The sequence below is a fragment of the Triticum aestivum genome, chromosome 4A (assembly GCF_018294505.1).
Source record: "Triticum aestivum cultivar Chinese Spring chromosome 4A, IWGSC CS RefSeq v2.1, whole genome shotgun sequence".
Lineage (NCBI taxonomy): Eukaryota > Viridiplantae > Streptophyta > Magnoliopsida > Poales > Poaceae > Triticum > Triticum aestivum.
In genome coordinates, this window is record NC_057803.1 from 452,694,264 (window position 1) to 452,766,352 (window position 72,089).

General features: G+C 45.0%; 2 protein-coding genes and 1 long non-coding RNA gene across 4 annotated transcripts; 1 reads left to right on the forward strand and 2 right to left on the reverse strand.

Moving 5' to 3' along the window:
* Positions 1–27,210: 27,210 nt before the first annotated feature.
* On the reverse strand, positions 27,211–30,369 carry LOC123086310 (uncharacterized). 2 transcript variants are annotated; one of them, XR_006440784.1, is made up of 4 exons: positions 29,895–30,368; positions 28,415–29,807; positions 27,967–28,016; positions 27,211–27,508 (listed from the first exon to the last, which is right to left on the reverse strand). It is a non-coding gene; the product is annotated as an uncharacterized lncRNA (long non-coding RNA). The 2 variants fall into 2 exon arrangements; XR_006440783.1 differs by having other exon boundaries at positions 28,415–30,369.
* A 1,544-nt stretch (positions 30,370–31,913) lies between these two features.
* On the forward strand, positions 31,914–38,763 carry LOC123086313 (very-long-chain aldehyde decarbonylase GL1-11). Its single transcript, XM_044508066.1, has 7 exons — positions 31,914–32,152; positions 32,274–32,411; positions 37,359–37,504; positions 37,636–37,755; positions 37,845–38,057; positions 38,165–38,245; positions 38,343–38,763. The coding sequence occupies exons 1-7, from the start codon at positions 32,120–32,122 to the stop codon at positions 38,410–38,412; spliced, it is 801 nt and encodes a 266-aa protein (XP_044364001.1). The 5' UTR covers positions 31,914–32,119; the 3' UTR covers positions 38,413–38,763.
* A 124-nt stretch (positions 38,764–38,887) lies between these two features.
* LOC123086311 (noroxomaritidine/norcraugsodine reductase) lies at positions 38,888–40,066 on the reverse strand. The gene is made up of 2 exons (XM_044508065.1): positions 39,735–40,066; positions 38,888–39,633 (listed from the first exon to the last, which is right to left on the reverse strand). Exons 1-2 carry the CDS (start codon positions 39,833–39,835, stop codon positions 38,904–38,906), a joined length of 831 nt encoding a protein of 276 aa, XP_044364000.1. The 5' UTR covers positions 39,836–40,066; the 3' UTR covers positions 38,888–38,903.
* Between the last annotated feature and the right edge of the window lie 32,023 nt (positions 40,067–72,089).

Sequence of the window (72,089 nt, forward strand, 5' to 3'; positions counted from 1 at the left end):
TACTCAGACAATCTGAGCACATGCTCACTAGTTGAGCGATTCTCCTCCATCTTTTAGCTATAGAACTTGTTGGAGACTTCATATCTCTCAACTCGGGTATTTGCTTGAAATATTAACTTCAACTCCTGGAACATCTCATATGCTCCATGACGTTCAAAACGTCTTTGAAGTCCCGATTCTAAGCCATTAAGCATGGTGCACTAAACTATCAAGTAGTCATCATATTGAGCTAGCCAAACGTTCATAACGTCTGCATCTGCTCCTGCAATAGGTCTGTCACCTAGCGGTGCATCAAGGACATAATTCTTCTGTGCAGCAATGAGGATAAACCTCAGATCACGGATCCAATCCGCATCATTGCTACTAACATCTTTCAACACAATTTTCTCTAGGAACATATCAAAATAAACACAGGGAAGCAACAACGCGAGCTATTGATCTACAACATAATTTGCAAAATACTACCAGGACTAAGTTCATGATAAATTTAAGTTCAATTAATCATATTACTTAAGAACTCCCACTTAGATAGACATCCCTCTAATCCTCTAAGTGATTACGTGATCCAAATCAACTAAACCATGTCCGATCATCACGTGAGATGGAGTAGTTTCATTGGTGAACATCGCTATGTTGATCATATCTGCTATATGATTCACGCTCGACCTTTCGGTCTCCGTGTTCCGAGGCCATATCTGTATATGCTTGGCTCGTCAAGTATAACCTGAGTATTCTGCGTGTGCAACTGTTTTGCACCCGTTGTATTTGAACGTAGAGCCTATCACACCCGATCATCACGTGGTGTCTCAGCACGAAGAACTTTCGCAATGGTGCATACTCAGGGAGAACACTTCTTGATAATTAGTGAGAGATCATCTTATAATGCTACCGTCAATCAAAGCAAGATAAGATGCATAAAAGATAAACATCACATGCAATCAATATAAGTGATATGATATGGCCATCATCATCTTGTGCTTGTGATCTCCATCTTCGAAGCACCGTCGTGATCACCATCGTCACCGGCGCGACACCTTGATCTCCATCGTAGCATCGTTGTTGTCTCGCCAATCTTATGCTTCCACGACTATCGCTACCGCTTAGTGATAAAGTAAAGCATTACAGCGCGATTGCATTGCATACAATAAAGCGACAACCATATGGCTCCTGCCAGTTGCCGATAACTCGGTTACAAAACATGATCATCTCATACAATAAAATTTAGCATCATGTCTTGACCATATCACATCACAACATGCCCTGCAAAAACAAGTTAGACGTCCTCTACTTTGTTGTTGCAAGTTTTACGTGGCTGCTACGGGCTTAAGCAAGAACCAATCTTACCTACGCATCAAAACCACAACGATAGTTTGTCAAGTTGGTGCTGTTTTAACCTTCGCAAGGACCGGGCGTAGCCACACTCGGTTCAACTAAAGTTGGAGAAACTGTCACCCGCTAGCCACCTTTGTGCAAAGCACGTCGGGAGAACCGGTCTCGCGTAAGCGTACGCGTAATGTCGGTCCGGGCCGCTTCGTCCAACAATACCGCCGAACCAAAGTATGACATGCTGGTAAGCAGTATGACTTATATCGCCCACAACTCACTTGTGTTCTACTCGTGCATATAACATCAACATATAAAACCTAGGCTCGGATGCCACTGTTGGGTTTCGTAGTAATTTCAAAAAAATTCCTACGCACACGCAAGATCATGGTGATGCATAGCAACGAGAGGGGAGAGTGTGATCTACGTACCCTTGTAGATCGACAACGGAAGCGTTAGCACAACGTGGTTGATGTAGTCGTACGTCTTTACGGCCCGACCGATCAAGCACCGAAACTACGGCACCTCCGAGTTCTAGCACACGTTCAGCTCGATGACGATCCCCGGACTCCGATCTAGCAAAGTGTTAGGGAAGAGTTTCGTCAGCATGACGGCGTGGTGACGATCTTGATGTACTACCGTCGCAGGGCTTCGCCTAAGCACCGCTGTAATATTATCGAGGACTATGGTGGAAGGGGGCACCGCACACGGCTAAGAATATGATCACGTGGATCAACTTGTGTGTCTAGGGGTGCCCTCTGCCTCCGTATATAAAGGATCAAGGGGGGGTGCGGCCGGCCAGGATAGGGCGCGCCAGGAGGAGTCCTACTCCCTCCGGGAGTAGGATTCCCCCCCTTTCCTAGTTGGAATAGGATTCGGGAGGGGGGAAAGAGGAGAGAGAGAAGGAAGGGGGCGCCGGCCCCCTCTCCTTGTCCTATTCGGACTAGGGGGGAGGGGCGCGCGGCCCAGCCCTGGCCACCTCTCCTCTCTTCCACTAAGGCCCACTAAGGCCCATATACCTCCCGGGGGGTTCCGGTAACCTCCCGGTAATCCGGTAAAATCCCGATTTCACCCGGAACACTTCCGATATCCAAATATAGGCTTCCAATATATCAATCTTTATGTCTCGACCATTCTGAGACTCCTCGTCATGTCCATGATCACATCCGGGACTCCGAACAAACTTCGGTAATCAAAATGCATAAACTCATAATATAACTGTCATCAAAACCTTAAGCGTGCGGACCCTATGGGTTCGAGAACAATGTAGACATGACCGAGACACGTCTCCGGTCAATAACCAATAGCGGAACCTGGATGCTCATATTGGCTCCTACATATTCTACGAAGATCTTTTATCGGTCAGACCGCATAACAACATACGTTGTTCCCTTTGTCATCGGTATGTTACTTGCCCGAGATTCGCTCGTCGGTATCTCAATACCTAGTTCAATCTCATTACCGGCAAGTTTCTTTACTCATTCAGTAATACATCATCTCACAACTAACTGATTAGTTGCAATGCTTGCAAGGCTTATGTGATGTGCATTACCGAGAGGGCCCAGAGATACCTCTCCGACAATCGGAGTGACAAATCCTAATCTCGAAATACGCCAACCCAACATGTACCTTTGGAGACACCTATAGAGCTCCTTTATAATCACCCAGTTATGTTGTGACGTTTGGTAGCACACAAAGTGTTCCTCCGGCAAACGGGAGTTGCATAATCTCATAGTCATAGGAACATGTATAAGTCATTAAGAAAGCGATAACAACATACTAAACGATCGGGTGCTAAGCTAAATGGAATGGGTCATGTCAATCAGATCATTCACCTAATGATGTGATCCCGTTAATCAAATAACAACTCTTTGTCCATGGTTAGGAAACATAACCATCTTTGATTAACGAGCTAGTCTAGTAGAGGCATACTAGTGACACTCTGTTTGTCTATATATTCACACATGTATTATGTTTCCGGTTAATACAATTCTAGCATGAATAATAAACGTTTATCATGATATAAGGAAATAAATAATAACTTTATTATTGCCTCTAGGGCATATTTCCTTCAGTACCCTCATAGACCATAAGCGGAAGCGTTATGACAATGCGGTTGATGTAGTCGAACATCTTCATGATCCGATCGATCCTAGCACAGAAGGTACGGCACCTCCGCGATCTGCACACATTCATCTCGGTGACGTCCCACGAACTCTAGATCTAGATGAGTGTCAAGGGAGAGTTTCATCAGCACGACAGCGTGATGACGGTGATGATGAAGCTACCGGAATAGGGCTTCGCCTAAGCACTAAAATGATAAGATCGAGGTGGATTATGGTGGAGGGGGGCACCGCACACGGCTAAGACAATTGTCAACTTGTGTGTCTATGGGGTGCCCCCTCCCCCATATATAAAGGAGTGGAGGAGGGGGAGGGGCCGGCCCTCTATGGCGCGCCCAAGGGAGTCCTACTCCCACTGGGAGTATGATTCCCCCCTTTCCCTAGTTGGATTAGGAGAGGAAGCAAGGGGGAGAGAGGGGGAAGGAAAGGGGGGCCGGCCCCCACCCAATTCTGATTGGGCTTGGAGGTGTGCCCCCTCCTAGGATCCCTTCTCCACTCTCCCACTATGGCCCAATAAGGCCCATATACTTCCCGGGGGGTTCCGGTAACCTCCCGGTACTCCAGTATATGCCCAAACTCACCCAGAACCATTCCGATGTCTAAACATAGTCATCCAATATATCGATCTTTATGTCTCGACCATTTCGAGACTCCTCGTCATGTCCGTGATCATATCCAAGACTTGGAACAACCTTCGGTACATCAAAACACATAAACTCATAATATTGATCACCACCGAACGTTAAGCATGCAGACCCTACGGGTTCGAGAATTATGTAGACATGACCGAGACTCATCTCCGGTCAATAACCAATAGCGGAACCTGGATGCTCATATTGGTTCCTACATATTGTACGAAGATCTTTATCGGTCAAACCGCATAACAACATACGTTGTTCCCTTTGTCATCGGCATGTTACTTGCCCGAGATTCGATCGTTGGTATCATCATACCTAGTTCAATCTCGTTACCGGCAAGTCTCTTTACTCGTTACGTAATGCTACATCCCATAACTAACTCATTAGTTACATTGCTTGCAAGGCTTATAGTGATGTGCATTACCGAGAGGGCCTAGAGATACCTCTCCGATACATGGAGTGACAAATCCTAATCTTGATCTATACCAACTCAACAAAACACCATCGAGACACCTGTAGAGCTTATTTATAGTCACCTAGTTACTTGTGACGTTTGATAGCATACTAAGTGTTCCTCCGGTATTCGGGAGTTGCATAATCTCATAGTCATAGGAACATGTATAAGTTATGGAGAAAGCAATAGCAGTAAACTAAACGATCATCGTGCTAAGCTAACGGATGGGTCAAGTCAATCACATCATTCTCTAATGATGTGACCCCTTTTATCAAATGACAACTCTTTGTCCATGGCTAGGAAACTTAACCATCTTTGATTAACGAGCTAGTCAAGTAGAGGCATACTAGTGACACTCTGTTTCTCTATGTATTCACACATGTACTAAGTTTCCGGTTAGTACTATTCTAGCATGAATAATGAACATTTATCATGATATAAGGAAATATAAATAACAACTTTATTATTGCCTCTAGGGCATATTTCCTTTAGTCTCCCACTTGCACTAGAGTCAATAATCTAGATTACATTGTGATGATTCTAACACCCATGGAGTCTTGGTGTTGATCATGTTTTGCTCGTGAGAGAGGCTTAGTCAACGGGTCTACAACATCCAGATTCATATGTATCTTGCAAATCTCCATGTCTCCCTCTTTGACTTGATCGCGGATGGAATTGAAGCGTCTCTTGATGTGCTTGGTTCTCTAGTGAAATCTGGATTCTTTTACCAAGGCAGTTGCACCAGTATTGTCACAAAAGATTTTCATTGGACCCGATGCACTAGGTATGACATCTAGATCAGATATGAACTCCTTCATCCAGACTTCTTAATTTGCTGCTTCTGAAGCAGCTATGTACTCCGCTTCGCATGTAGATCCCGCCACGACGCTCTGCTTGGAACTGCACCAACTGACAGATCCACCATTTAATAAAAATATGTATCCGGTTTGTGACTTAGAGTCATGCGGATCAGTGTCAAAGCTTGCATCGACGTAACCATTTACGACGAGCTCTTTTTCACCTCCATAAACGAGAAACATATCCTTAGTCCTTTTCAGGTATTTTAGGATGTTGTTGACCGCTGTCAAGTGATCCACTCCTGGATTACCTTGATACCTCCCTACTAAACTAATAGCAAGGCACACATCAGGTCTGGTACACAACATTGCATACATTATAGAACCTATGGCTGAAGCATAGGGAATGACTTTCATTTTCTCTCTATCTTCTGCAGTGGTCGGGCATTGAGTCTAACTCAACTTCACACCTTGTAACACAGGCAAGAACCCTTTCTTTGCTTGATCTATTTTGAACTTCTTCAAAACTTTATCATGGTATGTGCTTTGTGAAAGCCCAATTAAGCGTCTTGATCTATCTCTATAGATCTTGATGCCCAATATATAAGCAGCTTCACCGAGGTCTTCCATTGAAAAAAATTCTTATTCAAGTATCCTTTTATGCTATTCAGAAATTCAGTATCATTTCCGATCAACAATATGTCATCTACATATAATATCAGAAATGCTACAGAGCTCCCACTCACTTTATTGTAAATACAGGCTTCTCCAAAAGTCTGTATAAAACCATATGCTTTGATCACATTATCAAAACGTATATTCCAACTCTGAGAGGCTTGCACCAGTCCATAAATGGATCGCTGGAGCTTGCACACTTTGTTAGCACCTTTTGGATCGACAAAACCTTCTGGTTGCATCATATACAACTCTTCTTTAAGATATCCGTTAAGGAATGCAGTTTTGAAATCCATTTGCCAAATTTCATAATCATAAAAATGCGACAATTGCTAACATGATTCAGACGGACTTAAGCATCGCTACGGGTGAGAAGGTCTCATCGTAGTCAACTCCTTGAACTTGTCGAAATCTTTTGCAATAAGTCGAGCTTTGTAGATAGTAACATTACCGTTAGCATCAGTCTTCTTCTTGAAGATCCATTTATTCTGTATGGCTTGTCGATCAACGGGCAAGTCAACCAAAGTCCACACTTTGTTCTCATACATGGATCCCATCTCAGATTTCATGGCCTCAAGCCATTTTGCGGAATCTGGGCTCATCATCGCTTCCTCATAGTTCGTAGGTTCGTCATGGTCACGTAACATGACTTCTAGAACAGGATTACCGTACCACTCTGGTGCGGATCTTACTCTGGTTGACCTACGAGGTTTAGTAGTAACTTGATCAGAAGTTTCATGATCATCATCATTAGCTTCCTCACTAATTGGTGTAGGAATCACAGGAACTGATTGTTGTGATGGACTACTTTCCAATAAGGGAGTAGGTACAATTATCTCATCAAATTCTACTTTCCTCCCACTCACTTCTTTCGAGAGGAACTCCTTCTCTAGAACGGATCCAGTATTTTGCCTTCGGATCTGTGATAGAAGGTGTACCCAACAGTCTCTTTTGGGTATCCTATGAAGACACATTTCTCCGATTTGGGTTCGAGCTTATCAGGTTGAAGCTTTTTCACATAAGCATCGCAGCCCCAAACTTTAAGAAACGACAACTTGGGTTTCTTGCCAAAACACAGTTCATAAGGTGTCATCTCAACGGATTTTGATGGTGCCCTATTTAACGTGAATGCAGCCGTCTCTAAAGCATAACCCCAAAAACGATAGCGGTAAATCAGTAAGAGCCATCATAGATCGCACCATATCTAATAAAGTGCGATTACGACATTCGGACACACCATTACACTGTGGTGTTCCAGGTGGCGTGAGTTGTGAAACTATTCCGCATTGTTTCAAATGAAGACCAAACTCGTAACTCAAATATTCTCCTCCATGATCAGATCGTAGAAACTTTATTTTCTTGTTACGGTGATTTTCCACTTCACTCTGAAATTCTTTGAACTTTTCAAATGTTTCAGACTTATGTTTCATCAAGTAGATATACCCATGTCTGCTCAAATCATCTGTGAAGGTCATAAAATAACGATACCTACCACGAACATCAACACTCATTGGACCGCATACATCAGTGTGCATTATTTTCAATAAGTCTGTTGCTCGTTCCATTGTTCCGGAGAACAGAGTCTTAGTCATCTTGCCCATGAGGCATGGTTCGCAAGCATCAAGTGATTCCAAAAGTCCATCAGCATGGAGATTCTTCATGCGCTTTACACCAATATGACCTAAACGGCAGTGCCACAAATAAGTTGCACTATCATTGTTAAACTTATATCTTTTGGCTTCAATACTATGAATATGTTTATCACTACTATCAAGATTTAGTAAAAATAGACCACTCATCAAGGGTGCATGACCATAAAAGATATTACTCTTATAAATAGAACAACCATTATTCTTTGATTTAAATGAATAACCGTATCACATCAAACAAGATCCTGATATAACGTTCATGCTTAACGCTGGCACCAAATAACAATTATTCAGGTCTAAAACTAATCCTGAAGGTAGATGTAGAGATAGCGTGCCGACGGCGATCACATCGACTTTGGAACCATTTCCCACGCCCATCGTCAGCTCGTCCTTAGCCGATCTTCGCTTAATCCGTAGCCCCTGTTTTGAGTTGCAAATATTAGTAACAAAACCAATATCAAATACCCAGGCACTACTGCGAGCATTAGTAAGGTACACATCAATAACATGTATATCAAATATACCTTTCACTTTGCCATCTTTCTTATCCGCCAAATACTTGGGGCAGTTCCGCTTTCAGTGACCAGTCCCTTTGCAGTAGAAGCACCCAATCTCAGGCTTAGGTGCAAACTTGGGCTTCTTCACTTGAGCAGCAACTTGCTTGTCGTTCTTCTTGAAGTTCCCCTTCTTCCCTTTGCCCTTCTTCTTGAAACTGGTGGTCTTGTTGACCATCAACGCTTGATGCTCCTTCTTGATTTCTACCTCCGCGGCCTTTAGCATTGCGAAGAGCTCGGGAATTGTCTTATCCATCCCTTGCATATTATAGTTTATCACGAAGCTCTTGTAGCTTGGTGGAAGTGATTAAAGAACTCTATCAATGACACTATCATCAGGAAGATTAACTCCCAGTTGAGTCAAGTGGTTGTGGTACCCAGACATTCTGAGTATATGTTCACTGACAGAACTATTCTCCTCCATTTTGCAGCTGTAGAACTTATTGGAGACTTCATATCTCTCAATCTGGGAATTTGCTTGAAATATTAACTTCAACTCCTGGAACATCTCATATGCTCCATGACATTCAAAACATCGTTGAAGTTCCGGTCCTAAGCAATAAAGCATGGCACACTGAACTATCGAGTAGTCATCAACACGCGTCTACCGGCATTCACAATGTCAGCAGTTGCTGGCACGGGTGGTACACCTAGCGGTGCTTCTAGGACGTAATTCTTATGTGCAGCAATGAGGATAATCCTCAAGTTACAGACCCAGTCCATGTAATTGCTACCATCATCTTTCAACTTAGCTTTCTCTAGGAACACATTAAAATTCAACGGAACAACAGCATGGGCCATTTATCTACAACAACATAGACATGCAAAATACTATCAGGTATTAGTTCATGATAAATTTAAGTTCAAGTTAATCATATTACTTAAGAACTCCCACTTAGATAGACATCCCTCTAATCGTCTAAGTGATCACGTGATCCATATCAACTAAACCATGTCCGATCATCACGTGAGATAGAGTAGTTTTCAATGATGAACATCACTATGTTGATCATATCTACTATATGATTCACGCTCGACCTTTCAGTCTCAGTGTTCCGAGGCCATACTGCATATGCTAGGCTCATCAAGTTTAACCCGAGTATTCTGCTTGTGCAAAACTGGCTTGCACCCGTTGTATGTGAACGTAGAGCTTATCACACCCGATCATCACGTGGTGTCTCAGCACGACGAACTGTAGCAACGGTGCATACTCAGGGAGAACACTTGTACCTTGAAATTTAGTGAGAGATCATCTTATAATGCTACCACCATACTAAGCAAAACAAGATGCATAAAGGATAAACATCGCATGCAATCAATATAAGTGATATGATATGGCCATCATCATCTTGTGCCTTTTGATCTCCATCCCCAAAGCACCGTCATGATCACCATCATCACCGGCTTGACACCTTGATCTCCATCGAAGCATCATTGCCGTCTCGCCAACTATTGCTTCCATGACTATCGCTACCGCTTAGTGATAAAGTAAAGCAATTACATGGCGATTGCATTTCATACAATAAAGCAACAACCATATGGCTCCTGCCAGTTGCCGATAACTGTGTTACAAAACATGATCATCTCATACAACAATTTATATAATCATGTCTTGACCATATCATATCACAACATGCCCTGCAAAAACAAGTTAGACGTCCTCTACTTTGTTGTTGCAAGTTTTACGTGGCTGCTACGGGCATCTAGTAAGAATCGATCTTACCTACGCATCAAAACCACAACGTAGTATAGTGATTTCTTTTTGATCTTCAGAAAGAACCATGTTCATTGAAACTAATTCAACTAAAGTTGGAGAAATAGACACCCACTAGCCACCTGTGTGCGAAGCACATCGGTAGAACCAGTCTCGCATAAGTGTACATGTAATGTCGGTCTGAGCCGCTTAATCCAACAATACCGCTGAATCAAGAATCAACTAGTGACGGCAAGCAATATGTATATACCCATGCCCACAAATCCTTTGTGTTCTACTCGTGCATATAACATCAACACATACACCTGGCTCTTGTAAGTGCATCTAGTGCCACCCCTAGTTGGTTTTGGAGTATTGACGACAAACCTAGTTGAGGGACTAATGTGTTTGTGAGAATTGCAGGATAATACAGGTAGAAGTCCCTCATTGATTCAGTTTTACTACCAGAGATGACCCCTAAAAATGTATGAAGACATTGAAGCAAAGGTGGTATATGAAGATATTCACATTGAAGACTATGACAAAAGAAGACACGTTATGAAGCATATGGAGCTCGAAGACTTAGATCTTTCGTAGTTCTTTTTCTTTTGTGTTGAGTCATAGGAACCACCGTACTGTTAAGTGGGGTCCAGGAGAACCAGTCAGAATGACTGAAGTGATGCCTAAACCAAAAACCTATGTCTTCGAGTGAAGACAATGAGAGCGAATCTTGTCCAGAGCCGGACAAGTCAGCTTTGCTTGTAGCCCAAGTAAAGTTGCCATGAGAGTTTGAAATCTGACCGTTGAGACACGTGTCAGTTCCTTAGTGACCCAGGGTCATTTCGGACAAATCAGGTCGGGTTGCCAAGTGGCTATAAATAGCCCACCCCTACAACCATAAACGGTTGGCTGCTCAGATTTCAGTGCACGGCTTTTGTCGTTTGAGAGCAACCCACCTCGAAGCCTTTGAGAGAAAATTCCTAGCGAGGAGAAAAGCCCTAACCACCCAGAGCCAGAGTAAATTGGGCATCACTTAAGTCTTCTTGTCTGTGTGATCTGAAGACTTATTACACTTGAGGACTGTGAATCCTCCAGACGGTTAGGCGTCGCGTTCAGAGCATCAAAGAGACATTGTGGATTGCCAGTGAACGAAGTCTGTGAAGGTTTGGGAGTCTACCTTGAAGACTTACCAGAGTGATTGGGCGAGGACTAAGTGACCTTAGCTCAAGGAGAATACGGTGAGGACTTGGTGTCCTGAGCTGCGTGTTCAGGACTGGGTGTCCGGGACTGTGTGTCCTAAGGTTTAAATACCTAGCCGCTCCAACCAGACATACAGTTGTCACAGCAACTGGAACTGGTCCAACACATCATTGTCTTCAACGAGTCACTGGTTTCATCTTCACTTCCTTTTACTTACTGTTACTCATTGTGAAGCCATTGCATGCCTGCTCTATCTTTTGTCTTCACAACGTGAATGTATGATCTGTTTGGCTTCATAACTTCTTCCTACCTGATCCTTATTACACTGCAACTATTTGTCATTGTGCTTTCACTCTATTGAATACTTGACCATGGCTTGCCTAGTGTAATCTAACTTCCGCTGCATAGTAATAGGCATATCTTCGCTGTTTGTCTTCATAACTCCCACGTTTTGAAGACTTTCATAAAAATCGCCTATTCACCCCCCCTCTAGTCGATATAACGCACTTTCAATTGGTATCAGAGCAAGGTGCTCCCTTGTTCTGTGTGATTCGGTTTAACCACCTGGAGTTTTAGCTATGTCGACTGCAGGGATAATCAAAGTCTCCGCTGCGTGCCCCGTCTTCGATGGAACTGAATATCCCTACTGGAAGAATAAGATGCGCATGCATCTTGAAGCCATTGACGTCGACCTATGGTATGTCGTCGAGAACGGCGTTCCCAAGGCTGGAGAAGGTGTCACTGCTGCTGATGTCAAGAAGTTCACTCAACTGGACTCTACTGCCAAAATATCATCTGTGGTCATCTGACCAAAGGACAGTATGGCCGTGTGAGTGCCTTGAAGACATCCAAGCTGGTCTGGGACTGGCTCTCCAAGGTCAATGAAGGCATCTCAACCCAGAGAGATCAAAGAATCAGTGTTCTTCGCAACCTCTTCAACCGCTTCAAGCGAAATGACAATGAGAATGTCCAGCACACATTTGATCGGCTCACTGACATCACAAATGAGCTTCAAGCCCTCGGCGCCACTGAGATCACCAAACATGAAATCGTCAAGACGCTGCTGAGATCACTTGATAGTTCGTTTGACATCCTAGCCCTGATGATTCAAGAACGTCCTGATTTCAAGACACTCGATCCGTCTGACATACTTGAGAGGCTCAACACACATGAGTTTCAGCTTTCTGAGAAAAGAGATATCTACGGTCCAAACTATGGGCGAACTCGTGCCTTGAAGGCAAAAGCTGTTTCCTCATCTGAAGAAGAATCTGACAGCAGTTCTGATGATCCTGAAGACATTGGAAGGGAACTTGCAATGCTAGTGAAGAAGTTCCAAAAATTCACCAAGAAGAAAGGCTTCAGAAAATCTTCACGATCAAGCTCAAGGAATGATGAAGCTTCTGCTCATGACTACAAGAAGAAAACATGTCACAAGTGCAAGAAAACTGGACACTTCATCTCTGAGTGTCCACAGTGGGACAATGAGAACAGAAGGAAGAAGAAGAGCAAGGAATATGATTCTGACGACAAGAAGAAGAAGAAATACTCAAAGTCTTCTTCCAAGTCTTCCTCAAAGTCTTCATCACACAAGAAGAGCTCATCTGGCAAGGCACGTGCATTTGTTGGCAAGGAAATGGATTCAGAGGAGGAGTCCGCTTCTGAGGAGGCAGAGGTGGAGTCTGAGGAGGAGTCTGATTCTGGCATTGCGAGTCTGGCTACAGCATACGTCGCCAAGTCCATCTTCAACACTGAAGACAATGACTGCATCACCGACACCGATGCAAATGACAAGAACGACTCCACTCCTACCTACTGCTTCATGGCACGCGGTGCCAAGGTAAACACACGCACTACTCGCTATCAAACATCTAGTGACGATGACTCTGATTGTGATTCAAAACCCAGCTACAAAACACTTGCTAAAATTGCAACTGAACAACAGAAAGCCATGGAACATATTCAAAAACTGTTAGACAGAAGCGATGATCTGTTGGGTGCTGAAATGACTCGATCTGAATCCTTAATTGAAGACATAAAAAATCTTCACGTTAAGTATCAGGAACTTGAAGATCGTCTTGATACTCTCTCAACAACTCATGAAAAGCTTTCCTATGATTATCTTCAAAGGAAGCAAGAACTTGAGAAATTGAGAGCGGCTCATGAAGATCTTCAAAAGGAAAACGAGTCACTTCGCGCCGAACAGATCAGTTCCGCTCAGGAAGGATTTGAACCACCATGTCTTAAATGCATTGAGCGTGATAATGCTACTTCTGTTGCTGAATGTTCCACTGCTACTGCTGTTGCAATATCTTCAACTGTTGATGTGGTAACTAACCCCTCTGCTGAGGATACCACTGCTATTGCTGATGAGAATGCTAGGTTGAAGACATTGCTTGAAACAGGGATGTACAAAAGTCTTAAAGGACATCAGACATTATGTGATGTCCTCAAGAAGCAGATTCTGAACCGAAACCCTAGGAAAGAGGGTGTTGGGTTCGTAAGGAAAATAAATGCAGATGGCTCTTACTGGAAACCTGAGCAGTACCCCAAAACCACATGGGTTGCTGCAAAGGAACCTTCAGCAGATCCATCCAATTTATCTGGCTTCACTTGTGCTAACCCCATTATCATTGATGAATCCTTTGATGCAAACTATAAACTGTTTAAGAATCAGAATGGTGAAGTGTTTGCCAGGTACATTGGTACTAACTGCAGGAATGGACCGCCTATGAAGAAGATCTGGGTTCCGAAAAAGTGTCTGGAAAATCTTCCTGTGAATGTCTTCATGACACCTCACTTGAAGAAGACAAACCTCAGACCAAAGGCTTCATACGGTCCAAAGGCTTCATACAAACAGAGGACTCACCTGAGTCACACTAACGCAAATGTTTTGCAGGGAAACCATACTCAGGCATATGAATATGAGAGCGGTTCATCGAACCGTCATGTTCATATGACCAAAAATTATTCTGCTTATTCTATGAGTATTATTGTCCACCTGCTAGACTGTTTGCTAAGGCTTCAAAGCCAAAATTCTCAGATGCTGCACTTAGACTTATTGCTTCTAAGCCACCCTTGAAGATGTGGGTGGTTAAGAAAGCTTAACTCTCTTTTGCAGGGAAAGGTCTCCAGCAGAAAAACAAAATCTTCTGACGCTATTGCTGGGGACCTTAAAAATCTTGTGGGGCGCAAGATAAAATGCCCAAATGGCATCATTATGTACTTCGTTCCTGAATCGCATGCTACTCTCCCTATTAGTCCTAATCTGGATCTAAGTTTTCATAACCCACTGGTTCGTCAAATGTTTTTGCTTCACAATTCTCTTCGTGAAGCCTATCCCCCTAACTGCACTGTAGGGTACGACACCAGCGTCTTCAAAGTCTTCAGAATGGATTATTGACAGTGGGTGTACAAATCACATGACTGGCAAAAGAAGCCTTCTTATGGACTCAACCTTACGTCCATCCGACAAGAGCCACATCACATTTGCTGACACTGGTAAAAGTAAGGTATTGGGTCTAGGTAGAGTTGCAATCTCAAAGGATCAACACATGGATAAAGTCATGCTTGTTGAATCCCTTGGCTTCAACTTAATGTCTGTCTCAATGCTTTGCGATTTGAACATGATCGTAATGTTTGGAAAATATCGTTGCCTAGTACTAATGGAATCTGACAAGTCTCTAGTGTTTGAAGGGTATCGAAAAGATGATCTGTACGTGGTAGATTTCTCAGCAGGGCCACAACTTGCAGTATGTCTTCTTGCAAAAGCTTCAGAATGCTGGCTTTGGCATCGGAGGCTTGGGCATGCTGGCATGAGGAACCTCCACACCCTTGCGAAGAAGAAGCATGTCATAGGCATCGAGGGCGTCAAGTTCAAGAAAGATCACTTATGCGGTGCCTGTGAAGCAGGGAAGATGACAAGGGCAAAACATCCTTCGAAGACAATCATGACTACTACTCAACCCTTCGAACTGCTCCACATGGATCTTTTCGGCCCCACTCACTACTCAACTTTTACTACTACTGCTTGCCTCTATGGCTTCGTCATTGTTGATGATTACTCTAGATATACTTGGGTGCACATAATCCTTTACAAGACTGAAGTGCAGGATGTCTTCAGACGCTTCGCCAATCGTGCTATGAACAATTTTGGCGCCAAGATAAAGCACATCAGAAGTGACAATGGCACTGAATTCAAGAACACTGGCCTTGATACATATCTTGATACCTTGGGCATCACACATGAATTCTCAGCTCCGTACACGCCACAGCAGAATGGCGTCGTCGAACGCAAGAACAGAACACTCATTGAGATGGCCAGAACGATGCTAGATGAATACAAGACTCCAAGAAAATTCTGGACTGAAGCCATTGACACTGCATGCCATACAATCAATCGTGTTTATCTTCACAAGCTTCTGAACAAGACATCTTATGAGCTCCTTACTGGCAAAAAGCCAAATGTCAGTTACTTCAGAGTATTTGGCGCAAGGTGCTGGATCAAGGACCCACACCACACCTCAAAGTTTGCACCAAAAGCACATGAGGGTTTTATGCTTGGCTATGGAAAGGACTCGCACTCCTACAGAGTCTTCAATCTCTTTCATTACAAAGTGGTTGAAACAGTGGATGTGCGGTTCGATGAGACAAATGGTTCACAAAGAGAGCAACTGCCAAATGTGCTAGATGAAATTCCAGCTAGTGAATCAATCAAGCTAATGGGAACTGGAGAGATTATACCTTCTGAAGCTCATCCTGAAGAAGAACTTATCATCTCAGCACCTGGTCAACATGAAGACAATGCTCAGCCTGAAGACATTCCTCTCAACAACAACACAGATCAGCAAGAGCAAAGTCTTCGCCCTGTACATCCTCGTGTTGCCAATGAAGTGCAGATTGACAGAATAATTGACAGCATCAATGCACTTGGTCCACTCACTCGTTCAAGGGCAACTCAACTAGCAAATTTCTGTGGGCACTTCGCATTCGTCTCAATCTCAGAACCCAAGAAAGTTGAAGAAGCCTTTATGGAACCTGAATGGATTCAAGCTATGCAAGAAGAGCTTCAACAGTTTGAGCTAAATAATGTATGGGAACTGGTTAAGCATCCAGATCCACGGAAGCACAACATAATAGGCACCAAATGGATATACCGCAACAAGCAAGATGAGCATGGTCAAGTTGTTAGAAACAAAGCTCGTCTCGTTGCTCAAGGATATACTCAAGTGGAAGGCATTGACTTCGATGAAACGTTTGCTCCTGTGGCTAGGCTTGAAGCCATACGCATACTGTTGGCCTATGCAAATCATCATAACATACTTTTGTATCAAATGGATGTGAAGAGTGCCTTTCTAAATGGCAAGATTGAAGAAGAAGTGTATGTTGCACAACCGCCTGGCTTTGAAAATCCAAAACATCCTGACATGGTATACAAGCTCAACAAGGCGTTGTATGGCCTCAAACAAGCCCCTAGGGCCTGGTATGATACACTCAAATACTTCCTGAAGAGCAAAGGCTTCATACCTGGTTCCCTAGATCCCACTCTTTTCACGAAGACATATGATGGTGAACTGTTTGTGTGCCAAATATATGTGGATGACATTATCTTCGGATGCACCAATCAGAAGTACAGTGAAGAGTTTGGATATATGATGCAAGAGCAATATCAGATGTCCATGATGGGGGAGCTGAAGTTCTTTCTTGGTATTCAAATACGACAACAACGCAATGGCATCTTCATATCTCAAGAGAAGTATCTCAAAGATTGCCTGAAGAAGTTCGGTATGCAAGACTGCAAAGGCTTCACAATACTAATGCCAGCCAAACATCATTTGGGTCCTGACGACAATGGTAAAGAGTTCGATCAAAAGGTATACCGCTCCATGATTGGTTCTTTACTTTATCTATGTGCATCTAGGCCAGATATTATGCTTAGTGTTTGCATGTGTGCTCGATTTCAAGCGGCACCAAAGGAGTCGCATCACTTAGCTGTGAAGCGAATTCTTCGATATTTGGCTCACACCCCAACTCTAGGATTATGGTATCCAAAGGGCTCAGAGTTTGATTTGGTTGGATTTTCGGATGCTGATTATGCTGGTGACAAGGTTGATCGCAAGTCTACATCAGGCACATGTCACTTTCTGGGACGATCACTTGTATGTTGGTCTTCAAAGAAGCAGAACTGTGTATCTATCTCCACTGCTGAATCTGAATACATTGCTGCTGGATCTTGCTGCGCTCAGCTTCTATGGATGAAGCAAACACTCAAGGACTATGGCATTCATCTGAAGCAAGTGCCACTCTACTGCGACAACGAAAGCGCCATCAATATTGCCAGCAACCCAGTTCAGCACTCGAAGACAAAGCACATTGAAATTCGTCATCACTTTCTCAGAGATCATGTTGTGAAGGAAGACATTGATATCATACACGTCAACACTGAAGAACAATTGGCAGATATCTTCACCAAGCCCTTGGATGAGAAGAGATTTTGCAAGTTACGGTGTGAGCTAAATATCCTGGAATCCTCAAATGTCCTGTGATCAGGCACACATCCTAACACTTATGCATATGATGACTTAGATGTGCAACACACGAAGTAAAGTATATCTTCAATCAATGAAGACATACATTCTAAGTGTGAATACATTAATGTGGAATTTGACTTCAGAGTGCCACGATAATTGTGCGCTGTGTCTGGGTCTAATACTTCCTATACGGTGGGTAACGCCACCACCAAACGTTCTCTTTGAAGTGTTTCTCTCATGGCGTTACCTTGCAATGTCTTCACATTTGGTTGTCTTCACATTTGGTTTGGCTTCGAACATGTCTTCATGATTATCTTCACTACTTTGATTGTATAGATATATATACGCTAGTGTTCTGTCCTCTACAACATTCACTTATAGCTATGTCTTCGTGTTGAATCTTTTGAACTAAGTGAATGTGATCGGACCCCAAACTTCTCTATGCTTTCTATCTCAAACTCTATCTCTCTAAGTCATATGCATTCTATTGAAACTGTCGAATGTCCTCACTGCGTCCTTGTCAGCAGAAGATATAGAGACAACCATAAAGTCTGTTTTCAATGCTCATTCCTCCACATAAAATCCGGAGAAGTAGGAACGACCGCCCGACAATCCAGGCGTGCGTGGGATGTGGAACTACCCCCAAAATACCGCTTGCTGGCCACATACTACTCAAATGCGAATCGCCAGGGGCACCTGAGTAATAGCGCAGTGCCGCCCCTGCGCCTATAAATTCACACTTACCGTGGTCATTATCTCCTTCTTCCATCCTCGCACGAACCCTAGCGCCACCGCTAGCTCTCGACGACGCCGGCGACGAAGCGCTTCGCTGCCGCAACCTCTCCGACGCCGTCTTCACGCTGATCGCGGACATCGTCCTCTCCGCCGTCGCCGTAGGTGTCTTCCGTCGCCAAGTTAGGGCACAGAGGATTGAACTGCTCGGCATCATCTCCCATTTCCGTCTAGCAGTTCCAAGTGTGGTAAATAAAACTTCTTTTTACAGCCCCTTTTGATCTCATGGTTCTGTCACTTTCTACCATAAGAAGTTTATCTTCACACAAGTTAGATCTCTCAATATGCATCTCATAACCTGCCTAGTATATTCACTTGTGCTTCATGAAGTAGTTAGATTCCTCATTTGTACTGATCTGTGGGTTCGTACAAATCTGGAACCAACTTCTTATCTATGAGTGAATGTCTTCGCACGATAAGGTCAATGTCTTCTAAACTGATTAATCTTCAAAACCTTCTGAGAATGCATATGACCTCTTCCCCTTCCCTCGCACCTTAATGCTATCACAGGTACATGTCCGTGGGAGAATCCTTCGGTTCTCATAGTCTGCATTCATTTGCAGAATTCCTACAGCATCACATAAACTCTCCTGAAGCCAGTTCCTGTTGGTCCAGAAAAAGAAAGCCCTTGAAGCCTTTGAAAGTTTTGAAGCCTTTCAAGTTAAAGTTTATGGCTTCAGAAGCAGCAGCAAGGAAGGGGGGCAGACAGAGACGTGAAGGGACTTCCAAAGATCTGCCTGAAGACTTGGCAGAAATGTACAAAACAGATCCAGAAGAGAGCTATGGGCAGCGCAAGACTCGAATCCAATGGATTCGACGCTATTGGGCAGAACAATGGTTCAAATACCGCTTCGTCACCCAGGAGTATGCTGAAAAGAGTGCCATCAAGAGACCATGGGGGGATATCTTATACAAGAACCTTGTAACCAGGACCAAAGATGAAGCCATTGCTCAAGGCTTCTACCCATGCATGGTCCGAGGACCACAGCTTGATGATGCGCATCCATTGTCACTCCTCTGGTTCCGTGATGACAATCTCTTCAAGCGCAACTTTCAGTTTGCCCAACAGTCAGTGAAGCTGAATAAGAAGAAATTTGGGTTAGACTTCAACCCTGGTCCCTCCGCACCAAGGGCAGATGGCACACGCGACGCCGAACCCAATGTCATCGGTCCGTTTGCCAATCTTGAGGGCCTGATCACCCACATCTTAGTCCAAGGGACTGCCGTAAATGACCCTCCAGCTGACTCTGAGTTTGATGAAGCTCCTGCTGTGCCGAAGCCAAAGAAGACGAAGAAACCAAAAGCTTCAAAGCCGGCCCCTGCCTCAAAAATCTCAAGGGCGAAGCCATTGAAAACTGCACCTCCTGAAGTCAGTGTGCAGTCTGAAGACGTATCCCGCGTCTCCAAGCCCCAGAAGGAAAAGGAGCCCCAGCAACAAACAGGCAAAGAGCTCACTGCTGCTGCCATTCTGTGCAGCGAAGCCATTGATCTATCAAGCGATGAAGATCTGGGAGATGACGCTCTAGAGCAGCTTATCAAAAGCAAAGAAGAAGCTGAAATCTTCAACAATTTGCCTCTCTTTGATGTCGCCATCATCCACAACTTCATCGATGAATGGTTTGCCTCACCAGACATCAGCTTCGAAGATCTGCAGCTGCCCGTTGGCCTCAGCGTCGCCTTCCAAGGCGCAATTGCTTCAGAATTGGCCATTGCTCAGCGCATTGTTGAGCTGAAGCAGAAAATTGATCATGAAAAGGCTCAGTTCAAGAAGCACATGGCCAGGCTCAGCATGCAGGAAGTGAAGAGCTTCAAAACCATGCTGCATGAGCTTAAGGAAAATTTTCTGAAGAAGCATGCTGAAGCTCAGGGCTCACGTGAGCGGATGAAGTCTTTGGCAGAACGATGTGTGCAGGCCTACAATGAGGCCGAGAAGCGCAAGGCACTTGGGCGTCCTGGCATCGACCCCAAGATGGCCGCGAAGAAGAAGAAGCAGCCTGCTGTGAATGAACCAGAGGCACCAAGGCAAGAAGTTGTTCCGATTGTCTTCCCCACCGCCACGACTGGCTCGAAGCCAAAGAGCCGGTCAACCGCTTCTGAGCTCAAGAAGACATGGAATGCAGAGGCTGAAGCTAGAAAGAGAAAACACTCTGCAGCCTCCCCTTCTGACCCAACCAAGAAGAAGCGCAAGATCAAGAAAGCTCGGGCTGCTCCCACAGAGCCCTTGATGGTTGAACCCCTCTCTGTCATTCACCCCAATGCAGAAAGACGACTGACAATTCATGAGCCTGCTCCCACAGAGGCTCCTAAAGCTGAAGATATTCCAGCAGCCGACCCAATAGCTGCTGAAGACATTGGTCACCAAGACAATGTACAAGATGATGCAGCCCTTCCTCAGCTTGAAACAAGCGAACTCATCAGTATTGGTCGTCCTCTGACGCCAATGGCACAAGATGAGTCATGGGCGGATCGCCCTCAAGAGAAAGAAGACTTTGAGGCCCAGCCCACTTCGACCCCACAAGCGTCGTCTGCGTTCCGTAGGCTTCGCAAAGGTCCACGGCCTCAAGTCCATACTGAAGAAATTCCGGCTGCATCAGCCGAAGACAATGAAGAAGCACCACCAGAACCCACTCCCCCGCTCCATCAAGATGCGGTTTTCCAGGAGAACGTGCCTGAGGTTGTCCCTCCAACTACACAAGCAGAGGAAGAAAATGTTGAGGCTGCCACCACAAACACTGAAGCCAATGTGGAGCCCGCCCCACCAAATGCTTCAGCAGACAGCGAAGCTACTGAGCCAGACACTTCTGTTCCTGAGTCTGCTGCAGGTCCTCAATTCGATTATCATATTGAGCACAGGCCTCATGTCCAGAAGCCAGTCCCAAGGCTTCCAAGGTTCCCAGGTCCTGCATCAGCACCTGGCTCCTTTGACATAAATAGCTTCAAGGTAGACAATACATTTTTCAATAGCTCCAAGAACCCCTATTCAAGGGAAAGGATTGTATCAGATAGGTTCTGGAGCTATCCTCAGCGCAGCTACTACTCAAGCATCCTATACAACCAAGGTCGCATCTTCCCGCACAAGCGCCTTGAGGTTGAAGCCATTGCTGGTCTGCCATGTCTTGAGGAAGCCTTGGATTGCTTCAAGCAAGTGGGTCTGCTGCCGTTTGTCACAGATGAAGAGCACTGGAATGAAGAGATTCTACTTCAGTTTTATGCCACCCTCCACATTAAAGGATACAACAGAGATCCGAAGACTTGGGTCCTGGAGTGGATGACCGGCAATGTCCATCATGAAGCCAATGCATTTGATATCATTGAGCTCACCGGCCTGCCCACTCCTGGCGAATTCTACGAGGAAGGCTGTCAACTACATGCTGAAGCTATTGAGAGCATATTCCAGAGGCCTGAACCAAATATGAGTCAGATGCTCTCAACGATGAAGCCATTGCCCCACGATGCTCCTTATCCAACAGAGTTCTTCGTTGAAGACTTTGAGTTCCTGCCCAGGACCATATATCATATCATCCGGCAGACTCTCTGGCCTATTAAAGGGCACTCTCCAAATGCCAAGATCGAAGGTGCAATGAAGACTATGATATTCTGTATTCTTCATGGCAAATGGTTCAACGCACAGGATTTCTTCATACGCCAACTTGCAGCGTCAGGCTCAGATTTATTTGGTTTGAAGTTCTATGCTCCTTGGGTGATGAGGCTGATCAAACTGCACTCTGCGATCTCGTATCAGCCCTCAGCTCGAAACCATCGGATCTTCTTGCCAGATGTGGACACCTCCTCTGAAGCTATATATCCTGAGCCTGCCAAGCAACCGTTGAGTTTTCAGAATGCAAAACACCAGAGCTTCACTCAGAACGATGAAGGTGTTGAAGCCATCTCCAGGGTGTATCCTTTGGCTGGCACTACACGTGCGCCACACCCTGCTTCAACTGAAGCCACTGATAGTGCACCTGCTTCAAGACCCAAGAAGCGCACTCGTGTTCTCACTGACCGAGAGCTTCTTGTGGCCCTTCATCAAAAACAAGATAGGCATCACGACTGGCTAAAGCGTCAGATGAAAAGCCTCTTGGTGGATGTTAATCGTCTTCGAAATCTTGCCACCAAGAATGCTTTTATCACTCATGAGACGTGCCGTCGTACATGGAAAGGGCTCTCAATGATATGCACTGAAGCTGAACTTGAAGAGGATGGCTTCACAGAGCGCTTCAAGTTTGACACCACGCCTCCTAGAAGGGCTGTGATGCGCAACACACCATCACTTGAAGACTCTGAGTTTTCTTCATCTGCTGCCACAATCACTGCCAGAATCATTGATGAAGACGACGATGCTACATCACCGCCACCTGCTTCAGCACCTCCAAGCTCTGCACCGCCAAACAACTCCACCGACCCTGCTGCGCCTGGGAACGCGTAAAAAACTCTATGTCTTCAAACCTTTTTGGTCATTACTAACAAAAGGGGGAGAAGCATATGCTGTTTATAGTCTTCAAGCGGGTCAATATGGGCGGGTGCCTTATGTTTTGTTATATTTTGCTTCGTGTTTACAACTCTTGTTTTTGCTTCATTTGGTTCTTTGAGTTGTAAACACTAAAACTCGATGGTCGTCTGCTACTTGTTTGCCACTCTGTTTGCGAAGATAAATTCCGCATGTGCGACGATAAATTCCGCATTTATCTCATTCTGCAGATGTCCATTTTCCATTATGCATGTCATTATCTTCTTATACTTTCACATGCATAGTGGATTGTCATCATAAGCTGAAGTGGATCTCCACAAGTACAACCTGCCATGTGCATTTGCATTCCAAAAGAAAATTAACCTATATGCACATCTTCAGGGGGAGCCCTTGCAACTTATGAAGACAATTCCTTTACAATTTCACAGACTATATTCCCCGTTGAAAACTTCAACTAGTTTGTCATCAATCACCAAAAAGGGGGAGATTGTAAGTGCATCTAGTGCCACCCCTAGTTGGTTTTGGAGTATTGACGACAAACCTAGTTGAGGGACTAATGTGTTTGTGAGAATTGCAGGATAATACAGGTAGAAGTCTCTCATTGATTCGGTTTTACTACCAGAGACGACCCCTAAAAATGTATGAAGACATTGAAGACAAAGGTGGTATATGAAGATATTCACATTGAAGACTATGACAAAAGAAGACACGTTATGAAGCTTATGGAGCTCGAAGACTTAGATCTTTCGTAGTTCTTTTTCTTTTGTGTTGAGTCATAGGAACCACCGTACTGTTAAGTGGGGTCCAGGAGAACCAGTCAGAATGACTGAAGTGATGCCTAAACCAAAAACCTATGTCTTCGAGTGAAGACAATGAGAGCGAATCTTGTCCAGAGCCGGACAAGTCAGCTTTGCTTGTAGCCCAAGTAAAGTTGCCATGAGAGTTCGAAATCTGACCGTTGAGACACGTGTCAGTTCCTTAGTGACCCAGGGTCATTTCGGACAAATCAGGTCGGGTTGCCAAGTGGCTATAAATAGCCCACCCCACAACCATAAATGGTTGGCTGCTCAGATTTCAGTGCACGGCTTTTGTTGTTTGAGAGCAACCCACCTCGAAGCCTTTGAGAGAAAATTTCTAGTGAGGAGAAAAGCCCTAACCACCCAGAGCCAGAGTAAATTGGGCATCACTTAAGTCTTCTTGTCTGTGTGATCTGAAGACTTATTACACTTGAGGACTGTGAATCCTCCAGACGGTTAGGCGTCACGTTCAGAGCATCCAAGAGACATTGTGGATTGCCAGTGAACGAAGTCTGTGAAGGTTTGGGAGTCTACCTTGAAGACTTACCAGAGTGATTGGGCGAGGACTAAGTGACCTTAGCTCAAGGAGAATACGGTGAGGACTTGGTGTCCTGAGCTGCGTGTTCAGGACTGGGTGTCCGGGACTGTGTGTCCTAAGGTTTAAATACCTAGCCGCTCCAACCAGACGTACAGTTGTCACAGCAACTGGAACTGGTCCAACACATCATTGTCTTCAACGAGTCACTGGTTTCATCTTCACTTCCTTTTACTTACTGTTACTCATTGTGAAGCCATTGCATACCTGCTCTATCTTTTGTCTTCACAACGTGAATGTATGATCTGTTTGGCTTCATAACTTCTTCCTACCTGATCCTTATTACACTGCAGTTGTTTGTCATTGTGCTTTCACTCTATTGAATACATGACCATGGCTGGCCTAGTGTAATCTAACTTTCGCTGCATAGTAATAGGCATAATCTTCGCTGTTTGTCTTCATAACTCTCACGTTTTGAAGACTTTCATAAAAATCGCCTATTCACCCCCCCTCTAGTCGATATAACGCACTTTCAGCTCTAATACCACTTTTGGGGAACGCAGTATTTCAAAAATAATTCCTACGATCACGCAAGATCTATCTATGAGATACATAGCAAGGAGAGGGGGAGAGTATGTCTACGTACCCTCGTAGACCTAAAGCGGAAGCGTTAAGTAACGAAGTTGATGTAGTTGAATGTCTTCGCGATCCAACCGATCAAGTACCAAACGCATGGCACATTCGTGATCTGCATATGTTCAGCTCGGTGACGTCCCTCGTACTCTTGATCCAGCTGAGGCCGAGGGAGAGTTTCGTCAGCACGACGGCATGATGAAGTTACCGACGCAGGGCTTCGCATAAGCACTACGATGATATGACCGAGGTGGAAATCTATGGTGGGGGGCACCGCACACGGCTAAGACATCTATCAACTTGTGTGTTCTAGGGTGCCCCCTGCCCCTGTATATAAAGGAGCAAGGGGGAGGCCCGCCAGCCCTCATGGGGCGCGCCCCCAAGTAGGATTCCTACTAGGAATAGGAATGAGGGAAGAGGGGGGGAGGAAGGAGAGGGAGAGAGGGAGAAGGAAAGGGAGGGCCGCCGCCTCCTCCTAGTCCGATTCGGACTCCTCAAGGGGGGGGCGCAACCAGCCCTAGGGACCTCTTCTCTCTCTCTCTCTCTCTCTCTCTCTCTCACACACACACACACAAGGCCCATGTTGGCCCATTAGTTCCCCCGGGGTTTTCGATAATCCCCGACACTCCGATATTTATCCGGTGACCACGGAACTCATCCGGTGTCCGAATAACATCGTGCAATATATCAATCTTTATGTCTCGACCATTTCAAGACTCCTCGTCATGTCCGTGATCATATCCGGGACTCTGAACTACCTTCGGTACATCAAAACACATAATACTGATCGTCATCGAATGTTAAGCGTGCGGACCCTATGGGTTCGAGAACTAATCTCCGGTCAATAACCAATAGCAGAACCTGGATGCTCATATGGGTTCCTACATATTCTACGAAGATCGATCAAACCGCATAACAACATACATTGTTCCCTTTGTCATCGGTATGTTACTTGCCCGAGATTTGATCGTCAGTATCTCAATACCTAGTTCAATCTCGTTACCAGGAAGTCTCTTTACTCGTTCCGTAATGCAACATCCCGCAACTAACTCATTAGTCACATTTCTTGCAAGGCTTATAGTGATGTGCATTACCGAGAGGGCCCAGAGACACCTCTCCGATACACGGAGTGACAAATCCTAATCTCGATCTATGCCAACTCAACAAACACCATTGGAGAGACATGTAGAGCATCTTTATAGTCATCCAGTTATGTTGTGACGTTTGATAGCACACTAAGTGTTCCTCCGGTATTCGGAAGTTGCATAATCTCATAGTCATAGGAATGTTCTATAAGTCATGAAGAAAGCAATAGCAATAAACTAAACGATCATAGTGCTAAGCTAACGGATGGGTCAAGTCAATCACATCATTCTCTAATGATGTGATCCCGTTCATCAAATGACAACTCATGTCTATGGTTAGGAAACTTAACCATCTTTGATTAACGAGCTAGTCAAGTAGAGGCATACTAGTGACACTCTGTTTGTCTATGTATTCACACATATACTAAGTTTCCGGTTAATACAATTCTAGCATGAATAATAAACACTTATCATAATATAAGGAAATATAAATAACAACTTTATTATTGCCTCTAGGGCATATTTCCTTCAGCAAATTCATATTATAGTAGACAATTTCAACACTCCATGATTAGCTTCCAAATCCATAATTTTGATAGGAAAAACCGGGAACAAAAAGCTACAAAGTTTATCCATCTCTACCTATCGCCAGGCGCAGGGATATACAGATTAGTGCAAATTTTATACTCGCTATGTATTAGCTTGTTTCTTGCATCAATTTGATAAACAAACTGGGTTGCAGCAGTGCCTCAATAACAGTCATTGTAAAGGACACAATGGCACACATAACATCATTCAAATCACGTCTCACAAAATTTAGGGATATGCATACAAATGAAAGAAAAGAAAAAGTAAATAATCAAACCTGCATTAGTGCATCATCTTGACTCCAAAAAGCGACACCAAAGTAGATGGGCACCCTTGAGGCTAGGGCAGAGCGAGGATCTTCCCAGGCTCAAAATCAGGGTGCATACTGACACCTCCCGAAGCGCGCCCATGCAGCCGCCACTCCATCCACTCTTGCAACTAGTCAGGACGAGATAGTTGCGCAACTGCCGCTCCATCCCCTATCACAAATGCTCGGGCCGTCACAGCCAACGGGTTGTTGTTGCCACTCCTCTCAGCGGGCGCTCCTGACAACTGCAGAGCTTGTCTCGATTTCGCCGGTCCATGGCGACTTGTTCCCCTCAAGAATCACCTTAAATCCATAGTACAAGAAAACAACACAGACAAGAAGGAGCTCTACGGGGGTTGTGAAGTCCATGCGTTGGGCATTTAGATAAACTCTCCACAAATGGATACAACACGAAAAATATTACATATTCTTTGAGAACATACTTCAGAGCTAATACACACACGACAATACCAGTACAATTTAAACAAGGAAAAGTCGGTTGTATTTTGAGCTCTTTTTGAAAAACATATAAATTGTATTTTGTAGCATGGTCGATGATGGCTCCAGCCGCTGGGGCATAACCAGCCGCCACGTGACATCAGCTCATCAATCCATCATGGTCCACTACGCTAGGCATGTGCCTCCGCTTCTCGCCGTCCACGCCCTAAGGCTGTATCAAAAGTTCACAATAAAATCAATTGTTTGCATTACCTCTTGTTTCCTAAACATGCAAAGTTCTTTGTATTAAGCAAGATAGATCAATAGCAGAAACAATTCTAACTAAAAAAGGTGTACATGGTCATTAGGCTCATGTACATAGAGAATTTATAAATTTGACAAAAAAATGGAACCACAATAAAAAGAACAGGTGCATAATGCATTTCAATTGTTACAGAAAATATATCATCAAAGAAGATGAAAGCAGAGATTATTTTTATACAATATATATAACAGGTAGTATAGAATTATCAACCATAGAATATTTGCATGTCACAACTCCCAGTTCAATCAAATTTATGTTAGAACTATAAGTGTGTTTTTGTTACACTTTATACATGTCAATATATCAAGCAACTCGCTCCTTTTGTTTGTTTTTCATAAGCACAAAGCATGAACTCTAAACCTCACCTTTTGTGAAGAGAAGGATCCATAGAGCTCTGGAGATCTATACATTCTTGCTGCAACGTAATATTATGATCAGCATCAACGACTTTTCCATCAAGGTTGCAGGCTTGTGCTCATTGCAAATTCATATTATAGCAGGCAATTTCAACACTCCATGATTAGCTTCCGAATCCATAATTTTGATAGGAAAAACCGGTAACAAAAAGCTACAAAGTTTATCCATCTCTACCTATCGCTAGGTGCGGGGATATACAGATTAGTGCAATAAATTTATACTCACTATGTATTGGTTTGTTTCTTGCATCAATTTGATAAACAAATTGGGTTGCAGCGATGCCTCAATAACAATCATTGTAAATGACACAATGGCACACACAACACTCAAATCATGTCTCACAAAATTCAGGGATATGCATACAAATAAAAGAAAAGAAACCGTAAAGAAGCAAACCTGCATTAGTGCATCATCTTGACTCCAGAAAACGACACCAAAGTAGATGGACACCCTTGAGGCTTGGGCAGAGCGAGGATCCTCCCAGGCTCAAAATTAGGGTGCATACTGACACCTCCAGGAGTGCCCCCATGCAGCCGCCACTCCATCCACTCTCGCAACTTGTCGGGACGAGGTAGTTGCGCAACCGCCGCTCTATCCCCTCTCACAAATGCTCGGGCAATCACGTCCAACGAGTTGTTGTTGCCACTCCTCTCAGCCGGCGTTCCTCGCAACCGCGGAGCCTCTCTCGATCTCGCCAGTCCATGGCGACTTGTTCCCCTCGAGAATCACCTTAAATTCATAGTACAAGAAAACAAAATAGACCAGAAGGAGCTCTAAGGGGGTTGTGAAGTCCATGCGGTGGACATTTAGATAAACTCTCCACAAATGGATGCAACACGAAAAAATTACATATTCTTTGAGAACATACTTTAGAGCTAATACACACACGACAATACCAGTAAAGTTTAAACAAGGAAAAGTCAGTTGTATTTTGAGCTCTTTTTGAAAAAAAAATATTGTATTTTGAGTTGGGAAAAGTTAATAGATACTATGAACAAATTACACTCACATCGCCGTGACATGAAAATGAAAAGATAAGCACCCAAAAGCATCACTACCTTTATTTCAGATCCCCGAACCTCAGCAACTTTGATAATTTTTTCGCCATTCAAAGGATCAACTATCTAGAGTTCCAGTTAGCAGACTATCCATTTTCCCTGCACTGAACTTAACTTTGTCAATGTCTGTGGTGAAATAGCACATTTCACTTGGTGGGGAACCTGATAGTCATACATTAACCTACCAAGAAGAAGAATAATTCCATGTTTTAGCAATTCAATTTCAGGTTTTGTATTTTTTAAATAATTGCTTGGCCATTGTACAGTAATCAATGTTCCTGAAGCTGGAGGACAAACACATGAGATTGCTCTGTACTACAAAGGGGTGTCATCAAGTTATCATAGCCATAGCCTAAAAAAACAAAGCACGACTGACCAAACACATCTTGTCCATTTTGCCCAATAGGAAGTTCAGAGAATGATAGTACACATCGGATGCAATGGAAAGCTCCTTCTCAAGTAAAATTATTTCTATCCACCTTCACCATAAAGATAATAATATTCCTATGTATCATGCTTAAACATCACAATCAGTAATCAGTAACCCCATGGACAGAGACAGTTATGAAGCGTGCCCATGATAAAGCTAGCAAGCAGGACCAATTTAAAAGAATGCATACAAACATATCCACAAAATGGCGGTCATCTTACCGAATTTCTGCACTTCCCCTGGGCTTGAACCAGAGATCTCCTTGGGAGACACCATAGCAAATTCCGGCGTGTGCAGCAACCTGCACATCACCTAAAACTGTGAGTAACCGAGCAGTGCAAATCAATGCCAGGCTCCCCTCGGAACCCTGACAGCTACCAGCCCAGACCGTGTCTAAAATGGCGGCCCGGGAGCAGGTGCTTCGAGCTCCTGCATAAGAAACCGGCATCAAATTTCCACGGACTGCTCCCCCCGCGATGATAAGCATTGGACGAAACCGGATCACGACCAAAAACATGGAGCGCGGGTGAGAGGTGGGTCACATGGAAGTGAACGCAGCAGGGGATCGCCGGATGGCCGCGGCCGCAGCGAGGTGCCGCCGGAAAACAAGGTGGCTCATCGGTTGGCTACATGCGCTCGATCTCCCATGGGAGCATGGGACGCGACGGGTGTGGTTCGACTTGGATGGATTGACGGAGAGAGAGAGAGAGAGAGAGAGAGAGGAGGCAGGCAGAGGGAGGGGCAGCAGCGAAGGAGTAGCGTCAGGGGCGGCGGAGGTGGTGAACCCTAGAAGAGAAGAGACAGGGACGATCGACAGAAGGATGGCAAATATTTTTTTTGACCACGAGGACGGTAAAGATTGAGCGAAGGAGGGGCTATTCAGCGTTCCATTTCTTTGATGGTAGGCAAAAAACAAACATGTGTTTCTTTTGGTTTTTATAAGGGGGGAAAGAAACCAGACGGAAGATTGTGGTGGAAGGTAAGACAAAAACCTGATGAAAGATGATGGTAGAAGGTGAGACGAAAAAATCCGTGAAACCGAGACTACCAAGTCCTTCATCAGAAGTAGAGATTTAGGAAGGTGATCTCGTATATATAGTAGGATTTCTGAATTGTTAATTACCTATTTTTTATGTGATTATATTGAATCAAGTAAAGATTTAGGAAGGTGATCTCATATATATGATACGATTTTTGAATTATTAATTACTTAATTATTTATGTGATTATATTGAATCAATATCTACCAAAGCAATCACGAAAAAACGGAAAGAAGGTTCGGACAAATTGATTGGGCCGGCCCAAGTACAATGTTCTGACGTGATTTTAAAGGTGGGCGAAAGATAGAACTGGTGGGATGAGATATGAGTGAGGCGAGACTATCAACTCAGACATTAAAAGTAGAGATACCTTCTTAACTAAAAAGATAATACAAAACTTCTCTATCTGTTTTAGAAAGGAAAAATAATTAATGCTTGCAAAGGTTTATATCTACGAATATTGCCTACTTTTTTTAGTTGAACATATAGTATAAACAATTCTACACAAAAACATGGGATGGTTTTGTGCAACCACTCTTGGTAACGATCAATGTCAAAAAGGAAAACGATGTACAACAGAACAAAACTAGTCATGAATTAAAGCCTGCAAAATTAGTTGAATCTTATGTGCAAGTATGAACTTTTTAGTCAAATCTGATGAACAGAACATTACTGCATAATGATACAAACACAAGAACTTGTTTATTGCTCCCTCCGTTCTTAAATATAAGTCTTTTTAAAGATTTTAATAAAAAAAATTATATAAAGAAAAATGAGTGAATCTAGATTTTAAAATATGTCTAAAAAGACTTATCTCTATTATATTATTTAAAAAAACGTAAGGTTCCATTTCATCTCTCTTTCGTCCAACCTTCCATATATACGTCTCACTCTTTTCGTATCCTCTTTGATTTTTTTCCTTCCATATTTGATTTTTCTCTCATTTATTCAATTGTCTCATGTTTAGTAACTTACCAAAATAAACATACATTTTGTTGGTAAGTCATTAAATTCTTACCAAAAAAATGCTTAACAATAAAATGGCAGAGAAATCATGGCGACTGCATACAAAGATTTGGTAAGATTTTAGCGTATCAATATAATAATATACGTGGATTCTAAAAATAATAATAATAAAAGACGTGCAGTTATTAAAATGTTTATACTCCGATTACAACGCACGGACAATTGTCTAGTATTTCCTTCGTTCTAAAATTCTTGTCTTAGATTCATCTAGATACGGATGTATATAATACCAATATTTAGACAAATCTAAAACAAAATTTTTGGAACAAATCTATTTTTTACAAAACAAAGGGAGCAGAATTCGCGAGGAAACGAAAAGGAAGTGGGGCGAAGGGGGCGGAAAGCCACACACACGTGTACGCATCTAGTCCGGGTGTGTGTGATGACCGAGTGACACACAGAACACATATATTCAGCCAGGAAGCAGAGGAGGCGGAGGAGGAAAGCTCCAAGGGCGGCCAGCCAGCCAGATACAACATACAGCACCGAGAAAGATTCTTTCCCCCTCCTCCTCCTCCTCCTGCCATCCGCCGCCGGCCACCCAGCAATGGCGGCCACGCCCCTCGACTCCGCCTGGGAGGTACGCGCCCGTCGTTCCGATCTCTGTCTCCCCTCCCCGCTATACGTGCCGATCTTGACGGATCTTTCGTCTCCCTCTCCGCCGCCGTCTCCGGCCTTGCTGTCGGGATCAACGAATGCAGTGGCTGATCACCAACTTCAGCGAGTTCCAGCTGGCCACCGTCGTCACCTTCGTCCTCCACGAGAGCGTCTTCTTCCTCTCCGGCTTCCCCTCCCTCCTCTTCGAGCGCCTCGGACTCTTCGCCAAGTACAAGATCCAGGTCTGCTCCTACCCATCTCGCACGCCTCTTGGTTGATTGATTGATTTGATCCATCCATCAGATAGACGTGCCTAGGCCCATCTTGCACGTCCAATGTGTGGGTGTGTATACCTTCGAAATTTCGCGACACGAGATAGCATGGTGGGAGAACAGTCATGGAAGATAACGAATCCTGTTTGCAACCTATGATTGGACGTTTTTTCTTTTTGTTCTTTTGTAAAAATTTCTCTATCATGACAAGCAAGACTGACGAGTAAGACCGCCGAACCAGAAAGGGATGCGTCTGATTTCTTTATATTGCGTCGTACTGATATGGACCAAGCACGAGTAGGCAACACTCATTTTCGTTTGGCTCTCTTCCCTACTGTTTAAGAAACTATTACGCCTCGCGTCCAAATCAAACTGCCTGCTGAGAGAAGGAAAATAAGGATGAGAAACACTGGTGACATGGCTCAGTTAAACATGCATCGGAAGACTTATGGATTTTCACTAATACTCGAACCTTCTATTACTTGATCAAGCTATAACAAATTCCTGCCCCGAGGTTATGATTTCAAAATATAGAAATAAAAGTTCCAAGCTGAAAAAATCCTTGGGACTTTGGAATGCTTTAATTCTAAGCACTCTGGGAATCAATCTCTGCATATTTATCAGGACAAACAAATGCCTAAGTAGTGAGATACAAGATGCAGGTCTGCTCTTAACTATGTCACGTGCCTTGATTGATCCTTCCACTAGATAGACATATATAGTTCCATCTTCCATGTGAAATGCATGTGTACCACACATGGTGGGAGAACTGTTAAATGAGATAACACGGGAATAGACAGGGAAGGTAACCAAACCTTCTTCTAAGCTATTAATGGATGTTTTTCTCTTACATAACTTTCTCTATATGGCAAGGAAGACAGCCCAAGCAAGGAAGAAATGTATCGGATTTATTCCGATATATGATACTATATGGACCAAACAACACTAGGCATCAGCTGTTTTCATTTCACGTTCTTTGCTCCTATTTAAGAAACTATTTCTGACTTTTGATGCTAGAGATTCAAAGTAAAAACTTACACCTCACACCCAAATAAAAATTTCTTCCGAGGAGAAGGAAAATAAGGACGGGATACATTTGGTCACTAGGCGTGTGTCTGTGGTCATCGAAAAGTTATTTCAATTGTATGGTGCTGAGGTGAACCAAACAACACTAGGCACCGTCTGTTTTCATTTCATGTTCTGCGCTCCTATTTAAGAAACTTATTTTTTAGTTTTTCTTTTAGAGATTCAAATTCAGACATGTTGTGTGATACTGATATGAACCATACAAGAGTAAGAAACACTCATTTTCGGTTAGTTTCTTCGCTCCTGTTTAAGAAGCTATTTCTGTCCTCTGCTGTTAGAGATTTATAAAGTGATATATTACATCCTGTGTCCAAATTAAACTGCCAGCTGAGACAAAGATAATGGGGATGACAAATACTTGGTCAGCAGTGGCGGAGCCAGGTTTGAAGTTTGTATGCGACTTCATTTGACATTCCAAATAGATTTAGATGACCAAAAGCTGTGTGTACAACTACCAAACATAAAATGCAATAAAACATGAAGTCGTAAAAGTTGCTGGCATTGGCACCCGGCGACAGAAGATCCTACTTGCAACATGTAACCATTTATGTATGCATTTAGATATCAGTTGGGTGCGTCCACCCTGTTGCCTCTTGTACTATTGTTATAGTCGTGATTCTAGTCTAGCTCCTCTGTCAATCACTGTTGTTTGTCCCTCTTGTTCCATCTTGGGGTGCTGGTGAGTTCAGTATGTGGCGGCGTGGTGGCTGTGGCATGCATCGTGCGTGTGGTGCGGGTCGAGATTCGGGCTGGCCAAAGACTTAGCAAGAACAGGAGATTGCAGCTTTTGGTTTGGCATACCGAGTAGACACAAGTGTAAATGAAGTTGGTGGTGGACATTTTTGTGGACACAGAACGTATTGGCCCAGGCCTACTGATGAATCAAGGAGGCGTCCCCTCCTTCCTTACATGGATCACATACGCCACTTCACCTTCATACCTGCAGATCAAAGCTTACATTTGGTGTTCCCATGGTGTCATAGCTAAGGGTATGAGCAGGTGTGCTTCCTTAGTTAGCAATCTGGAGACCTAGGATGGATACCCCTGCTTGCCCCTACGGTGGCACTGCCCATGGGTCACAGGGCTCAGCTAAACTTTTGTGTCTCTGGACATATTTTTTTTCACCGCAGATGTAGGAGCGCTGCTTGAATATTGCATATTTTTACCATAATATAACTTCCTGCCCGAGGTTATATTTTAACATACAGAAATAGAAGTTCCAAGCTAACAAATCTTTGGAATATGACTGCTTTAATGCTAAGCCGTTCCGGAGTCAAATGCTGCATCTTCGTAACGCTCCCAGATTGGCTACCGGGTATAAGGCTGCTACGCCTGGCTACCAATTGGGATCTATACTGGTCCCACAGACCAGCAGTGCGCGTCAGATTCATGCCAAACCTTAGTGGTAGGGCCTCTGCTGTGAAGGCATCATAACGTATCTCAATTTTCTCATTAGCTGCTGCCATAAATTTTCCATGATGCCTCAAAACTGCCCCAACTGCGCCTTGTAGCAAGTCCGCATCAAATGCTGCATCCACATTGAGTTTTACATAATCTTTCCTCGGTTTCATCCAGCCCCCAGTTCTAACTTTACTCTTCGTGAGCAAGCTAGACCAAAATTTGCAGCAAGGACTTTCACAGATAAACAAACCTGAGCAGCAGATAGACATTGTTCACCGTGGAGGAAGTTCCTGCGTTCCCACCATAAGTACCAAGTTTTGGCTTGACCTGCCTCATCACACAAACCTCTTCATTCAGGATGCACCGCAAGTACTCTAGTATAGCTTCACCAGCTCGGTCCACATGCCAAGATCTCCTAATGACTTCATCAAGACCTAACAAGGTCCATACTTCCATGGCCACAGAACGATCAAATAGGAGATGTTTTTTAGTATCAGCATCGCCCTTGCAAATTGGACACTGAGCCTGCACTTTTATATGTCTGCCCATAAGAATCGCTCGACAAGGGATGGCACCGAGAAGGGCCCTCCATACAAAGATCTTTACCTTTGAAGGACAGCGAAGTGTCCAAACTGTTCCCCACGTACAACTTGAATCTGAAGCACCCACATTAGCATTTGACAACTTATGTCCAAACTGATATTCCCACTCTGCATGGTACGCTCATCGGACAAAAAACATTCCCTTTTGTTGAGATTCCAAGCCAAGAAAGCATCCATTTCATATGTTGGGAGAGGGATCGCCAAAATCCTTTGAGCATCTTACCTTCTACTCATCAAAATATAAGGTAAATCACGAGCAGTATTTGATAAACATTTATTTACACAATCGCATTATGGGCAGGTAAGTCTAGAATATTTATATCCCGTTGCAACGCACGGTCATTGTCCTAGTCATTTAAAAACATATATGCTTGCGTGATTACGCTAGAGCTATATTAAGGTGCTAGGTATCTCTACTATTAAAAGGGAGTTTCTTCGTTTTGCTCTCGTCGCTTCCACCCCTCCCATTGATACATGGCCCCTCCCACCGATTTGTTTTTTTCAAACCACGTGATAACCCCCCCTTTTTTCCAAACCGACCCGCGCCTCCTTGTTTCTGGTAAGGAATAGCTTGCAAAGCAATCAACATTTTTTTCTTTCAAAACCACGTGATAACCCCCATTAATTTATTTCCAATTCGACCCCCACCTCCTTGTTTTTGTGAAAGAAATCCTTGCAAAGCAATTAATGGATTTTTTTCCAAACTACACGATAACCCCCATTAATTTATTTCCGAACCAACCCCACGTCCTCGTTTCTGGGAAAAGAGATCCCTTGCAAAGCAATCAACATAATTCAAATAAATTGCCAATAGCAAGAAATCCCCTGCAAGCAAACAACAAAATCAATTCATGTAGTTATATGTACACAATCTCAATCACATCATATCTTTCTTTACCTTTGCATATGGACTCCCTCCCCACATCATATCTCAATCTCAACCCAATAAAAAATTTCCTATGTTGAACCACTAGAATAAAGTTGCCCCCGTTGCAACACACGGGTATTTAGCTAGTCATACTAATTGCATTATTGGTAATAGGAAACTGACACTGCATTTTGAATATAATAGCTCTTCTGCAAATTTAGACAATCCTTACTGTTTCTTTTTTGTGCTAGCCAAACTGAAGGACATACTGTCTGACCAGTTTTACAACAGAATCTCCTCGCTAAGAACATTAGTTTTGTATAATATTCTGAATGGAGATATGTGGTGTTGTGTTCTGTATAACACAGTCTACATTTCGATTGGACTAAATTTACCCCAATAAACTAAATTGAACTTCATTGAGGGAAACTCGGCCTCCGTTTGCTTGTTTCGAGCTGTAAGAAAATGTTTGTAGTCGGTGCCTTGTTCTCTTCTCTTAAAAATGTAAAGAGTTTTCTGTAAGAGAGGCTGTTATACTTTTGTTTGGTTTTAGTAATGGAAGTAACTTATCATCCTGGCTCTTAAGAAGCATGCATGTGACTGGGCTTGTAGTGCATGTTACTGATTTTGTTCCCAGTTTACTTTCCTCAGAACAGTTTCTGCTTTCCAGTGTGCGCTAGTATACTTTCCTCAGAGAAATCTATCTTGTAGTGCATGTTGGGCTAAATCTTTTATGTCCGCATCAAATTTACTTTCCTCGGAGAAATCTATCTTGTAGTGCATGTTACTGATTTTGTTCCCAGTTTCTACTTTCCAGTGTGTGCTAGTTTAATTCACTCCTTTTTATTTTCCTGTGATGAAATATTTGATTCATTGGAGCTATTTAATTCAGTGAACATTTGTACGTATTTTCCTTACGTAACTGGTTTCCTAAACAAGTGTGTGTGTGCATGTTTGCAGAAGAAGAGCAACACTTCTGCTTACCAGAACAGATGCGTCATGCGTCTCATTCTCTACCATGTCTGTGTGAATTTGCCAGTCATGATTTTCTCCTATCCTGCCTTTAAGTTCATGGGGCTGAGGAGCTCTCTTCCTCTGCCACACTGGTATTAAATTTTATTTCCTTCTTAAGTCCAACAAAAGTATAATTTGAGAATGCACACATGAAAGCAGCAGGATAACTAAAGACTCAAGTGGAACAGGAAATTGCTTAACTTGCTAATGCTACCTGATGCAGGACGGTCATTGTATCTCAAGTTCTTTTTTATTTTATACTCGAAGATTTCATATTCTATTGGGGGCACAGGGCTCTGCATACCAAATGGCTATACAAGCATGTCCACAGTGTGCACCATGAGTAAGTGATATTTCTTCATTAACCCGTATTTGATTTTACTACATTAGTTTGTTACCATTCTAACTTTTAAGACGATAAAATGTGAGCAGATATGCTACACCATTCGGCTTAACTTCGGAATATGCACACCCTGCTGAAATTTTGTTCCTGGGATTTGCCACGGTTGTTGGTCCTGCCCTCACCGGCCCTCACTTGTTCACCCTTTGGCTGTGGATGGTTTTGAGGGTGTTAGAGACGGTTGAAGCTCACAGTGGATATCACTTCCCTTGGAGCCCATCAAACTTCCTGCCACTGTATGGAGGGTAAGTAAACTAGAATTTGCAAATGTGGTACCTGATGGTAGGGAAGTTCTATTTTCTCATTTGATAGGTTGCGTTTAACTGAGTTGTGAATATTTTCTCATGAGCAGCTCTGACTTCCATGACTATCATCATCGTGTGCTCTACACCAAGTCAGGGAACTACGCCTCTACTTTTGTTTACATGGACTGGTGAGTATACATGTTTGCCTTTGCTGTGTTGAATATGCGTGGTAAGCTCCCTCCCTTTTACATGACATGCATCCTCTTAATCTTGTTGTTGCGTTAGGTTGTTTGGCACAGACAAGGGCTATCGCAAGACAAAAGCCATCGAAGGGGAAGAAGGGAAGCATTTGTAAATTGTGGAGGCTACTCTCTCTTTTCTCTGAGTCAACTCATCAGAACTAGTTTTTGATCTCTTGTATTGGTGATAACATTGTGTTCATGGGAGGAGATACATGCGGCATTGATCCTAGGCATGGGCCGTCCATCCTACATGTCGTTGAGTCTCTGTTCTCCCATATTTGCTAGCATGATGAGATCATGTGTTGTGTAGGCCAACTTATATAATTTGTGGTGAATTAAATTTGTTGTGCTCTGTTGGGGTTTATGCCCATGGCAGAAGTAACTATTTGAAGCAGCAATAACTTGTCAGATTAGTTGTTTTGCAAGTCGAGTAAATAACTGAGATGAGATTTGTCTGTGCTTTATTTGTTTTTGCATCAGTTTCCCTTGCAAACTCATGGGGAGCATGGTGCAAGTGATTACTGGCAATCTGAATCATCTTAATAATCAAGCAAAACTTAGCTTCTAGCCATGAATGCGGCTCCTCACGGTTACATGTGTATTGTCATAGCTTGGCTGCTATTGTGCGTCCGCCATCGACGCATATGACCTGGCCCGTCATGTACCCGGCGCCGGGCATGCAGAGGAAGGCGACGACCGCGGCGACTTCGTGGGGCTTGCCGAAGCGGCGCATGGGCACCCGCGCCGTCTCCATGTCGGCGAGCCTCCGCGCCATGGTTGGGTCGGTGGCGAGCGTGGTGGTGGAGATATCGGTGTCGATGCCACCCGGCGCGACGCAGTTGACGCGGATGCCGTGCGTCGCCCACTCGGCGGCCAGGCTCCTGGCGAGCTGGTGCATGGCCCCCTTGGTGAGCGAGTAAACCGAGAGCGCCGGGTAGGCGATGTAGCCGGTGACGGAGGAGATGAGCAGCACGGAGGAGGCCCCGGCTTGGCGGAGCAGCGGGTGCGCGAGCTGGGAGAGGTGGAAGCAGGGGTCGAGGTTGGTGGCCATGATGCGGGCGTAGTCCTCCGGCGTGGTGTCCGCGGCCGCCTTGTAGAGGGATTGGCCGGCGTTGTTGACGAGGATGTGGAGCTTGCCGTGGAAGAGGTCGCGGACCGTGGCGACGAGGGCCTCCCTGTCGCCGCGCACGGAGACGTCGCAGACGGAGGCGGTGACCAGCTGGTGGAGGCCCTTGCTCTGCCATCGCCGCCGGCATTTGTCCAGGCCGGCGGCGTTGCGTGCGCAGGTGTGCACCTTGGCGCCCAGCCCGGCCAGCTCCTCCACGATGGCAAGCCTACGGACGTACAAAATGAATCGAGCGGTTGATCAATGCGTGCACCACCAACTAACTAATCGAGTGCGCAAAGCCACGAAATGAAGCATAACTGAACATACCCGATCCCCTTGGTTCCTCCGGTGACGAGCGCCGTCATGCCGGCGAGGTTCCACCGGTGACTCATCGTCTCCTGTGAAGAATCCGATGTGACACCTGCCATCGGTCGGTAAATATATCAGCTATAGCGACTGATCGACCCTGCATCAGTAGCCAGTTATATATGTTTGTGTGATGGATCGATCGGCCCAATGACCCTGCATCCCATCCATCTTGTTTCACATCATGCTTAGTTGCCACACTTGGTATTGGAGTCCCCTCCAAGTTCGTCACTGCCAAGGAAGATAGATATTTTCGATGCATATGCTCCCAGCCTCCTGCTCGGCTGCTTTTTGCTCACTGCTTTCGGCAAATCTATCTATCTACCCCTCTACCCTTATAATAATATAATAAAGCCAATAATGCTTCGTCCGTCATGAAAATTGACTCCGAAGTTGTCCATAATTACCCACCACACCACCCATAAGTTAGAAAAAAACAAATCGTTTTTTCTTTTACACCCGACCGCAGCTTTTTCAATAACTTTAAATCCCACCATATAGCACAAAGATTCACACAGCCAAGTGGATAGAGCATCCTCCTTCAGTCTAGAAGACCTAGGTTTGAGTCGTCCTTCTCCCCTTTTTCCTAATCCCGCATATCTAAAAGTTTTTTTAATATTAATATCTCTACAACAACAACAAAGCCTTTAGTCCCAAACAAGTTGGAGTAGGCTAGAGGTGAAACCCATAAGATCTCGCAACTAACTCATGGCTCTGGCACATGGATAGCAAGCTTCCACGCATCCCTGTCCATAGCTAGCTCTTTGGTGATACTCCAATCCTTCAGGTCTCTCTTAACGGACTCCTCCCATGTTAAATTCGGTCTACCCCGCCCTCTCTTGACATTCTCCGCACGCTTTAGCCGTCCACTATGCACCGGAGCTTCTGGAGGCCTGCGCTGAATATGCCCAAACCATCTCAGACGATGTTGGACAAGCTTCTCTTCAATTGGTGCTATCCCAACTCTATCTCATATATCATCATTCCGGACTCGATCCTTCCTCGTGTGGCTACACATCCATCTCAACATACGCATCTCCGCCACACCTAACTATTGAACATGTCGCCTTTTAGTCGGCCAACACTCAGTGCCATACAACATTGCGGGTCGAACCGCCGTCTTGTAGAACTTGCCTTTTAGCTTTTGTGGCACTCTCTTGTCACAGAGAATGCCAGAAGCTTGGCGACACTTCATCCATCCGGCTTTGATTCGATGGTTCATATCTTCATCAATACCCCCATCCTCCTGCAGCATTGACCCCAAATACCGAAAGGTGTCCTTCTGAGGTACCACCTGGCCATCAAGGCTAACCTCCTCCTCATACCTAGTAGTACTGAAACCGCACATCATGTACTCGGTTTTAGTTCTACTAAGCCTAAACCCTTTCGATTCCAAGGTTTGTCTCCATAACTCTAACTTCCTATTTACCCCCGTCCGACTATCGTCAACTAGCACCACATCATCCGCAAAGAGCATACACCATGGGATATCTTCTTGTATATCCCTTGTGACCTCATCCATCACCAATGCAAAAAAGATAAGGGCTCAAAGCTGACCCCTGATGCAGTCCTATCTTAATCGGAAAGTCATCAGTGTCGACATCACTTGTTCGAACACTTGTCACAACATTATCGTACATGTCCTTGATGAGGGTAATGTACTTTGCTGGGACTTTGTGTTTCTCCAAGGCCCACCACATGACATTCCGCGGTATCTTATCATAGGCCTTCTCCAAGTCAATGAACACCATATGCAAGTCCTTCTTTTGCTCCATATATCTCTCCATAAGTTGTCGTACCAAGAAAATGGCTTCCATGGTCGACCTCCCAGGCATGAAACCAAACTGATTTTTGGTCACGCTTGTCATTCTTCTTAAGCGGTGCTCAATGACTCTCTCCCATAGCTTCATTGTATGGCTCATCAGCTTAATTCCACGGTAATTAGTACAACTCTGAACATCCCCCTTGTTCTTGAAGATTCGTACTAATATACTCCATCTCCATTCTTCTGGCATCTTGTTTGCCCGAAAATGAGGTTGAAAAGCTTGGTTAGCCATACTATCGCTATGTCCCCGAGACCTTTCCACACCTCAATGGGGATACAATCAGGGCCCATCGCCTTGCATCCTTTCATCCTTTTTAAAGCCTCCTTGACCTCAGACTCCTGGATTCGCCGCACAAAACGCATGCTGGTCTCATCAAAGGAGTCATCCAGTTCAATGGTAGAACTCTCATTCTCCCCATTGAACAGCTTGTCGAAGTACTCCCGCCATCTATGCTTAATCTCCTCGCCCTTCACCAAGAGTTGGCCTGCTCCGTCCTTGATGCATTTGACTTGGCCAATATCCCTCGTCTTCCTCTCTCGGATCTTGGCCATCTTATAGATGTCCCTTTCACCTTCCTTCGTGCCTAACCATTGGTAGAGGTCCTCATATGCCCGACCCCTTGCTTCACCAACAGCTCGCTTTGCGGCCTCCTTCGCCATCTTGTACTTCTCTATGTTGTCTGCACTCCTATCCAGGTATAGGCGTTTGAAGCAATCTTTCTTCTCTTTAATCGCCTTCTGGACATCATCATTCCACCACCAGGTATCCTTATCTTCGCTTCTCCTTCCCATGGACACTCCAAGCTCCTCTGAGGCCACCTTACGAATGCAAGTCGCCATCTTCGTCCACACATTGTTCGCATCTCCTCCTTCCTCCCAAGGGCCCTCCTTAATGACCCTCTCCTTGAACGCTAGAGCTACCTCCCCCTTGAGCTTCCACCACTTCGTTCTAGCGACTTTGGCACGCTTATCCCGCTGGACACGAATCCGAAAGCGGAAGTCAGCAACCACCAGCTTATGCTGGGGTACAACACTATCTCCAGGTATCACCTTACAGTCTAGGCACGCATGCCTATCTTCTCTTCTCGAGAGGATGAAATCAATCTGGCTAGAGTGTTGGCCACTACTAAAAGTCACTATATGTGATTCTCTCTTTCTAAAGAGGGTGTTAGCTACAATCATGTTGTAGGCTAGAGCAAAGCTTAAGACATCTTCTCCTTCTTGATTCCTGATGACATAGCCAAAGCCCCCGTGCGCCCCTTCAAAACCTGTGTTAGATGTACCCACGTGGCCATTGAGGTCTCCTCCTATGAAGAGCTTCTCACCAATCGATACACTCCTAACCATGTCTTCCAGGCCTTCCTAGAACTCCCTCTTGGTGTTCTTATTGTGGCCTACTTGCGGGGCATACGCGCTGATAACATTAAGAACCAAGTCCTCAACTACCAGCTTGACCAGGATAATCCGATACCCACGTCTCTTGACGTCTACCACTCCATACTTGAGGCTCTTGTTGATCAAGATGCCTACGCCATTTCTGTTTGCAACCGTCCCTGTGTACACAGCTTGAAGCCGGTATCCTCCACCTTCTTCGCCTTCTGTCCTCTCCATTTGGTTTCTTGGACGCTAATATTAATATATCTAAATCTAACATTTTATATATGAAAATCCCTCAGAAAAATGTGTACATTTCAAAAATGCTATTATCTTGTATGTTAATCTTTTCTAAATTATGTTTAGCATGCAACTTTAATCAATACCTTCTTTACATGTGGTATTTTAAAAATGCCAATTGTATATGTTTTACCCCATCTAAACTGAGTAGATATGATAGTTTATTCTTTTCACAAAAACTATACATAAGCATCATCTCTATTTCACACAATGCATAATAAAAAACCCATATACGATGATGTACACGAAACTGTTGGTACAAGCTTTATGTAAACCAGTGGCTTAACATTGATTTTCATATTGTTTGAGATTTATATGAAGATGTTGATATGCAACCTTGAATATTTGGCATGCATGTTTGATTGTTTTTGGTGAAGCTATGTAATATGTTTGCAACCAAATTAAGTCTTCACTTGATTACAGTTATAAACACAAGTATCAACAAGACAAAAATAATGCTTTTATGCACATGCTATCATTGAGTACTAACACATATTTTGTTATTTTCATCCTAATGCAATATTTTTTGGGCATCACTGAGGAGTAACAACAATAGAGGCATAAAGAGATAGCGGCAACTAGGTAGATGTTTCTGTTATCTAATGGATTAGAAACACCTTGAGTATATGAGTGTTTTTGTTCCGGGAAGAATGATCACAGATAAATATTTTAGTGGCATATGAGTGTTTCCACACAATAAAAAAGAAAAGGGCGGGTAAAGAAGGCTTGAGTGCCATTAAATTGGATATGCATAAAGCTTATGACCGAGTGGAATGGTCTTTTTAAAAGAAATTTTGTTGAGACCGGGGTTCAAGGAGAATTGGGTGAACTTAATTATGCAATGTGTATCCTCTATGGAGTATATGGTTCATTTTAATACCGATGAGACTGACAGTTTTAAGCCTACTAGAGGACTAAGATAGGGGAGCCGTCTCTCCCTGAAAGTGCTAGTTATCGACTAGAGGGGGGGAGGGGGGGTGAATAAGCGATTTTTATGAAAGTCTTCAAAACACGAGGTCTTTGAGGACAAACAGTAGAAATGAACCTATTGATATGCAGCGGAAGATAGACTACACTAGACAAGCCAGAGTCAAGTAAGCAATGTAGTGAAAGCACGAAGACTATCAGCAGCTAGGTAGTATGGATCAGGATGAAAGACAATATGAAGCCAAACAGTAAATAGTCTTCACTAAGTGAAGTCAAATAGATCAGACAAGCAAGCAATGACTTCACGAAGACAAACTGTAAAGTAAAGGGAAGTGGAGGATAGAACCCGTTGCTTGGTGAAGACAAGGATTTGGTAGACCAGTTCTAGTTGCTGTGACTACTGTACATCTGGTTAGGGAGGCTAAAATTTAACCCAGAAGACCGGGTCTTCACCTTATCCCCCTTGAGGTAAGGACACCCAGTCCTCACCCAATCACTCTGGTAAGTCTTCAAGGTAGACTTCAAAACCTTCACAGACTTCGTTCACCGGCGATCCACAATGACTCTTGGATGCTCAGAACGCGACGCCTAACCGTCTGGAGGATTCACAGTCCTCAAGTGTAACAAGTCTTCAGGTCACGCGGACATAAAGACTTCAGTGATGCCTAACACTCTTTGGCTCTGGGTGTTTTAGGCTTTGTCCTCGCAAGGATCTCTCCCTCAAATGCTTCGGAGGTGGGTTGCTCTCAAACGACAAAAGTTGTGCACTAACTCTGAGCAGCCACCAATTTGTGGTGTAGGGGGCGGGCTATTTATAGCCAGGAGGCAATCCGTCCTGATATGTCCAAAATGACCCTGGGTCACTAAGGAACCGACACGTGTCCAACGGTCGGATTTCAAACACACGCGCCAGCTTGACTTGGGCTACAAGTAAAGCTGACTCATCCAGCTCTGGATAAGATTTGCTCTCATTGTCTTTGCTCGAAGACATAGGATTTTGGTTGATGAGAGGATCGAGAAGAGGTGTGTGTGGGGGGGGTGAATAGACTCTTAGCAAAGAAAGTTGCAGTTTTTAAATTCTTTAAGTTGAAGTGGAGTTTTAGCACAAGTTCAAACATTCACAATACATACCAAGCAAGCATGACAAGAGTATAAGAGCAATGGAAAGTAAATCATGCAAGTTGCAAGAATGTAAAGGGATGGGATTGGAGTGTGCAAACGCAATTGGAGACGGAGATTTTTGGCGTGGTTCCGATAGGTGGTGCTATCGTATATCCACATTGATGGAGACTTCAACCCACGAAGGGTAACGGTTGCGCGAGTCCACAGAGGGCTCCACCCATGAAGGGTCCACGAAGAAGCATCCTTGTCTATCCCACCATGGCCATCGCCCACGAAGGACTTGGCTCACCAGGGTAGATCTTCACGAAGTAGGCGATCTCCTTGCCCGTACAAACTCCTTGGTTCAACTCCACAATCTTGACGGAGGCTCCCAAGTGACACCTAACCAATCTAGGTGTCACACCCACGATGTGGCTATATCTCCCACGTGTCGGAGCACGACTTAGAGGCATAACTGCATAGCAGGCATGTCGCAAGAGGGGTAATATTTACACATCCCATGTACTGAATATGAAAGGGATAAAGAGTTGGCTTACAATTGCCACTTCACACAATACATAAATATAGCATTACATCATCCAGAATACAATCAAGGTCCGACTACGGAACCAAAATAAAACAAGACCACCCCCTAATGCTAGATCCCCGATCGCCCCGACTGGGCTTCACTACTGATCAACTAGAAACGAAACAACACAACAAACACGATCTTCATCGAGCTCCTCCTTGAGCTCGGTTGCGTCACCTGCACGGTTATCATCGGCACCTGCAACTGTTTGGAAGTATCTGTGAGCTATGAGGACTCAGCAATCTCACACCCGCGAGATCAAGACTATTTAAGCTTATGGGTAGGGAAGGGTAGTGAGGTGGAGCTGCAGCAAGCACTAAGCATATATGGTGGCTAACTTATATAGTCCTTTCATAGGGGCCAGCCTATCCAACTTTTAGGCATTAGGATATGTTTAAGGCGTTCCTTCAATGTCGCCTCGTCAAGAAAAGGCAACCATTCTACACCTCAAATCCTAGTGCAGTGGTCTCACCTTCCCGTGGATTGTGCAACATGGATGGATTACTATACACTCAAGAATTGCTATCCCAAGGCACCCATTTGGGATGAAGCTCCTTCTCAAGGCGTGGTGACTATCACGCCTGTGCCACAGGTCAATGCGACCTTGAGAGTGGCAGAGGTGGACCACAAGGTCCTCGATCTGGTGGACTTGGACGATGACGCATCCAAAGAAGACACTGCCCCTGTCTAGAGTGAGATAAAGATGGAGTAGGCGTCAAGAAGAAGAGAGTGGCAAGAATGGGTGTATGGACCGTAGGTCCCAACCGTAAGGAGGAAGAGAAGCGAAGTGTTGTCCCTCTAACGCTCATGCTTGATGAATTAAATTTAAATTCCCCATCTGTCTCTCTACTCACCCCCTTCATCTACCTCTCATATTTTCCTTCCAATTTACCCAAATCCTCGATGTGATCCTTTCCCCTCGAAGTAGGACATCACATGAAGTTGTTGTGATAAAAACCAACAGGCCCATCGCACCTGAACATTAACCACCACCGATGAAGAGAGTAGTAGACTGCAAGAATCAAACTTGTAAATAGCCAAATAAAGACTAGATCCAAACAGGTCCACCAAAGACCAGTATTGACCGATTCCCCGCGAGATCCAATGAAGACACGCCTCCACTCGCCCTCCGACAATGATAGATGCATCATCGGTACAAGGATGAAAGTGGGAGACATTATTCCTAGTAAGGAACATCGTCACCGCCTCACAACCCTAACCAAGACGCTAAACCTTGTTGGAAATATGCCCTAGAGGCAATAATAAAAGTATTATTATATTTCAATGTTCATGATAAATGTCTTTTATTCATGCTATAACTGTATTATCCGGAAATCGTAATACACGTGTGAATACTTAGACCACAATATGTCCCTGGTGAGCCTCTAGTTGACCAGCTCGTTGTGATCAACAGATAGTCATGGTTTCCTGACTATGGACATTGGATGTCGTTGATAATGGGATCACATCATTAGGAGAATGATGTGATGGACAAGACCCAATCCTAAGCATAGCATAAAAGATCGTGTAGTTCGTTTTGCTAGAGCTTTGCCAGTGTCAAGTATCTCTTCCTTCGACCATGAGATCGTGTAACTCCCGGATACCGTAAGAGTGCCTTGGGTGTATCAAACGTCACAACGTAACTGGGTGACTATAAAGGTGCATTACAGGTATCTCCGAAAGTATCTGTTGGGTTGACACGGATCGAGACTGGGATTTGTCACTCCGTATGACGGAGAGGTATCTCTGGGCCCACTCGGTAATGCATCATCATTATGAGCTCAATGTGACCAAGGTGTTGGACACGGGATCATGCATTACGGTACGAGTAAAGTGACTTGCCGGTAACGAGACTGAACAAGGTATTGGGATACCGACGATCGAGTCTCGGGCAAGTAACGTACCGATTGACAAAGGGAATTGCATACAGGGTTTGATCGAATCCTCCACATAGTGGTTCATCCGATGACAACATCAAGGAGCATGTGGGAGCTATCATGGGTATCCAGATCCCGCTGTTGGTTATTGACTGAGAGCGTCTCGGTCATGTCTGCATGTCTCCCGAACCCGTAGGGTCTACACACTTAAGGTTCGGTGACGCTAGGGTTATTAGGAAGACTAGTATGTGACTACCGAATGTTGTTCGGAGTCCCGTATGGGATCCTGGACGTCACGAGGAGATCCGGAAGGGTCCGGAGGTAAAGATTTATATATGGGAAGTTGTCAAACGGACACCGGGAAGTTTCGGGGTCATACCGGTATTGTACCGGGGCCACCGGAAGGGTTCCGGGGGTCCACCGGGAGGGGCCACCCCTCCCGGGGGGCCACATGGGCTGCGTGGGGCAGGGAGCCAGCCCCTGGTGGGCTGGCCGCACCCCCTCCCTTGGGCCCATGCGCCTAGGGTTGAGGGGGAACCCTAGAGGGGGCGCCCCCCTTGGCTTGGGGGGCAAGCCACCCTCTCCCCTCTCCCCTAGGCCGCCGCACCCCCCCCCCTAGATGGGTTCTAGGGGGCCGGCCCCCTTCTCCCTTCCCCCTATAAATAGAGGGGTGAGGGGAGGGCAGCCGTACCACCCTCCAAGGCGCAGCCCTCCCCTCCCCAACACCTCTCCTCCTCCCGTTGTGTGCTTGGCGAAGCCCTGTCGGAGTACTGCCTCTCCACCATCACCACGCCGTCGTGCTGCCGGTGGAGCTATCTTCCTCAACCTCTCCTTCCCCCTTGCTGGATCAAGAAGGAGGAGACGTCTCCCGTCCCGTACGTGTGTTGAACGCGGAGGTGATGTCCGTTCAGCACTTGGTCATCGGTGATTCGAATCACGTCGAGTACGACTACATCATCACCTTGCAAGCTTCCGCACGCGATCTACAAGTGGTATGTAGATGCAAACTCTCTCCCTTGACTCGTTGCTTAGAAGAACTCATAGATGGATCTTGGTGAAACCGTAGGAAAAATTTTAATTTTCTGCAACGTTCCCCAACAGTGGCATCATGAGCTAGGTCTATGCGTAGTTCTCTTTGCACGAGTAGAACACAATTTTGTTGTGGGCGTGGATTTTGTCATCTTACTTGCCTCTACTAGTCTTTTCTTGCTCAACGGTATTGTGGGATGAAGCGGCCCGGACCAACCTTACACGTACGCTTACATGAGACCGGTTCCACCGACTGACATGCACTAGTTGCATAAGGTGGCTGGCGGGTGTCTGTCTCTCCCACTTTAGTTGGAGCGGAATCGATGAACAGGGCCCTTATGAAGGGTAAATAGAAGTTGACAAAATCACGTTGTGGTGATTCGTAGGTAAGAAAACGTTCTTGCTAGAACCCAATTGCAGCCACGTAAAAGATGCAACAACAATTAGAGGACGTCTAACTTGTTTTTGCAGCGATTGATCATGTGATGTGATATGGCCAGAAGTTGTGATGAATGATGAATTGTGATGTATGAGATCATGTTCTTTGTAATAGGATTCACGACTTGCATGTCGATGAGTATGACAACCAGCAGGAGCCATAGGAGTTGTCTTTATTTTTTGTATGACCTGCATGTCATTGAAGAACGCCATGTAACTCACTTTACTTTATTGCTAAACGCGTTAGCCATAGAAGTAGAAGTAGTCGTTGGCGTGACAACTTCATGAAGACACGATGATGGAGATCATGATGATGGAGATCATGGTGTCAAGCCGGTGACAAGATGATCATGGAGCCCCGAAGATGAAGATCAATGGAGCTATATGATATTGGCCATATCATGTCACAACTATATAATTGCATGTGATGTTTATTATGTTTTGCATCTTGTTTACTTAGGACGACGGTAGTAAATAAGATGATCCCTTACAAAAAATTTCAAGAAGTGTTCTCCCCTAACTGTGCACCGTTGCTACAGTTCGTCGCTTCTAAGCACCACGTGATGATCGGGTGTGATGGATTCTTACGTTCACATACAACGGGTGTAAGACAGTTTTACACAGCGAAAACACTTAGGGTTAACTTGACGAGCCTAGCATGTGCAGACATGGCCTCGGAACACGGAGACCGAAAGGTCGAACACGAATCGTATGGAAGATACGATCAACATGAGAATGTTCACCGACGATGACTAGTCCGTCTCACGTGATGATCCGACACGGGCTAGTCGACTCGGATCGTGTAACACTTAGATGACTAGAGGGATGTCTAATCTAAGTGGGAGTTCATAATTTGATTAGAACTTTATTATCATGAACTTAGTCTAAAACCTTTGCAAATATGTCTTGTAGATCAATGGCCAACGCTAACGTAAACATGAACTTCAACGCGTTCCTAGAGAAAACCAAGCTGAAAGATGATGGCAGCAACTATACGGACTGGGTCCAGAACCTGAGGATCATCCTCATAGCTGCCAGGAAACAATATGTCCTAGAAGGACCGCTAGGTGACGCTCCCATCCCAGAGAACCAAGACATTATGAATGCTTGGCAGTCTCGTGCTGATGATTACTCCCTCGTTCAGTGCGGCATGCTTTACAGCTTAGAACCGGGGCTCCAAAAGCGTTTTGAGCACCACGGAGCATATGAGATGTTCGAAGAGCTGAAACTAGTTTTTCAAGCTCATGCCCGGGTCGAGAGATATGATGTCTCCGACAAGTTCTACAGTTGTAAGATGGAGGAAAACAGTTCTGTCAGTGAGCACATCCTGAAGATGTCTGGGTTGCACAACCGTATGACCCAGCTAACATTAACCTCCCAGATGAGGCGGTCATTGACAGAATCCTCCAGTCGCTCCCACCAAGCTACAAGAGCTTTGTGATGAACTACAACATGCAGGGGATGGAAAAGACCATTCCTGAAGTGTTCTCGATGCTGAAGTCAGCAGAGGCTGAAATCAAGAAAGAACATCAAGTGTTGATGGTCAATAAGACCACTAAGTTCAAGAAGGGCAAGGGTAAGAAGAACTTCAAGAAGGACGGCAAAGATGTTGCCGCGCCTGGTAAGCCAGTTACCGGGAAGAAGTCAAAGAATGGACCTAAGCCTGAGACTGAGTGCTTTTATTGCAAGGGAAGGGTCACTGGAAGCGGAACTGCCCCAAATACTTAGCGGATAAGAAGGCCGGCAACACCAAAGGTATATTTGATATACATGTGATTGATGTGTACCTTACCAGTACTCGTAGTAACTCCTGGGTATTTGATACCGGTGTCGTTGCTCATATTTGTAACTCACAGCAGGAGCTGCGGAATAAACGGAGACTGGCGAAGGACGAGGTGACGATGCGCGTCGGGAATGGTTCCAGAGTCGATGTGATCGCCGTCGGCACGCTGCCTCTACATTTACCTACGGGATTAGTTTTGAACCTTAATAATTGTTATTTAGTGCCAAGTTTGAGCATGAACATTGTATCTGGATCTCGTTTAATACGAGATGGCTACTCATTTAAGTCTGAGAATAATGGTTGTTCGATTTATATGAGAGATATGTTTTATGGTCATGCTCCGATGGTCAATGGTTTATTCTTAATGAATCTCGAGCGTAATATTACACATGTTCATAGTGTAGATGCCAAAAGATTTAAAGTTGATAACGATAGTCCCACATACTTGTGGCACTGCCGCCTTGGTCACATTGGTGTCAAGCGCATGAAGAAGCTCCATGCCGATGGACTTTTAGAGTCTCTTGATTATGAATCGTTTGACACGTGCGAACCATGCCTTTTGGGCAAAATGACCAAGACTTCGTTCTCCGGAACAATGGAGCGAGCAACCAACTTGTTGGAAATCATACATACCGATGTGTGCGGTCCAATGAGCGTTGAGGCTCGCGGAGGATATCGTTATGTTCTCACTCTCACTGATGACTTGAGTAGATATGGGTATGTCTACTTAATGAAACACAAGTCTGAGACCTTTGAAAAGTTCAAGGAATTTCAGAATGAGGTAGAGAATCAACGTGACCGAAAGATAAAATTCTTACGATCAGATCGTGGAGGAGAATACTTAAGTCACGAATTTGGTACACACTTAAGGAAATGTGGAATTGTTTCACAGCTCACGCCGCCTGGAACACCTCAGCGAAACGGTGTGTCCGAACGTCGTAATCGCACCCTATTGGATATGGTGCGATCTATGATGTCTCTTACCGATTTACCGCTATCATTTTGGGGATACGCTCTAGAGACAGCTACATTCACTTTAAATAGGGCACCGTCTAAATCCGTTGAGACGACACCGTATGAATTATGGTTTGGAAAGAAACCTAAGCTATCGTTTCTAAAAGTTTGGGGATGCGATGCTTATGTCAAGAAACTTCAACCTGAAAAGCTCGAACCCAAGTCGGAAAAATGCGTATTCATAGGATACCCTAAGGAAACTGTAGGGTATACCTTCTACTTAAGATCCGAAGGCAAGATCTTTGTTGCCAAGAACGGATGCTTTCTGGAAAAAGAGTTTCTCTCGAAAGAAGTAAGTGGGAGGAAAGTAGAACTCGATGAAGTACTACCTCTTGAGCGGGAAAGTGGCGCAGCGCAGGAAACCGTTCCTGTGATGCCCACACCAACTGAAGAGGAAAACAATGATGATGATCAAGGTACTTCGGATCAAGTTACTGCTGAACTTCGTAGGTCCACAAGGACACGTTCCGCACCAGAGTGGTACGGCAACCCTGTCCTGGAAATCATGTTGTTAGACAACAATGAACCTTCGAACTATGAAGAAGCGATGGCGGGCCCGGATTCCAACAAATGGCTTGAAGCCATGAAATCCGAGATAGAATCCATGTATGAAAACAAAGTATGGACTTTGACAGACTTGCCCGATGATCGGTGAGCGATAGAAAACAAATGGATCTTTAAGAAGAAGACGGACGCGGATGGTAATGTTACCATCTATAAGGCTCGACTTGTCGCTAAGGGTTATCGACAAGTTCAAGGGATTGACTACGACGAGACATTCTCTCCCGTAGCGAAGCTGAAGTCCGTCCGAATCATGTTAGCAATTGCCGCATACTATGATTATGAGATATGGCAAATGGACGTCAAAACGGCATTCCTTAACGGACATCTTAAGGAAGAACTGTATATGATGCAGCCGGAAGGTTTTGTCGATCCTCGGAACGCTAACAAAGTATGCAAGCTCCAGCGATCCATTTATGGACTGGTGCAAGCATCTCAGAGTTGGAACATTCGCTTTGATGAGATGATCAAAGCGTTTGGGTTTATGCAGACTTATGGAGAAGCCTGCGTTTACAAGAAAGTGAGTGGGAGCTCTGTAGCATTTCTCATATTATATGTAGATGACATACTCTTGATGGGAAATAATATAGAATTTCTGGACAGCATTAAGGCCTACTTGAATAAGTGTTTTTCAATGAAGGACCTTGGAGAAGATGCTTATATATTAGGCATCAAGATCTATAGAGATAGATCGAGACGCCTCATAGGTCTTTCACAAAGCACATACCTTGATAAGATTTTGAAGAGGTTCAAAATGGATCAGTCCAAGAAGGGGTTCTTGCCTATGTTACAAGGTGTGAGATTGAGCTCGGCTCAGTCACCGACCACGGCAAAAGATAAAGAAGAGATGAGTGTCATCCCCTATGCTTCAGCCATAGGATCTATTATGTATGCCATGCTGTGTACCAGACCCGATGTAAACCTTGCCGTAAGTTTGGTAGCAAGATACCAAAGTAATCCCGGCAAGGAACACTGGACAGCGGTCAAGAATATCCTGAAGTACCTGAAAAGGACGAAGGACATGTTTCTCGTTTATGGAAGAGACGAAGAGCTCGTCGTAAAGGGTTACGTCGATGCTAGCTTCGACTCAGATCTGGATGACTCTAAGTCACAAACCGGATACGTGTATATGTTGAATGGTGGAGTAATAAGCTGGTGCAGCTGCAAGCAGAGCGTCGTGGCGGGATCTACGTGTGAAGCGGAGTACATGGCAGCCTCGGAGGCAGCGCATGAAGCAATTTGGGTGAAGGAGTTCATCACCGACCTAGGAGTCATACCCAATGCGTCGTGGCCGATCAAACTCTTCTGTGACAACACTGGAGCTATTGCCCTCGCCAAGGAGCCCAGGTTTCACAAGAAGACCAGGCACATCAAGCGTCGTTTCAACTCCATCCGTGAAAATGTTCAAGATGGAGACATAGAGATTTGCAAAGTGCACACGGATCTGAATGTCGCAGATCCGCTGACTAAACCTCTCTCGCGTGCAAAACATGATCAACACCAGAACTCTATGGGTGTTCGATTCATCACAATGTAACTAGATTGGTGACTCTAGTGCAAGTGGGAGACTGTTGGAAATATGCCCTAGAGGCAATAATAAAAGTATTATTATATTTCAATGTTCATGATAATGTCTTTTATTCATGCTATAACTGTATTATCCGGAAATCGTAATACACGTGTGAATACTTAGACCACAATATGTCCCTGGTGAGCCTCTAGTTGACCAGCTCGTTGTGATCAACAGATAGTCATGGTTTCCTGACTATGGACATTGGATGTCGTTGATAACGGGATCACATCATTAGGAGAATGATGTGATGGACAAGACCCAATCCTAAGCATAGCATAAAAGATCGTGTAGTTCGTTTTGCTAGAGCTTTGCCAGTGTCAAGTATCTCTTCCTTCGACCATGAGATCGTGTAACTCCCGGATACCGTAAGAGTGCCTTGGGTGTATCAAACGTCACAACGTAACTGGGTGACTATAAAGGTGCATTACAGGTATCTCCGAAAGTATCTGTTGGGTTGACACGGATCGAGACTGGGATTTGTCACTCCGTATGACGGAGAGGTATCTCTGGGCCCACTCGGTAATGCATCATCATTATGAGCTCAATGTGACCAAGGTGTTGGACACGGGATCATGCATTACGGTACGAGTAAAGTGACTTGCCGGTAACGAGACTGAACAAGGTATTGGGATACCGACGATCGAGTCTCGGGCAAGTAACGTACCGATTGACAAAGGGAATTGCATACAGGGTTTGATCGAATCCTCCACATAGTGGTTCATCCGATGACAACATCGAGGAGCATGTGGGAGCTATCATGGGTATCCAGATCCCGCTGTTGGTTATTGACTGAGAGCGTCTCGGTCATGTCTGCATGTCTCCCGAACCCGTAGGGTCTACACACTTAAGGTTCGGTGACGCTAGGGTTATTAGGAAGACTAGTATGTGACTACCGAATGTTGTTCGGAGTCCCGGATGGGATCCTGGACGTCACGAGGAGATCCGGAAGGGTCCGGAGGTAAAGATTTATATATGGGAAGTTGTCAAACGGACACCGGGAAGTTTCGGGGTCATACCGGTATTGTACCGGGGCCACCGGAAGGGTTCCGGGGGTCCACCGGGAGGGGCCACCCCTCCCGGGGGGGCACATGGGCTGCGTGGGGCAGGGAGCCAGCCCCTGGTGGGCTGGCCGCACCCCCCTCCCTTGGGCCCATGCGCCTAGGGTTGAGGGGGAACCCTAGAGGGGGCGCCCCCCTTGGCTTGGGGGGCAAGCCACCCTCTCCCCTCTCCCCTAGGCCGCCGCACCCCCCCTAGATGGGTTCTAGGGGGCCGGCCCCCTTCTCCCTTCCCCCTATAAATAGAGGGGTGAGGGGAGGGCAGCCGTACCACCCTCCAAGGCGCAGCCCTCCCCTCCCCAACACCTCTCCTCCTCCATTGTGTGCTTGGCGAAGCCCTGTCGGAGTACTGCCTCTCCACCATCACCACGCCGCCGTGCTGCCGGTGGAGCTGTCTTCCTCAACCTCTCCTTCCCCCTTGCTGGATCAAGAAGGAGGAGACGTCTCCCGTCCCGTACGTGTGTTGAACGCGGAGGTGCTGTCCGTTCAGCACTTGGTCATCGGTGATTCGAATCACGTCGAGTACGACTACATCATCACCTTGCAAGCTTCCGCACGCGATCTACAAGTGGTATGTAGATGCAAACTCTCTCCCTTGACTCGTTGCTTAGAAGAACTCATAGATGGATCTTGGTGAAACCGTAGGAAAAATTTTAATTTTCTGCAACGTTCCCCAACAAACCTAACAAGAACGAGAGTGGGCTCCCTCCTGCCGATAGGGGCCAAGATCCACCGCACCTCCACGACCCAAAGGCCATCAAAGGCGGGGCACCAACAGGAGGAAGAGGAAACCTGATTGCCTGGGGTCTTTTGTTCAAGAGGAGGAAAGAACGATGTGGATTTTCCATGAATTTATGGATATTTATGGGTCGGCGCGGGTCAAATGTGTTGAATATATCATCAAAAGCATAGTATCGAATCCGTATATGAATAAAGTTTCTAAACATACAAATTTGTTGGTATATCCCGTGCAAGAGAAATTGTTGGTATATAACACATACTTTGTTACTAAAAAATCGAGTATTTCGAACCATGCACAGAGTGCTATTTGTTTTGATTCTGATAAGGGCATATCCAACGCCATCCATCAAAACAGACATGCAAATTATCCGCGGGTAGCGCTAGCCAAGCTGGGCATCCAACCTGGTGCATCAAATAAAAATGGACACATCATTTAATAGTAGGGTATTTTTTACATAGCAAAAGTTGCTGACCCTGGTCTACTCTTCCCTTGTCGTGGGCATGTCAGTCTCCCACCTCCCGCTCTTTGTTGGACATGGGCACTTCCATGTCACACGTGCTACTCTTTCTCATAGGAGTCCGCCGCCTAGTCGCTAATGTCGCCGGTGGAGGTGAGGTCAATGATCGACGTGGACGGTTCGGCCTCGTGGTTGTTGCGGCGCACATGAATGACACGTAGTCACCGACGTTGGCAGTGATGAGTCCAATTTATGTGATAATTTTACTAAGTATTTTGTGCCTATATGGTAGGCTTTATGGAATTTTACCGCGTTCGCGCACCTCCTTTTGTTAATAATCTCTTAGGTAACGCTTTTTGGATCATTTAGCTTAATATGGAAGAAATCTACAGAAATGGTAGTGGAATCACCTATTTAAAGTGATAATCACCTACCAATCAAGCAAGAAGGCCAAAGAAGGAATCGTCGCCGCGCTTCCAGAGCAAAAGATGGTGTCCCATGCGACCGCGCCTTCTCGCATGGGCGGTCGTATGGAGTGCCAATACCGCCGCCGGATCGACTAATTCCACCCGAAGATCATTTGGAGGAGGGATTAACAAGGAGAAGGGGGCTATTTTCCTCCTCACGCACAAGGTGCTACAACATCATCACCACCGTCATCATCAGCATTATCCACATCCTTACCATTGTAACCTCAGGAACCCTAGTGGACCATCTTGTGTGTTATTCGAATCATCCATCCATGTATGCCATCACCCTTGTCATGATGTTTGTTGTCTCCACGTGTGAGTAGACCCCTAGTTCTCGGGGATATGATGAACCTTGGTATGTGTAGGATCTGAAACGTTATTTTAGATATGAGATCCTCTGTTGAACGCTTAGGTTAATAACTTTTTGAATGTTACTCATCATTTGTGCCTTATGACCATGAATTATATTATTGTCATTGTAAAGGGCTAGGATGTGAAGGTAATTCAAGGTGACAGTCAAAGCCTTTACTCCTGACCTTTGCAATTGATGGGGCTATTACGAAGAACCCTTAGAGAAGCCGTGTCCACGGGGCAAATTCTTAATTATCATGAGTTGTAACCCTATGGGGAAGACTATGATGGTGGCGTGTGTGGCACGAAGTCTACTTCGAGTAGAATGTGTTCTGTACCCGGATCCGCCCAGCATAATCATCAAGAGTGGCTCAAGTATCCATAACATACTATGCCCAAGCATATGTGTGCTAGAAACATACCAATGGGGATTCCAGACTCCCTGAGAACGCCTTACTCCTTTGTTGTTCCATCAGTTATTCCAGTCATTATTCTCTATTTACTTTTATGTTATTTACTTCAAAGTTTGTTCCATTACTCAATTACAGTTTATTTGCGCCCTCACTTTGCTTCGAGTCTACAATTATCTACAAGCATAAAAGTACATAATTTGCTACAACAAGCAAAATTCTGATTCCGCTGCTCCCTGTGGGATCGATACTCTTACATCGAAAATGCTACAACTAAATCCTATGCACTTGAAGGCCATCAGGCAGCGTCACCGTCTGTGATCGTTTGCGTCGCCTCTGCCTCAATCTTCTCAAAGAGGGGGGGGGTCGCACTCTGCCTCCATGACGTGGAGCTGCCAATGCACATGACGGATGGTGCAGGCATTGCGCAAGAACTCGTAGAGCGCCCACTGCTTGTTGACGAAGCCCTGATCGTCCATGTCCATGTCAGCGATGACTCGTTCGCTAAAGATCTAGGCTCCGCGAGCTAGTGCTGCTTGAGGAGCTCTAGATTGTACTGATGCTCCTCCTACATCATCCGAAACGCGGAGACTGGCAGCACCGCCTGCTCCGGTTGCTCGTATGAAAGGATTGATATAGTTGACTAGAGGGGGGGTGAATAGGCAACTAACAATTTTTAGTTTTTCTTTACCAATTTAAAATTTGCATCAAAGTAGGTTATCTAAATACGCAACTAGGTGAGAAACCTATATGATGCAACAACAACAAGCACACAAGCAAGTAAGGGATACAACACAATATAAGTTTGCACAAGTAAACGTGAGAGATAACCAATAGTGGAGGCGGTAGAGACAAGGATGTGTTACTGAAATTCCTTCCCTTTGAGAGGAAGTACGTCTCCGTTGGAGTGGTGTGGGGGCACAATGCTCCCCAAGAAGCCACTATGGCCACCGTATTCTCCTCACGCCCTCACACAATGCGAGCTGTCGTGATTCCACTATTGGTGCCCTTGAAGGCGGCGACTGAACCTTTACAAACAAGGTTGGAGCTCTCTCCACAACTGAATTGGAGGCTCCCAATGAAACCACGGAGCTTCACCATAATGGAATGTGGCTTCGAGGTGACCTCAACCGTCTAGGATGCTCAAACACCCAAGAGTAACAAAATCCACACAAGAAAGTATGGGGGAATCAAATATCCTTTGGTGGAAGTGTAGATCTAGGTCTCCTCCTTCAATCACTAGCAAATCAACAAGTTTGAGTGGCTAGAGAGAGAGAGAGATCGGGCAAGAAAGCTTGAAGGGCATTAATGGTGAAGAGAGAGAGAGGCAAGAGGCAATGGTGGTAGGTGGAAGAACCTCCCTTACATAGCAAACCCTAAAATCCAACCGTTACTGCGAAAACAGCACTGCAGCGGTACAACTGCTCCTTGTACCGGGACTCACGGGTATACTCCAGAAACCCTACCAAGAGGTACAACCGGACAGACAAGTGGTAGTACCGGTTGTGAAGAACAATCAGAACAACCACTCCGACACCGCTCAACCACCGCTTTGAAATAGAATGGAGTCACCCCTATGAGCGGTGATCGAGCGGTACTGCGCCGATGCAACCGCCTGGCCCTGGTACCCTGGGTGGCTAAGTCCTAAGTGGTAGAACCGCTTAGGGCATCGGTGGTACCGGTGTGTGGAGCACAACCGGAACAACTGGGCCACCACCGCCTGAGTACCGCATCAAACCAGAACCATGTCCGGTAGTTGAGCGGTACTTGGCCGGTTTAACCGCCAATGAGCTCCACGGTTCTTTTTAACCGTGGTGGCGGTACCATCGCCCGGGGGCAGCGGTACAACCGCTTGGTCATATAATGGGAAGATCAACCCCAGGGTATCACCCCTGGGGTGGTGGTTGGGCCGGTACCAAGGGCCAGCGGTACAACCGCTCGAGCGAGCGGTACAACCGCTCAGAGCTCACAACAACAGTTGAAAAATAAGGAGAGCTCTCTCTCAAGCAAGGAACGGAAGGCCAGGGTGGGTGAGGAAAAAGTGTACGTGCAATGATTCACCCAACTCCTTCCGATGTGGATTCCCTCTTAATAGTACGAGTTTCCTACGGCCAAAGAGATAAACAAGTAGGCAAACACCGTCTTCAATCTTTTCCTTCCAAAGAGAATAACTAAACAATGCAAGCCTAATCCCGAGAACCTGAAGCACTTAACACAAGATTATACCAACAGAGAGTTGTCATCATCATCCAAAAACACAAGGTGAGCTTACAATCTCCCCCTTTTTGGTGGATGATGACAACAACACAATTTGCAAAAATAGAGGTCTAGAAAATATAGATGGGACTCCCCCTAGATGTGTGCACTATTTTGAATTTGCTTTTGGAATGCAAAGGCACACATTAGGAGCAAGACTCCCCCTAGATTTTATAGACCCACCACTCCTACTAGACATGCGAAGATAAGCAGTAAGCGCATAATAGGAAAGTAAAGACTTAAAGGATAACCGACATAATGATAGATAGAGGAGCGCATGTCTCACACCATGCAAGACGAGATAAGTAACAAGATCCACAAACTGAAGTTCATCATAAAGCACAAAAAACACAAACCCAAGAAAATCCCATGCAAATACCGAGACCTAATAGAACTCTCTCCCCCTTTGGCATCAAGACACCAAAAAGGAAAAGAGCGAAGCTAGCGCCCCAATGCTCAGTAGTCCTCCTCTGACTCCTCGGTCGCATCTGGATTCTCATCATCAGACTCCTCATCATCGTCCTTGTTAGCGTCCTCCATGAGATCATCAGCGACAACAAAGGAGGTAGAAGGCTGGCCATGAGCCTCATCATCTGACCATGTGTTGTGCGCAGAGATCCACCGGTCCTCAGGGGTGATGCTCTTCTCAGATCCACTCTTGACAGGCATGTTGAGGTGCCTCATCATAGCAATCTGACGATGCCTGGCAAGCTTCTCATTGACATGGGTCTCATACATCCACTTCTGAATGCCAGTCTGGAGGCAGAAGGTCTTCTTTACTTTAGCGGTGAGCTTGGTCACCCATGAAGGCTTGGCCACTGGCCCCATCTCAAAGTCCTCATCATCTGAAGTGGCATAGACATCCTCGGGATCATTAGCCGGAAAGAGAGGCTCGGCATGCTTCTTCTTCTTGAGTTACTTGACCTCATGCACGGTGAGGTTATCTGGAGAAGTGAGAAGCTCTCCAGGGTGGCGAACAGCCCAAACTGAGTTCAGAAAGCACATGACCAAAGGAGCATAAATGGGGACCTTTCTGTAGATGACCATGCTATACATCTCATGCCACATCCAGTTGGACACATCAAAGGTAGCACCAGACCCTACCTTGGTCTTCATAGAAACAAGCAAAGTCAACTAGGTGCCCATAGACCTCATCCTAATTGCCAACCTTGGGCAAAAGCACATTGCAAAACACTCGATGCATGATGTCATAGACCTTCTCAAGATCCTTGGATTCTCCAGTAATGCCTTGTCCACGAATGTATAGAGGAGCAAGTTTATCCTTAGGCATGGAATGGGGATGGTCGTGAGGACGAATGCCACCATTCCCTTCGAGACCGGTGTCCTCATACCCAATGGCATTGTAGAAGGCCCTCCAGGGCACTTGAAAGAGCTCGTCATGGCACATGAACGAAAGAGTGCGAGCGTCATCTTCTCCAAAGTGAACACTGGCATAAAACTGATGGATAAGCTGAACATCAAAGTCACAGTTGACAGACATGAGCTTGACCAAGTCAAACTCCTCACACAGAGCCAGGGCCTCCCCAAAGTAATCCAAGTTGCTCCTCCAGTGATCAAGATAAATAGTCCACTGCTTGGCATACCTATTCTTGTTGTGCTCAAAGACTTCATGAAAAATCCTGACTTGCATCTCATTCCGGAACTGAATGGTGGTCCAACGAGGCGCAATGGGAACCTCGTATGGATTTTTGTCCGAAAGGCTTCCCAATCCTTGGCTTTCCATCGGTGCAGGGGCATGACCACACGTTGCTTGGCAGCGGCAGACTTCTCACGGCGAGTGGTCTTGGTGAGAATCACAAGTTCTTCTTCTCCATCAGATTCAACTGGGCGCTTGCATCTCCGAACCCTCTATTGGTCTTAGTACAAGGAGCAAAGCGAGAACCAGAGCCTCCGGAATCCATGGGAAGAGGTCGGGAAGGAGGGGGACTCCATGAAGCGGATCCACGGAGAGCCTACGGATCCGGATCGCGACAAGCACTCCGGGGCAGGGGCAATGGCGACTGGCGGCTAGGGCAGGAGATGGAGGAGGAAAGGGGATAAGCGGAAAAGGGGAAAATAAAACCCCTTTGGCCCCGACCCTATATATATGCCCGCAGATGCGAAGTGGTTGTACCACTCCTTGGAGCGGTTGTACCGCTTCCTGATACACACCAGTGGTTGCGGGCGGTGATACGTCTCCAACGTATCTATAATTTTTTATTGCTCCATGCTATTATATTATCTATTTTGGATGTTAATGGGCTTTATTTTACACTTTTATATCATTTTTGGGACTAACCTACTAACCGGAGGCCCAGCCCAACTTGCTGTTTTTTTTGCCTATTTTAGGGTTTCGAAGAAAAGGAACATCAAATGGAGTCCAAACAGAATGAAACCTTCGGTAACATGATTTTCTCAACAAACGTGATCCAGGAGACTTGGAGTGGCCGTCAAGAAACAAGGGAGGAAGGCACGAGGCAGGGAGGCGCGCCTACCCCCTGGGTGCGCCCTCCACCCTCGTGGGCCCTCCGTTGCTCCACCGACGTACTTCTTCCTCCTATATAAGTCCACGTACCCCCAAATATCCAGGAGCACCATGAAAACCTAATTCCACCATTGCAACCTTCCGTACCCGAGAGATCCCATCTTGGGGCCTTTTCCGGAGCTCCGCCGGAGGGGGCATTGATCACGGAGGGCCTCTATATCAACTCCATGGCCTCTCCAGTGATGTGTGAGTAGTTTATTTTAGACCTATGGGTCCATAGTTATTAGCTAGATGGCTTCTTCTCTCTCTTTGGATCTCAATACAAAGTTCTCCTCGATCTTCTTGGAGATCTATTCGATGTAATCTTCTTTTGCGGTGTGTTTGTCGAGATCTGATGAATTGTGGGTTTATCATCTAGATTATATATGAACAATATTTGTTTCTCCTCTGAATTCTTTTATGTATGCTTGGTTTATCTTTGCAAGTCTCTTCGAATTATCAGTTTGGTTTGGCCTACTAGATTGATCTTTCTTGCAATACGAGAAGTGCTTAGCTTTGGGTTCAATCTTGTGGTGCTCGATCCCAGTGACAGAAAGGGAACCGACACGTATTGTATTGTTGCCATCGAGGATAAAAAGATGGGGTTTATATCATATTGCATGAGTTTATCCCTCTACATCATGTCATCTTCCTTAAAGCATTACTCTGTTCTTATGAACTTAATACTCTAGATGCATGCTGGATAGCGGTCGATGTGTGGAGTAATAGTAGTAGATGCAGGCAGGAGTCGGTCTACTTGTCTCGGACGTTATGCCTATATACATGATCATACCTAGATATTCTCATAACTATGCTCAATTCTATCAAGTGCTCGACAGTAATTCGTTTACCCACCGTAATACTTATGCTCTTGAGAGAAGCCACTAGTGAAACCTATGGCCCCCGGGTCTATCTTCCATCATATTAATCTTCCAATACTTAGTTATTTCTTTTGCCTTTTATTTTACTTTGCATCTTTATCATAAAAATACCAAAAATATTATCTTATCATATCTATCAGATCTCACTCTCGTAAGTGACCGTGAAGGGCTTGACAACCCCTTTATCGCATTGGTTGCGAGGTTCTTATTTGAGCGTGATCTCCTACTGGATTGATACCTTGGTTCTCAAAAACTGAGGGAAATACTTACACTACTTTGCTGCATCACCCTTTCCTCTTCAAGGGAAAACCAATGCAGTGCTCAAGAGGTAGCAGGCGGTACTTCGGTTGCCTGGAAGGCAACTGTAGTACCACCTGTAACCGAGCGGTAGTACCGGCCAGGAGCACAACCTGGGATCGAGCGGTGGAACTGCTCAGACACCCCTGGGAGTCCTCCCGGGACGGTACAGACCGGGTGTACTAGCGGTTGAACCGCTAGGGCCACCGTTTGTACTGCCCAGTCAGCATTACCCATACCAAGATCAAGATGTGTGCAATTGGAATAGATGTTTATGAGATAGATAAGGGCTTGGGATGGAGCAAGACATTGGGATATGGTGGGATGATCTCCAAGAGCAAGAAGCAACCAACGAGAAAAACCTCAACTTGGAGATCACAACACCTAGGACCTGACAAAGGACAAGTGAAGAGCGAAAAAGACCCAAGGAAACCAACTCCAACTCCCCTTCAAAACGAAGGGCGGTGGCCGAGGCCACCTATGTTTGAGTGTAAAGGTATGGCACCGCAAAGATTTTAACCTTGGGCCCATTACCAAAACTCATCTTTGAAGCACAAGTACCATAAAAAATGGCTAATGTGAAAGACTTGATCAATTTATGCATAATGGGGGGAGGAAGAGTTCATTGAGAGAACAATACCCCTCCTATGTCCATGCCTACACCTAGAACAGGACATCACGATGAGTATGGTGGGGTGTACAAAGGTTCAAGCCACATTGATCGAATCAATGATATTTAGCTCATGCATTAACTCACGAAATCTTGCTTCATCCAATGCTTCGTGAAGATATCTGCAAGGTTATCATGATTGTTGACATAGTTGAGCTCGATCTCCCCTCGCCTAATGTGATCCCAGATGAAGTGATACCGAATCTCAATATGCTTCGTCTTCAAGTGTTGCACCGGGTTGAGAGAAATCTTGATGGCACTTTCATTGTCACACCAAAGAGGCACTTTGTCACAAATGACACCGTAATCCTTTCAAGTTTGCCTCATCCATAGAAGTTGTGCACAACAACTACCGGCAGCCACATACTCCGCTTCGGTGGACGAGAGAGACACACAACTTTGCTTCTTAGAAGACCAACTCACTAAAGAGCAAGCAAAGAAATTGACACCCTCTAGAAGTTGACTTCCTATCCACTTTGTCTCCTGCCCAATCTGAGTCCGAAAAGGCCACAAGGTTGAAGTTTGCTCCTCTTGGGTACCATAAGCCAAAGTTTGGGGTATGAGCCAAATATCTAAAGATTTGCTTGACCGCCACATAGTGGCTTTCCTTAGGTGCGGCTTGAAACCGTGCACAAATTCCCACACTTAACATGATATCCGGTCTAGATGCACAAAGATAAAGCAAGGAGCCAATCATGGAGCGATATACCTTTTGATCCACCACTTTACCATTGGGATCTATGTGAAGTTGGCATTTGACAGGCATCAGAGTGGAAGCCGGCTTGACATCACTTAGCTTGAATCTCTTGAGCATGTCTTGAGTATATTTGGCTTGTTTGATGAAGGTTCCTTCTCTTCTTTGCTTGATTTCGAACCCGAGAAAAAACTTCAACTCTCCCATCATGAACATCTTAAACTTCGAGGTTATGAGAGCGGCAAATTCCTCATTGAAAGCTTTGTTAGGGGAACCAAAGATAATATCATCAACATATAGTTGGCATACAAACAACTCCCCTTTGAGCTTCTTAGTAAAAAGAGTGCGGTCGATTTTCCCAATTTCAAACCCACGATCTTGCAACAACTCGGTAAGGTGCTCATACCACGCATGTGGGGCTTGTTTAAGGCCATATAGTGCCTTACCGAGTTGGTACACATGATCGGGGAAATAGGGATCCTCGAACCCCGGGGGTTGTTTGACATACATCAACTCATTAATAGGACCATTAAGTAAAGCACTCTTCACATCCATTTGTTGCAAATTGAAGTTATGATGAGAGGCATAAGCAATCAACAAACGAATAGATTCAAGGCGAACAACGGGAGCAAAGGTTTCACCATAGTCGATACCCTCGACTTGGGAGTAGCCTTGTGCTACCAACCGAGCCTTGTTGCGAACGATAATCCCATGAGCATCTTGTTTGTTCTTGAATATCCACTTGGTTCCAATGACATTATGGTTCCCGGTTGGCCTTGGCACCAATATCCACACCTTGTTGTGCTCAAAGTTGTTGAGTTCTTCATGCATGGCATTAAGCCAATCCGGATCCTCGAGCGCCTCATAGACCTTTTGGGGTTCAACACAAGAAACAAATGCGTGATGTTCACAATAGTTTGCTAATTGTCTATGAGTGCTTACCCCCTTTCTTAAGCTTCCAAGAGCACTATTCATGAGATGATCTTTGGTACTGAGCTTGGATGCAATCTTAGCGACACGACGCTCTAATTCCTCCTCGGGAGTAAGTTGAGGAGCGGTAGCTTGATCATCTTGAGCGTCGTTTTGAGCCTGTTCTTGATCATGAGCTTGATCTTGATCTTGAACTTGCTAGAAGGTGAGAACTTGACCTTGGGCATCACTTGGTGGTTCACCACCATCTTGAGGTTGATCTTGCCCTTGATCTTGTTCATTTTGTTGAGGGCCTTCCCTTTGTTCTTCAGAAGCGTGTGGGTCTTGGGTTGTTGATGGTTCCACTTGAGTGGAACATTGTCCTTCTCCTTCGGCCACAAGGGGTTCCTCAATGGGTAGGATATAACCAACACCCATTCTTATTATGGCTTGGGGAGGAATTTCATCACCTACATCACAAGTATCACTTTGCTCCACTTGGGAGCCATTATTCTCATCAAACTCCATGTTACACGTCTCCTCAATAAGTCCCGTGGACTTATGGAGGACACGGTAAGCATGAGAGTTTGTAGCATAACCAACAAATATGCCCTCATGAGCTCTAGCATCAAATTTAGACAAACGAACACCTTTCTTGAGAATGAAACACTTAGACCCGAACACCCGGAAGTACTTGAGGTTGGGCTTGTTACCGGTGAGTATCTCATATGGAGTTTTGTTCAAGCCTTTGCGGAGGTAGAGCCGATTGGATGCATGACACGCGATGTTGATGGCTTTGGGCCAAAAGTTGTATGGAGACTTGAACTCCGCCATCATGGTCCTTGCCACATCCATCAACATTTGGTTCTTCCTCTCCGCTACATCATTTTGTTGAGGGGTGTAAGGTGCGGAATATTGATGCTTGATCCCCTCATCACTAAGAAACTCATCCAAGGTGTAGTTCTTGAACTCGGTGCCGTTGTCACTTCTTATCGTCAAGATCTTTGCATTGTGTTGGTGTTGAGCTTCATTTGCAAAGTCGATGGCGGTTTGTTGGGTCTCTCTTCCTTTTGAAGAAATATACCCAAGTGTATCTTGAATACTCATCCACAATCACCAAGAAATACTTTCTACCCCCAATACTATCAAAGGATGGAGGTCCAAAGAGATCCAAGTGAAGGATCTCCAAGGGCCTCTTCGAGTAGATGATAGTCGTGGGAGGGTGAGCCTTCTCATGTAGCTTTCCTTCTATACAAGCACTGCAAGCACGATCTTTGGAAAAGCTAACATTTGTTAGTCCACGGACATGGTCCCTCTTGAGAATACTTTGCAAAGATCTCATATTGACATGAGCTAAACGATGATGCCAAAGCCATCCCACGTCAACTTTAGCCATTAGGCATGTTGCGGTCTTAGTGGGTCGCTCCGAAAAGTTAATCACATAAAGACCATTCTCGACATGCCCAACAAAGGCTACTTTAAGAGTCTTTCTCCACAAGAGGGCCACGGTATCAATATCAAAGAAAGTGGCAAAGCCCATGAGTGCAAGTTGACGAACGGAAAGTAAGTTGTATGCAAGGGACTCAACAAGCATGACTTTCTCGATCGTGAGATCATGAGAAATGACAACCTTGCCAAGACCCAATACCTTAGAAGACGAGGCATCACCCCACTCGACATTGGTGGGCATAGATGAAATCTTGTGCACGTACACCACCAAGTCCTTGCTCCCGTTCATATGATTTGTGGCTCCACTATCGAACAACCATGACCCCCCACCAGAAGCAAACACCTACAAGAGATCAATGCTTGGTTTTAGGTACCCATTTTGCAATGAGTCCTTTGATGTTAGTAACAAGGGTCTTAGGAACCCAAATAGACCATTCAATATTCTCATAAGGAGAACCAACAAATTTAGCATGGCATAGCACATAAGAAGGGTTAAAGTCACCGACTTTATTGGAAGGGGTGGCATTGCTCTTCTTGACACCACCACCCTTCACATTGTTCTTCTTCTCCTTAGAAGCACCATCTCCCTCCTTCACAAAAGTTTGCTTGAGAGGAGGAGGTCATTTGGCCTTGTCATTCTTCTTCTTGTTCTTGGACTTGGGTGCAAACCCAACTCCCGGCCTCCTTGCCCACAACTTCCTTTTGATTGCTCAAAAGGCCGTTGAGGTTCTTCTCACCTTGAATGCAAGACACAAGGCCTTTCTCAAGTTGCTCCTTCAACTTTGCTTTCTCCTCCACAAGATGCACATGCTCACAACATGTGTTAGTAGCATTTGCGTTATCAATTAAAACCATATGAGGAAAAGTGGCCTTTTCCTTGGTTAGCTTCACTTGGAGTTGATCATCAGACTCCTTGAGGCTAGCATGAGCACCCTTCAAGGCCTTGTGGGCCTTGTCAAGTATGTCAAACTCCTCCTTGAGTCTAGCAAGATCAACCCCAAGTTTTACCTTCTCGGAATTGAGTACACGAGATACAACAAGAGCATGATCAAGATCTTTCTTTAATTTAGCATGATCATCGTTGTGTGACTCCTCAAGAGCCAAATGATGCCCACGCTCTTCCTCAATCTCATTAGAGAGATTCGATATCTCATCGGCATAGTCATGACTATGCCCCTCCATCTTAGAGATGGTGTCTTCATGAGCCTCGATCATGTCATTGGCTTCACCAAGTTGTTCCAAGAGAGCAACGAAGTGCTTCTTGGATTTACCCTTGAGCTTACTCATAAAAGACTCAAATTCATTTTCTTCCTCATTAGACCCCTCACTTTCATCAATGCAATCCGTTAAACAGGGATTAGTAGTGACGGTGGTTTTGATGTTGGGGGTTACCTTGTTGGTGGCTTTGGCCATGAGGCACTTGGCGGTGATGTTCTCGTTGGGTGAGTCAAAGAGGGACACTCGTGGAGTTGTTGCAATGGCAACGGAGGCCATGGCAACCACCTCACCGTCTTCATCATCGTCATCATCCTCATTGTACTCTTCTTGTGCCACCAACCCCTTGGGAGGAGTCTTCTTGGTGAAGTTGTTCTTATTGGGGAAATACTTGGCCTTGTCTTTTCGGATGAGCTTGCCACCATTGTCTTCCCTCTTCTCATATGGGAACTCCGCAAAAAATGGCTCACATTGCCACAATTATAGCATGTCCTCACACGTTGCTTGCCCTTGGCGCCACTTGAGTTGTTCTTGTTGAAGTTGGGCCTTGAGTTCTTCTTGCTCCAAAATTGCCTTGACGCGAGAGACATGTGCTCATGATAAGCATATTTTGATCTTCGGGGTTACCCTCCTCTTCTTCCTATTCATCCTCTTCTTCCACACTAGCCTTGGCCTTCAAGGCAAGGTTGGGCTTATTTGCGCATTGAGAATGCAACACCGCATTGTCGGCGGTCTTTTCCAAGATCCTCATTGCAACAAACTCATCCAACACTTCACTTGAGGACAAGGTGTGGAAGTCCGGCCTTTGACGGATGACGGAGGACATGGCCTTATGGTAAGGCATCATGGCCTTGAGAAAGTTGCGCTTGATACAATTGTCATCCCTATATTTACTCCCATGATCTCAGAGTGAGACCGCGAGAGTGGTTAATCTCCGATAAAGCTCACAAGGTTCTTCATCTTCATTCATTGCAAATTCACCGGCTTCATCTTGAACCACTTCATAGTTGGAGCGTTGAATGCTTGTGTTTCCCTTGTAAATGGAAACAAAATGTTTCCATGCTTCCTTGGCCACAGTGAAAGGTCGGAGATGTGCAATATCTTCGGGAGGGATGGCCTCTTGGAGAATGCAAAGAGCGGACTCATTGAATTGATGATCCGCGGCTTCTCTAGGAGTGAAGTTGCTTGGGTCATGCGGGTAGAAACCTTGCTCAATAATTCTCCAAAGGTTAGTAGAACTATGATTTAAATGACGTTTAAACCGATAGACCCAAGAGGCAAAATCCTCATTTTTCACAAGCTTAGGAGGAGGACCAACATGATTCAAATGAGTGGAGGGAACCAGTCCTCCATAAGTAAGGGGTGGTTCAACATGGGCAAAGATGTCATTTCCACTTCTACCACCAGACAAAGAAACTTTATCACTAGTAGCTTCCCCCTTGTCAGAGTTAGCATCTGTCACCTTGTTAGTGGGATCGACCACTTCCAACGGTGCGGTGGATATTTTAAGACCATCAAGAAAGTTCTTAAGCATGCCTTTGACCTCGGCCGTCATAGAGGTTTTCAATGTGTCCAAGGCCACATTGAACTCCTCACGAGAGATCGAGGTTCCCCCATTGGCCGTAGACGAGGACGGAATCACACCAGGGTGCTCCTCCCCACCGTCTACGGTGTCAACCATACTCTTCAGACGACAAAGTACTTAATAAAGAGATGAGGCTCTGATACCAATTGAAAGGATCGATATAGTTGACTAGAGGGGGTGAATAGGCAACTAACAATTTTTAGCTTTTCTTTACCAATTTAAACTTTGCATCAAAGTAGGTTATCTAGAGATGCAACTAGGTGAGCAACCTATATGATGCAACAACAAGCACACAAGCAAGCAAGGGATACAACACAATATAAGCTTGCACAAGTAAAGGTGAGAGATAACTAATAGTGGAGCCGGTAGAGAAAAGGATGTGTTACTGAAGTTCCTTCCCTTTGAGAGGAAGTACGTCTCCATTGGAGCAGTGTGGAGGCACAATGCTCCCCAAGATGCCACTAGGGCCACAGTACTCTTCGCACGCCCTCACACAATGTGATATGCCATGATTCCACTATTGGTGCCCTTGAAGGCGGCGACCGAACCTTTACAAACAAGGTTGGGGCTCTCTCCACAACTGAATTGGAGGCCCCCAATGAAACCACGGAGCTTTACCACAATGGAATGTGGCTCCGAGGTGACATCAACCGTCTAGGGTTCTCAAACACCCAAGAGTAACAAAATTCACACAAGAAAGTATGGGGGAATCAAATATCCTTTGGTGGAAGTGTAGATCTAGGTCTCCTCCTTCAATCACTAGCAAATCAACAAGTTTGAGTGGCTGTAGAGAGAGATCGGGCAAGAAAGCTTGAAGGGAATTAATGGAGAAGTGAGGTAGGCAAGACGTAATGGTGGTAGGTGGAAGAACCTCCCTTATATAGCAAACCCTAAAATCCAACCGTTACTGCGAAAATAGCACTGCAGTGGTACAACCGCTCCTTGTCCCGGTACAACCGGGACTCACGGGTATACTGCAGAAACCCTACCAAGCGGTACAATCGGACATACAAGCGGTAGTACCAGTTGTGAAGAACAACCGGAACAACCGCTCAGCCACCGCTCAATCATTGGTTTGAAACAGAAGGGAGTCACCCCTGTGAGCGGTGATCGAGCGGTACTACGCCAGTGCAACCGCCTGGCCCTGGTACCCTGGGTGGCTAAGTCCTAAGCGGTAGAACCTCTCAGGGCACCGGTGGTACTGGTGTGTGGAGCACAACCGGAACAACCGGGCTACCACCGCCCGAGTACAGCATCAAACCAGAACCATGTCCGGTAGTTGAGTGTGATGTCTACTATGCAACTTTATTCTTGTAGACATGTGTTGGGCCTCCAAGCGCAGAGTTTTGTAAGACAATAGCAATTTTCCCTCAAGTGGATGACCTAAGGTTTATCAATCCGTGAGAGGTGTAGGATGAAGATGGACTCTCTCAAACGACCCTGCAACCAAATACAAGAAATCTCTTGTGTCCCCAACACACCCAATACAATGGCAAATTGTATAGGTGCACTAGTTTGGCGAAGAGATGGTGATACAAGTGTAATATGGATGGTAGAAATATATTTTTATAATCTGAATAAATAAAAACAACAAGGTAGCAAATAGTAAACGGGCACAAAAACGGTGTTGCAATGCTTAAAAACAAGGCCTAGGGTCCGTACTTTTGCTAGTGCAATCTCTAAATAATGCTAACATAGTTGGATCATATGATTATCCCTCAAAGTGTAATGAAGAATCACTCCCTAGTTCCTATCAGCGGAGAACAAAAGATAGGAATTGTTTATAGGGTACGAAGCCACATCAAAGCTATTCTTTCCGATCTATCTATTCAAGAGTTCGTACTAAAATAACACAAAGCTATTGTTTTTGTTCGATCTATCCTAGAGTTCGTACTAGAATAACACCAAAGCAAATTCATATTCATAATACTCAATCCACACAAAGAACTACAAAGAGTGC

Excerpts from the sequence above, each read along its gene's own strand:
- LOC123086311 (XM_044508065.1), bottom strand. The coding sequence starts at position 39,835 with ATGGCAGGTGTCACATCGGATTCTTCACAGGAGACGATGAGTCACCGG. Across the intron at positions 39,634-39,734 it reads GGAGGAACCAAGGGGATCGG|GCTTGCCATCGTGGAGGAGC; the intron begins GTATGTTCAGTT and ends GTACGTCCGTAG.
- LOC123086313 (XM_044508066.1), top strand. The coding sequence starts at position 32,120 with ATGGCGGCCACGCCCCTCGACTCCGCCTGGGAG. Across the intron at positions 32,153-32,273 it reads CCCTCGACTCCGCCTGGGAG|TGGCTGATCACCAACTTCAG; the intron begins GTACGCGCCCGT and ends CAACGAATGCAG. Across the intron at positions 37,756-37,844 it reads GTCCACAGTGTGCACCATGA|ATATGCTACACCATTCGGCT; the intron begins GTAAGTGATATT and ends AAATGTGAGCAG.